General features: G+C 40.3%; 1 protein-coding gene across 1 annotated transcript; it reads right to left on the minus strand.

The window, feature by feature from the left end:
• Nucleotides 1–9225: 9225 nt before the first annotated feature.
• Nucleotides 9226–44818, minus strand: si:ch211-153b23.7 (TNFAIP3-interacting protein 1). Its single transcript, XM_059977173.1, has 8 exons — nucleotides 44777–44818; nucleotides 44406–44605; nucleotides 31825–31996; nucleotides 30756–30899; nucleotides 25586–25711; nucleotides 22192–22437; nucleotides 18868–18993; nucleotides 9226–12250 (listed from the first exon to the last, which is right to left on the minus strand). The coding sequence occupies exons 2-8, from the start codon at nucleotides 44522–44524 to the stop codon at nucleotides 11996–11998; spliced, it is 1188 nt and encodes a 395-aa protein (XP_059833156.1). The 5' UTR covers nucleotides 44525–44605; nucleotides 44777–44818; the 3' UTR covers nucleotides 9226–11995.
• Between the last annotated feature and the right edge of the window lie 27271 nt (nucleotides 44819–72089).

Raw genomic sequence — 72089 nt, forward strand, 5'->3', positions numbered from 1 at the left:
TATGCAAGCTATGCACAAAAGTTGTTTTGCATATGTTCCTATATAATAGACTCCTCTTGCACACCCATCAGGAAATTGGACCCTGCATGTCCAAGCACGGTCTATCCCAATGCAGCAAATATTTCCCAACTCCATTTGCGCACAGGAAATGGCACAGAAGAGGAACTGAGCCCAGAGTAAATCAGCCATGACCATATCTCCGGCTCCTATTTTCGTGTGTTTCTTGTGTCTTGTGGCATTAACAAACACCATGCCCATTTCCGCCTGACTGACAGCAATTTGCATATTGTTCAAGCCAGACCTTTGTCTATTACTCCCAGTGAAACAAGAAGCAAGCCCTGAAACTAGTTTCAGGGAAGTATGAATTAAGAGGACAATCAGGGATATGAGGTGTTGCCTCCTGGGTTTTCAAAGCTGAGCATATTTTTTACATCATTACTGAGTTAGGGGAGAGGATAGGGGTTGAAGTGAGGATGCTTCCTCATATTTTCCCTCTTCCTAGTCATTTCTACATTATTATAGCAACCTTTTAAACTACTGAGCTGTGTCTGTCACAGAGAAAAGCTCTTTTAGACAGTGACCCACTTCCCAGGAACAATGGCACAGCAACCATGCTCTCTTCCATTGGGAAGCCTACAGACTGCATTTTAGCTTGTTCATCAGGGTGGCTGACCACTTTAAGGTGAAGTTTCAGAAGCTTGTGTTTTTTTTGGGGGGGGGGGGATGGTGTGGGGACTCCCAGTTAGACATTAGCACCTCTGTCACACAGCATTTATTTAATGGACAAAATCAGGTTGTAATCTGATTTTTTGCAAAACACCTAACAAGGAAATAGCAATGCATCATTGAAGGTACAGTCTGTTTCCAGCACAGGCATACTCCTGAAGCCAAGCTTCGACTGAAAACAGCATGATGGCCTAGCTCGTGATGCATTATGGGCCCATTTCCTTTAATACCAATATTCAGTTATTCTTACATCTTGGTCTCCCGTATGGGGACAAATCTCACCAACGGAGAGACACAGGAGGTATGAAGAGAAGCAAAGGAAGAGCTCTCCATTGTGAAGATGTTGATAAAAGAGAGCCACATGAGGAAAACAAAGCCATGCAGAAATAATCCAGGCACTTATTTCTTCAGCTAGTATCACATCTAATATTCATGACCTGATTCACAGGCACTAACTTAGATAGCTGTACCAGAATAATTGTATGGTGTTGGTGAAGAGAGAACATTCGTGATTTATTAAACTCGAAGGAAATGATAGTTATTAAGTATGATGCTTATAAAGATGAGCAGTCCTGAGGGGAATTGATGAAAACAGGAGTGAATAAAAAATGAAATTAATGTTGGATTAATGTAAATGGGTGTCTTTTTTCATTGGTTAATTGGTTTATTATTGTCACATGTACCAAGTTACAGAGAAAAACACATCTTGCATACCATTCATACGCATCAATTCATTACAAGATTAATTTGAGATGGAATAGGGTAAAATAATAAAAGATTGCAGAATAACATGTTATAATTACAGAGAAAGTGAAAAGCAGCTGGACAATAAGCTGGAATAAGAGAAAACAATAACAATGCAGGATGAAGTGTAAAATAGTGCACTGCAGGTACATAATAAAATGCAAGGTCATAACCGGATAGATGGTGAAAACCAGAGTCCATCTTAATATACGAGGGAACGATTCAATTGCCTTCAAACAGCCGGATAGAAGCTGTCTTTGAGCCTCGTGGTGCATGCTTTCTGCCTGATAGGTGGGGGTAAAGTGAGAATATCTGGAGAGTGTGGAGGTGTTTTATTATGTTGACTGCTGCACTGAGGCAGGAAACAGAGTCCATGGAGGGGAAGTTAACTTCCATGATGTGCTCAGCTGTCTTCTCAGTTCTCCGCAGTTTCTTGCAGTCACAGGCAGAGCAGTCGCAATAACAAGCTATGACGCAACCAGATTGGACACTTCTATGGTATATCGATAATTGTTGAGGGACGCAGAGGACATGCCAAATTTCTCCAGCCTCCTGAGACAGTAAAGGTGCTGGGGAGCCTTCCTGGTTGTGGCTTCTACATGGCTGGACTACGACAGGCTCTTGGTGATGTTCAGTTACAGAATTTAAAGCTCTCAGCCCTCTTGACCTCAGCACTGCTGATATAAACAGGAGCAGGTACACCACCCCTTCCTGAAGTCAATGACAACTATTTTGTTCTGCTATCATTGTTCTGCTATTGTCATGATGTCATATCACAAGGCTCTCTATCTCGTTCATGTACTGCAGCTCATCGTGACACGGTCCACCATGATGGTATCATCTGCGAGCTTATGGTTGGATTGAGAGTAGAATGTGGCCATGCCATCATAAGTGCTTAGGAAACAGAGCAAAGCTGGAGGACACAACCTTCTGTGCAACAAGTCCTGAGATTGATCGTGGCAGAGGAGTTGCTGTTCATTCTTGCTGACGGCACTCTGTTAGTCAGCAAGTTAAGGAACCAGTGGCACTAAAAGATGTTAAGACCCAGGTGTAGGAGTTTGAAGATGTGTCTGCTTGGAATTATCATATTGAGAGATGAGTTGTAATCAATAAACAATGGTCTAACATAGGGGTCTTTACTGTCCAAATGCTCCAGAGATGAGCAAGGATTTAGTTTCTGATGTAGACCCATTTTGGTGGTAGGTAAATTATGTAGGCTGGCATTGTTCAACGAAAACTCTCTGGGTCAAATGTCCTAATTGTATGTGGTATCTGTCTATGACCCTCTCCATGACAGTGAGTGAGTGTCTGGGAAACAGGTTTCCTTTAGCTGTGCATGACAGGATTGAAGCTGCTCAGCACTTGCCTCATAAACAGTTAACTGAGGAACATCATACTAATCTGCAGATTCCACTCTGGATAAATAGAAGTCATATCCCTGGTATAGTCATCTCTAGACAACTGGAAGTGATGTTCTTGACACTGCCATCTCTCTGGGCAGTAACACGCAAAGTTAGTTGCTGCCTTCTGAAATCCAGAGATGCAGTTCAGTCTGAAATTCGAGCACAGCCTGTGTGAGGTTTTCACATTCTCCTTTGAACCACAGGTGCTCATTTCCTGCCAACTCACAGGGACTTGCTGGTTAATTAGTTACTGTAAGTTACTCCTGATGTAGCTGGGAGGGAAGAAAGTCAGTTGTAGGAGAATGTGAGATATAATATTCAATTAGAAACAAGCAGGAGAACGGCATTGATGTGATTGTTCTATGAGCTGGCACAACCTCATCGAGTGGATCTTTCATCCTACGAACTAAAGAGTGGGTCACTCCAAGTGCACTCTCAAGTTATTGGTACATGGATTTTAACATCCAAGTCTCTTTACTTTTCAACCAATGTTAGTTCTAGTCCTGCACTGACTGTGTCGATTAAGACAGTGTGATATAGCTCTAGGAGGCACCTCATTCTCACTTTGATTAGGGCTCTATGCTGAAGCTTCTTTAAACAGTAACACTGAAATTAGTAACTCCAACACAATTCACCCTGAAGCAATAAATTATACAAACTGCTTCACTGAAGCAGCGTAGTGCAACGTGGCATCATGCTGGTTAGCACAATTGCTTCGTGGTGCCAGTGATCACCAATTGAAATTTCATTTCCACCACTATCTGTAAGGAGTTTGTACGTTCTCCCCGTGACTGTTTGAATTTCCTCTGGGTGTTCTGGTTTCCTTCCACGTTCCAAAGATGCACCGTAGGAACCATATATAACCATATAATCATAAAACAATTACAGCATGGAAACAGGCCATCTCGGCCCTTCTAATCCATGCCGAACACTTACTCTCACCTAGTCTCAGCCAATAACCCTCCATTCCTTTCCTGTCCATAAACCTATCCAATTTTACTTTAAATGACAATACCGAACCTGCCTCTACCACTTCTACTGGAAGCTTGTTCCACACAGCTACCACTCTCTGGGTAAAGAAATACCCCCTTGTGCTTCCTAACTCACAACTCATGTCACCTTGTTTGAATCTCCCCTACTCTCAATGGAAAAAGCCTATCCATGTCAACTCTATCTATCCCCCTCATAATTTTAAATACTTCTATCAAGTCCCCCCTCAAACTTTCAAACTTCTACACACCAAAGAATAAAGACCTAACTTATTCAACCTTTCCCTGTAACTTAGGTGCTGAAACCCAGGTAACAGTCTAGTAAATCTTCTCTGTACTTTCTCTATTTAGTTGACATCTTTCCTATAATTCGGTGACCAGAACTGCACACAATACTCCAAATTTGGCCTCACTAATGCCTTGTACAATTTTAACATTACATCCCAACTCCTGAACTCAATGCTCTGATTTATAAAGGTCAGCATACCAAAAGCTGTCTTCACCACCCTATCCACATGAAATTCCACCTTCAGGGAACTATGCACCATTGTTCCTAGATCACTCTGTTCTACTGCATTCTTCAATGCCCTACCATAACAGAGCTAGGAAAGTGTTGGCAAGCTGTGTTGGAGCCAGAAGCATATCAACACTTGTGGGCTCTCCTCAGCAAAAAACCTTGCTGATTTGTTTTGATACAGATGATGCATTTTACTATATGTTTCAATTGTTATGAATGTACCACAGCTCTGAGGGGCCGAAGGGTGCGGGGTAGCCCCCTCCTTTGTGAGAATCGCAAGATCACTATTGATTTGGGTCAGGAGACTCAGGAAATGAAAGAGAGACGTGCGGAATGTCTCGTTCCCCGGCGATATAAAGCTACGGGACATGGCCATTGTCTCTTGAAGACGAACTTGTGTATTGCAATCCTGTGCTACGTGGAAGCCCCCAGGCAAAGTGGGCTGGTTGAGGGAGGGATTGCATCACCCCCAACCTAATTGACATCAGAGACCCTGTGAGTCAGGATAAAAGAGGGTCTGTGGGAACAGCCCCTCAGACGCACCAGAAGAAACACTAGCGATCCCGTAATAGCGGAAGCCGATGGGAGGAGGCCATGTGTGTTCGGTTCCATTTTGCCCTGGAACCGTTGGCTTTTACCATGGAAGAATGGCTTTTAGTTAACCACGGGGAAACCAAATCCCAAAGACGACTTGAAGGATTAATATCATAAAAGGATTGGGCAAGTTTCAAACCCGTCTTTCTCTCAAACCAAAACGCTGCAGCGTGAACAAACTAACAGTGACTTTTATATTTCCATCGGACAATACATTAACCCCTAGACAACGATAGAGCTATTTCTTATTGATTATTATTATACCCGCGCGTCTAGATTTAGTATTGACGACGTATATTATCTGTATGGTTGCATTGATATGATTTTGTGTATTTTTATCAATAAATACTGTTAAAAATAGTACCATCAGACTTCAACGAACCTCTCTATCTTTGCTGGTAAGTGACCCAGTTACGGGGTTCGTAACACAATATACCTGTGATAAATAAAGCTAATCTTTTTCTCCCTTTAATCTAATTTTATCTATTTTGGTAGTTTTCTTTACTGCCTCTTTTCCATCATTTTTCTCTTCTGTCGTTCCCTCTCATGACTTCACATTCTATACCCAATTTTATTTTTCTCTTTTATCCAAATTTGCTGAATCAGCTCTTATAACTCATCCTCTTTGTCCTTCACCTTTCTCAAATTTCCTGTCAGAAACTGTGTGCTTGAATTTTCCTGGACATTCAATGTTCCAGTATTGGTTTGCATCCCCAGCAAAATGAAATCAAATCTAAATTGCCCATGAAAAATGGGAAACTTGCATCATGTGGGAACATTTAGCCAATTATTTGGTAAAGTAAACTAAGGAGCTGTTTAAAAATGTTAATGTCATGTACAGGACTGTGTAATTCATCTGAGAAATCTTATTACACTATATCCTAATCATGAACATATTAGCATCTGCTTTTTAGCCTCTGTGCTAACAGCTGTCTAAATTGACATGAATCCATTGTCTACAGACTCTGAGAGTTCAAAGTTCAAATAAAATTTATTAACAGAGTACATACATGTCACCACTTGCAACCGTGAGATTCTTTTTCCTGCGAGCATACTTAGGAAACCTATAGAACAGTAACTATAAACAGGATCAATGAACAACAAACTGTGCAAATGCAAATATAAATGAATAGCAATTAAATGAGAGCATGAAATAACAAGATAAATGGAGCTTAAAGTGAGATCACTGGTCGTGGGAACACCAGAAGTAGAAGGAGTGTAGTTATTTTCTTTCATTCAAGAGCCTGATGGTTGAGGTGTGGTGACTATTTTTAAACCTGGTGGTATGAGTCCTGAGGCACCTGTACTTGATGGCAACAGCGAGAAAAGAGCACAGCCTGGGTGGTGAGGATCTTTGATAACGGATGCTGCTTTTCTGCAGCAAAGTTTCATATAGATATGCTCAATGGTTGGGAGGGTTTTACCTGTGATGTACTGGGTCATATCCACTATCTTTTGAAGGATTCTTCACTCACAGGCATTGGTGCTCACATTACACGTAATGCAGCCAATCAATACACTTTTCACCACACATCTGTAGAATCTTGCCAAGGTTTGCCGGACCTCTGCAGGCTCCTCAAGAAGTAGTGGCACTGCCATGCTTTCTTTGCAATTCCATTTATATGATGTGTCAGGACAGGTCCTCTGAGACAGTGACGCCCAGAACTTAGAGTTACTGACCCTCTCCACCTCTGATTCTCCAATGAATACTGGCTCATGGATTTCTGGTTTCCGTCTTCTGAAGTCTACAATCACATCTTTGGTTTTATCTATATTGAGTGAAAGGTTGTTGTTGTTGTTACAACCTGTGTTCAGAAATATCTGAGGCCATGACATATCAAGTAACTGTTTCTCCAGTTTCAAGTCTGCTGATGTTATCTGTTTCTTTATTTTATTGTAGTACAGGCTGGTTTATGTACTGCGTACAGTATATAACATGGGTGGGGGGAGGTGTGTGTGTGTGTGTGTTTTATCCTTGATGTAGCACTCTATTATCTGTGCTATGCAGTGTTTCTGATTGTCTTGTTGTCACTTAGTCATGCACCATAGCACCATCCTGTGGTACATCAACATACAACCTAAAGTGTAAAATATTCAAGAAAAGAATAATTTGGCCAGCATATTGAGATCACTCTCTTTTTCTTCAAAATAGTCCCATTGAACCACTTGCTTTAATTTGAGAGGACAAATGGCCTTTGATGTCTCATGAGAAAGTGTTAGCTGCAGCAAGGTGATTATTGTCTTTCCATCTGCCAGTGGACAGTTGCTCTTGCTGTTTGGTGTAAATATCTTGAGCCTAAACCTTCAAACTTAGAATGCTTAGGTGTCAGTTTTACTCCCTAAACCAAGTAAACTTGAATGAATTAGAGGTTCAACTGCTGGAAAATTCTACCACCTGACCGTAATACATCCCAATGCACTTACTTCCAAACTTAGTGGTGACAAGCAGTGAGCAGCCTTCTAAAGTTTTTGGTGAAGCTGCATGACTTCTGATAGTGGCCTACTTGGGTTTACCAAACACAGAGAAGCCCCTGTATTGAGGCAAAATGAAAACAGGGAAGTGACATCACAACCACTGGGCCAGGAACACTTCTGTGCTTCCCTCAGAGCTTCACCACCGCCCCAGGAGAAAGAGCCTTCTTGGAGAAAGAGGTGCCAAATCTCCTGGGAATTAAATCCCTACTTAGGCTTTATGGATTCGTATATGGGATCATGCTCCACGGCCCCCCAGCTGCTCTGCCCATGACTACATGAAACTACAAAGAGTAATGCACACAGCTCAGCATATCATGGAAACCATCCTCCCCTCCATAAATTCTCTCTACTCTTACTACCTCAGTAAAGCAACCAGCATAATCAAAAACCCTACAAACCCTGGACATCCTGACTTTTCCCTCCTTCCATTAAACAAACAACAGAAAAGCCTGAAAGCATGTCCCAGCAGACTCCATCCCACTATTATAGTACAAGACTATGGAGTGATTCCCTGTGGACTCACAATTAACCCTGTTGTGACCATGCACCTTACTACTTGTTCTGCTCTTTCTCTGTCGCTGTCAAACTTTATTCTGGATTCTGTGATTGTTTTACTTTGTGCTACCTCAATGCCTTATTGTCATAAATATATCTGTATGGACTATATGCAAACAAGATCTGAGTAAATTGATTCATGTTCATATGGCAATAATAAACCAATTTACTCAGATCTGCCTGCTCTGCAGTCTTTGCCAGCTAACTGGAAGCCAAGCCTACCTAACAGGCTGACATCTCGGTGGTGGAAAGGCTGGTCAGGTAGAAAAATCAGATACTGTGAAGCTAATATTCTCCAGTGGGAGATCCAATATCCATTTGCAGTGCCTTGTAAAAGTATTCAGCCCTCAAACCTTTGTTCTCAAAAATGAGTATTACAACCAGGGAGTTGGATCAATTTAAATGAGAATTATTATTTGTGCACCACAGGTTCCTTTTCTTTTTACAGTCGAGCTCAAAAATCAGGGAGAATTCTAAAGCATGAAAAACTAAAAATTCAAAACCTGAAATGCCAGCAGTTCAAATGTATTCACTCCCCTTTGCTTAGTATTTAGTTGAACCACCTCTTGCAGCTATTACAGCCAGTAGTCTTTTTGGATAAGTCTCAGTCAGCTTTGCACAATGTGATGGAGCAAGATTTGCACATTACTCTTTGCAAAATTGCTCAAGGTGTACCAGGTTAATTAGGGAGCAAAAGGAAAAGTTAATATTTATTGAACAATAATGGAATGCTGACACACTTCCTGATTAAGTATTTCAGCCCATAAAATTGACTGGTTATTTCTCTCCATAGATGCTGCCTGACCTGCTGAATTTCTCCAGCATGTTGTGTGTTGCTGCAATTTCACTTATATTGTCCCTCATTTGTTAGCTGATACAGTACTAAAACAGAAAGGATGTTAAATTTGATTCAAAACTGTTCTAGTTAACTACCACCAGCCAAAATGCAATGCTGGCCCAAGCTCCAGCTTCCAGCACTATCCAGGGTCTTCCAGTGGAATATGTGAGAAATATTTGCATCAGGTAGCAATGGGAAAGAAGACTCAAATTGTAAACTCTGCCCTCACACAGGAAAAAATAACTTGCTTAAATTAAGTATTGGGAAGTAAGAAGATATTCCTGAAATCTTACAACATTGGAAAGTGCTTCTGGCTAAAACTGGAAGGAAGGAAATTACAGGAAACCAAAAAAAAAGAATGTCACTAAAATGTGGTTATAATCACATGGCATTTTTATTTCACATTAGGTTATGAAATATATTAGTTATTAATTGGTAACTTCAGTAAAACAGAAATTTTAAACAAGCAGGACATATTTACATGATACATCTTGTGAATGCAAGCATTGCAAAATATAAAGGACATCATTTTACATTAAGAAGGTGGAAAGATCAATGTACCCTGCAATTCTCCCGCACCACTTCCACCCACAACACAAATATGGAGTCTATTTAGCTAGCTGAAGCAGTAGTTAACCCCTGCCACCAGGGGGTGCTTAGGCATGGAAAAGGTTTCCAAAGATGTTTAGGTTTCTGCCAGCACATTGAATAAAAAGGCACCAATTTCACTTGTTACAAAATTATCATAAGAGATTTTGTCTCTGCACGGGATGACAATGCAAACAGACATTAATACTTTATGATGTTTTAGGTGCCTGGGCTGTAAAATCGGGAAAAGAGAAATCAGACAGGTGTTACACCTCAGCAAACAAGTTGCACAAAATATGCATAAGCTGATGGGCAATAATTCTTTGAAATAAAGATATTTGTCACCGCTTGGTATTAAATGATCATAACAATGTCAATTCTGTAACATATGTTGGCAAAGTAAAAAAAATTGCATTTTATTTGCCATTATATCAAATAGTGACATCGCTCCCTTTCCGAAAAGGAATCATGATTGGATGTAGTTCAAGTGAACCTTCATATATATTATTTTATCTCCATGCATCAGATTCATAGATTTACAGACCTATAGTTATCCAGCCCCAATCTTCTATGCAAAGCAATATGCTTATCTAAGCTCATTTCACAAATAGTGCCCTTTTAGCAGATGCAAATATTTCTTAAATCACCACCTATAATCACAAAATGATTTCACAGTAAGCTTATTTTATTTCTTCTGAGATTTCTATGTGACAGATGCATAACATAGAAATATTAAAATAACTATCTGGAGTGCCTTGCACTTCACAAATGGTATAATGATCACATCCTAAAGTCTGAATTTACATATCATAAAAGATCAAGCTTATAGTTCCCCCACCCACCCCAACTAAAAACTATCACTGGAATTTCAATGAATTCTGAATATTACTGATACAGGTGTTAAGATTCTAGAATAATTTTTTTAATCAAAAAAAGATGAAACACCAGATTAAAGTCCTTCAGTCTTTTTTCTCCCCTCTCATACTGGTATCAAATATCCCAGTATAAGCCAACAAAGTTCTTAAATTATTATCAGGGAGAAAGAAAAATATTATTAACTCCTAATGGAGTCATATTAGATACAAGTTACAAACCTTACTCTGTATATAATCTAGTCATCCAATAATATGTTATTGAACGTTACTATTGAAACCACTCAATATTAATTTCTCAGTAAAGTTTCTAAGCTTTATCAGCCAATAACCTTATGCACAAAAGGTTACCAAGTTAAAGAGTTTGCTACAAACAACACAATATAGATGTATCCTATTTTGTTTGATACACCTCCCCAAATATAAAATTATATACTGTAAATAAATGAAATAAAGTGTAAATATGAATGAACAAGATAAATTACAGTATTAGCAACATAAGGTGCAATTCCTTACAGATTAAATTAAAAAATGCGTTTACAGCTTATAAAATTTTTCAGCCTCCCAGGTCGAAGGAATGCAGGTCTTTGCACTCACAGCAAGTCTCCACAAACTTCAATAAAGTAATTATCAAATAATCCATTCATTTTTAGTTAACTTGATGGGTAAGCCTTATCCAGGCCAGAACTTTGTTACAGAATGAATCAACTTGAAAAACAGTTCTTTAGTTTTGGACTTAATGAATTGGTGGCTGATGCGTCAGGAATAAGGCATTGGATTGGACTATCCAAAACATCAGTAAGTAGTTTGAATGTATATGCTTCTCACATAATGAAGAAATGTCTTATGATAACTGCAGGTAACATAACCTGCAAACATGCTCATGTAACCAGAGGCTGGTGCTTCACTGACTGTTGCAACCTCAGCTCCACCTGGGAACCTTATTTGTGGAAGGATACTGTGATCAGAGCGATAGTGAGAAGGAGGTTGAACAGTTTACCAATACAGTTAGCATCTACTGTTATGCAATCAGTGTCAAGGTCAACAGCTACATTATAAATGAAAAATAGTTATCTTCCTTTTTCTCTTTGTGGTTATGCAGGAATGTGCAAATTTAAACATGACCATTTTTGGAGGAGCAGTTTAAACAGATGTCTATTATATGTAAAGTTTATATTATTGGCCATCATGCTCAGGTGGACAATATACTCCTGCCAAGTCCTGTCTTGCCAAGCATCTTCCTCTGTCGTCAGACTGGGTGGTGAGATAGAATGAGCAGTAATTTGGATGATCGATCAATATTGGATTGTAGCATTGACCTAGATAATTGTGCTCCAGCCTTGCATTTGATTTGAACCAGCTACTTTCTAATTCATAGGTAAAAGGTACTAATCACCATGCTACTGTTAACAAACTAACACATACGTCAGTATATCATTTTAACTACATCATTAAATGAATCCATTAATAATCTGGCACATAATGGAATTTTATACAGACATGTTAACGTATTCATTCTAAAGAGGTTGTTCTGCATCCAAAGGGCATGAAATTCAAACACAAGAATAATTTATGCAGAATATTTAATGGCCATAGTTTTTTTTTGCCTCAATTATAAATAAGGACATGAACGTAAGCAGGTTTCCAAGGACACTGATAACACTCCTTTCACTGCAACCTTCAAAAGTTCTACATTAATGGTAGTCTATAGAGTAAGGCAATGCATGAACTTCTGCACCTTTACACTTATGATGGTTTGAACAATTCGAGTGCCGCTCAATGCAGTGCTTACTGCACTGTATTCTCTTAATTTCTCCAGATTTCTGATGCGTGTTGTTGCACCGGTGGATGAGAACTGGCTCCTTACTTTCCGACTTACTCTTTAGCAGGCGCTGAAGAACTTGTTTATCAGACCTTTCCCTTTTAAAATCATCCTCATATATCTTGAGCTGAGAAAGAAAGTTTGTATTTTATTACATTGTACAGATAATATTCTGTCCCTTTATATCTTAATCCCCACTCCTTTCTTAAGGCTAAGACATTTGCTGAGGTATTTGGTGCCCTTACAGAATCTGATCCGGGTGCAGACCCTTCATTACAGAGCAAACATGGATGGCTAGACTTTTGGCTGTGAGGATGTGCATCGTGGAGGGTTATACTTTCTTCCCCCACTGAAGATAAGGCTCCAATCATGCAGAGGAGGTAGTTATTGACAAATAAATATGCTGCTGCAGTGACTAAAAATAAAGATAAATGTGGGATATGGGCTTGTGGTCTCATTGATACCATCTCACACTCACACACTATTATTGCTACTCTTTGGATATCGCTACAGAATATCTCCCATGATTCAATTCATTTACTGCATGACATAAAACTATCTTATAAATTAAAAATGACAGTTTGTAGGAAAATTCCATCAAACCATGAAAACAATAAAGCTTGTCGTGCCAGTGCTGAATTGTGCTGAAGGGTTGTTACACAAGGCAGAGTGATAAAAATAATTGCTTGGTTATCCCAGAGGAAGCTGGCATCATCTATATATTCTGTGGAGTGCAGTTGTAATTATGATCAAAATTAGTTGGCATGGTTGACACCTCCCTCATAATTCCAGGCAAACTATCAAAAGACACTCCGAATGAAGGCAGGCAGCGACTCAGGGAGAAATTTCCTCGTTCATGAAGTAAAATGTTTTTACACAGAGAGATGGGAAGTGACGGAAGGCCTGAGAATGGATCTACAACAGAAAAGGGTTTAGGGCTGAGCATCTACAGTGATGTTGTGCAAGTCCATTGATGTATAATATACAAGCATTTTTGCCCAGATTAGGAAGGTTGTCAATTTATTTTTGGTAGATTTATTTAAATAGGTAAACTGAAAGATGCCAGACCACCTCAGCCATGACAAAGGAAAGCTCACCACATGTGAAGACTCTAGGATGCTTCACACCTCATGGAGTTGCACAGTAGCTGGGCACATTGACCAATTGAGTGCAGCAGCTGCTCATGGTCCAATACATCTATGTGGTGAGAGCTTCGTACGTAGGGAGTACCACAAGGTGTCATTTTGCAGATTAAGAGTGTGTGGGCAGGGCGGGAACAAGGATCATAGACAAATAGGTATGACTGGACAGGTCATGCAAAACATCGCCCAAGTTATGGGAAAGTTACTAACATGGTTAGTGCATTGGCTGATTGGTAGGAGGCAGCAAGTGGGGTTAAAAAGGTTGGCTGTCTGTGATTAGTGGTGTTCTGCAAAGAACGGTGTTGGGACCGCTTCTTTTTATGCTGTATATCAATGATTTAGATGATGGAATAGATGGCTTTTCTGCCAAGTTTGCAGATGATATGAAAATTTGGGGAGGGGCAGATAGTGTTGAGGAAACAGGTAGGCTGCAGAAGGACTTGGACAGATTAGGAGAATGGGCAAAAAAACTGGCAAATACAATGTTGGAAAATGCATGGTGCTGCATTGGTTGTAGAAATAAATGTATGGAAAATTTTCTAAATGGGGAGAAAATCCATAAATGTGAAATGCAAAGAGACTTGGCAGTCCTTGTGCAGAACACCCGAAAGGTTAACTTGCAGATTGAGTTGGTGGTGAGGAAGGCAAATGCAATGTTAGCATTCATTTCAAGAGGTCTAGAAGACAAGGGCAGGGATGTGAATGTGAGGCTTTATAAGGCATTGGTACGGCCTCACCTTGAGTATGGTGAACAGTTTTGGATTCCTCAACTAAGAAAAGATGTGTTGGCGGGTCACAAGAATGATTCTGGGAATGAAAGACTTGTTATACAAGGAATGTTTGATAGCTCTGGATCTGTACTCACTGGAATTTAGAAGGATGCTGGGGGGGGGGAGGGGATCTCATTGAAACCTTTTGAATGTTGAAAGGCCTAGACAGAGGAGATGTGGAACGGATGTTTCCCATGGTGGGCGAGTCTAGGACAAGAGGGCACAGCCTCAGGATAGAAGGGCGTCCATTTAAAACAGAGATGCGGTGAAATTTCTTCAGCCAGAGGGTGGTGAATTTGTCACCACAGGCAGCTGTGGAGGCTAGGTCATTGTGTGTATTTAAGGCAGAGATTGATAAGTTCTTGATTGGACACGGTATCAAAGATTACGAGGAGAAAGCTGGGGAATTGGGGTTGAGGAGGGGAGAAAAAGGATCAGCCATGATTGAATGGCAGTGCAGACTTGATGGGCCAAATGGCCAAAATCTGCTCCTATGTCATATGATCTTATGGTCAATGTTCATATCTCTGTCCATATTTTAAACTGTTCTGAATATATTTGAGGAAGGTAGTGCCTTTGGGAAGCACAGTAAGATCCAAGTCTATGTGTTGGTAGTACAGAGTGAGAGAAGGAAGTTCAGGAAAGCAGTTATAAAATGGGAAAATATTTGCTATTGTGGCAGTCAGGCAGTTCTGGGATCATAAACATGTTCCCATGAAGAAGGATACAGAAAATTGTGAGGCATTTGAAGAACTAACAGTCCGAGGCTTGTATCCATGTTGATTCTAAACACGTGGAAATGAGATGGGAGTAAGGGATAAAGCTAAAGGACAGATTATACTGAAACAGAAATAAGGCCCTCAGATACATTGTAATCACTGGATTTCTCTCAGTGCCAGTGTTGTAGTGGAAAGAACTGTGAGGGGTAACAGTTAGTAAACAGGGACGTGGATTGTGTTACTGTGGGAACTGCAGACAAAGACCAGAAGCAGAGATGTGGAAGCAGCAGTGACAAATTTCAGGAACCTCATTAATTATATTATTGTGTGCACCTATTGTTGTAATAGAAAACTGGATTTACTGTTAGACCTGTGGATAGTCATTTTATTCTATAAATCAGAACTAGTCTATTATTTAAATCTTACTGTATTCAAAATATTATTTTACTCACAATCTTGTCACCTGAGAATGTAAAATCTGTACCAAATTCACACTTACAGATCAGCTTTGATTGTAGTGTACATGGATTTTAGCAAGGCATTTGATAAGGTACCCCATGCAAGGCTTATTGAGAAAGTAAGGAGGCATGGGATCCAAGTGGACATTGCTTTGTGGATCCAGAACTGGCTTGCACACAGAAGGCAAAGAGTGGTTGCAGATGGGTCATACTCTACATGGAGGCTGGCCACCAATGGTGTGCCTCAGGGATCTGTTCTGGGACCCCTGCTCTTCGTGATTTTTATAAGTGACCTGGATGAAGAAGTGGAGGGATGAGTTAGTAAGTTTGCTGTTGACACAAAGGTTGGAGGTGTTGTGGATAGTGTGGAGGGCTGTCAGAGGTTACAGTGGGACATTGACAGGATGTAAAACTGGGCTGAGAAATGGCAGATGGAGTTCAACCCAGATAAGTGTGAGATGACAACACACACAAAATGCTGGTAGAACACAGCAGGCTAGGCAGCATCTTTAGGGAGAAGCACTGTCGACGTTGCGGGCCGAGACCCTTAGTCTGTGAGATGGTGAGAAGTGTGAGATGGTTCATTTTGGTAGGTCAAATATGATGGCAGAATATAGTATTAATGGCAAGACTCTTGACAGTGTGGAGCATCAGAGGGATCTTGGGTCTGAGTCCATAGGACACTCAAAGCTGCTGCGCAGGTTGACTCTGTGGTTAAAAAAAGCATACGGTGCATTGACCTTCATTAATTGTGGGATTGTGTTTAACAGCTGAGAGGTAATGTTGTAGCTGTATAGAACCCTGGTCAGACCCCACTTGGAGTACTGTGCTCAGTACTCATTGCCTCACTATGTGAAGGATGTTAAAACCATAGAAAGGGTGCACAGGAGATTTACAAGGATGTTTCCTGGATTGGGGAGCATGCCTTATTAGAATAGGTTGAGCAAACTCGGCCTTTTCTCCTTGGAGCGACAGAGGTGACCTGACAGAGGTGTATAAGATGATGAGAGGCTTTTCTCAGGGCTGAAATGGCTAGCACAAGAGTTTTAAGGTGCTTGGAAGTAGGTCCAGAGGAAATGTCAGGGGTAAGTTTTTTTTTAAAACGTAGAGAGTGGTGAGTGCATGGAATGGGCTGCCAGCAACGGTGGTGGAGATGGATACGATAGGGTCTTTTAAGAAACTCCTGGACAGGTACTAAGAGCTCAGAAAAATAGAGGGCTATGGGTAACCCTAGGTAATTTCTAAGGTAAAGACATGCTCGGCACAGCTCTGTGGGCTAAAGGGCCTGTATTGTGCTGTAGGTATTCTATGTTTCTATGTCTCCTGGTAAGCACCAGTTTTTTTTAAAATAAGTCACCCATTATTTCTAACACCAACTCTCCAAATCTGTGTGGACTTTCAGTTTGCTCCTATAGCCAAGCATTTTTGACATCAGAAATAGAGGGTAGTGTATGCTCATATGTTGTTGAAAAGATGGTGCAGTGAGGTGGGCTCGGAGTCAAGAGACATTGGAACTGGATCTGGTAAATATAAGGTGGATAACTATTTGAAAGGGGCAGACTCTGGGGAAAGAGTAGGGAATTGGGTCTGATCAGATTGTTTATATGAAAATGCTGGATTGGACTGATGTTCTGTGCTGTGATGATTCTACAATTTTTCTTGTAAGCATTTGATTGCACAACAACACTGTTAAGAGCAGTGAGAGATTCCTGTAAAGCTCAAGTGACTGAAACTTGAATTATACTTAGAGGAAGACAGAGAACATAAAATCTATCCCTTCATTTATAATGAATGCATGTGAATGTTTGTTGATGATTTTAAAAAATGGATACCTTTCAAGGTAGAACAATGGTTTCAGCATCAGTTTTGTGACTCATGGAAGCCCAGTGGAATTTAACTACTTTTCTGAATAAGGAAAAAGCTAGTCTTGTAATATTTCTGAACTAAATCAGAGATAAATCAGGTCCATGAGTTTTTTCAATGTGTTATCTTAAGCAGTACACATCTTAAAATGGGGAACTGTAGACTGATACCATCCTTGGTTCTAAGAGGTAAAATTGAATATCACTAAAATCGTTGGGGAAAGCAAGATTTTTTTTTGTCCCACTCAGAGTAACAATTCCTCATTGAAGGCTTCTCCCCCTCAACCCCAGTTTCCCTCCATTTCACCAACATACGATTGCGAGAATTTGGTCACATCCTGGAAATGTTGCAAGGTTTGCCTCTGCTGTAGTGGTAGTAATTAATAAGGTCCATACTTACTGTAAAGTTAAAAAAGCAGCAACCATCAACACATGACAATACATCTCATAGTCCAACCTTGACGTTAAAGTCATGACCTATGAATTTTTGCATATCAGAAAGTACATAACTACTAAAAATAAACATGCATCCTCTCTTACTTTCTGTTCTGTGATCTGATTATAGCACAGAACAAAGGGCTGGACTGATTCACAAACTGACTGTACTTGAATGTCAGTTTGCCTTTGTTGATGTAATGAAGACAATCTGGTTTTACTGATTATAGTAGAGATTGAAGCCACCCAGTTATTCCTGCTCAGTTAAATGTCTCGCACCAACACAATTCCTCTAATGTAACAGAAGAGCTCAACCTACTTCTGAGTGGCAGAGAAAGCAAAACTTAGTCTCCAGCCATTTCCAGTAGTCTCCATTTAATTCAAAGTGTGAAATGGGAAGCTAATTCTCATTTGCCTAAGGAGCAATCTCACAGGCAGCACTACAATTGAAAAATTAAATCTTTGTTTTCATTGCTCCCAGTAGCCCAAAAGTGAGGCAGCTAATAATTTTAAAATTGCATCTATATTGGACTTTGGAACCACACCCACCCCCTCCCAAGTTATCATGAGCCGCATGTGGAAAAGGCTGCTCATTCCACTTAGAACATAAACTAAATACAAAATCAGTACATTGCCTGATGCATTGGTTGAGCAGTGAACAGGTCATAAAAGCTTTCACAGCAACAGCTTAAATAACAAAAGTGTTTTTTTTTATTAGTTTGAAATAACTTCCTGGAAAAAACACACATCCAGGCTTAGAATTACTATTGTTTTCAATCAATTACCATGAAACAAGTTTGAGAAGCATGTTATATTTAAGTTTCCAGAGAAAAAGAAAATATAAAAAATGAAGAGATACTTCCACTGTGATTCCAAACTTCTTCACCTTAGCCTCTTAAAATCTATCCTATTTGTTCAATTTTCACTGTCTAAAGCACTCTCACCTTTTTTTTTCCTCTACAAGGGGATGCATTCTGTAGCCTGAAGTAGACACTGAGGATTAAAGAGGGTATTGCAGTGTCCATTTCCTCTCCCAAAATGGCCTGTAGCTTTCAGAACAGCATGCCAAGTTACTGCCCAGGGTATCAGGTCAAAAAGTAATATGGCAACAATTTTATAGAGGAAAGGACTTTATGCTGATTTAGGATATCTTTGCAAAACCCAAGCTCAACCAGACAGAAACTGTGCAAGCAGAAATTGTTCCTCTCTATGTCAAACACCTTCTTGTAATTCTCTAAACTTACTCATGATGCACCAAACCAAGAGGGCAGAAGTCATGAAAGGTCAGCACGGTGGAAAGTGGTTTTGGGGGGGGGGGGGGTTGTGTGGAGGAGGAAACTGGAATAAGTGCAACATACCTGTTCTTGAAGAAGATTCATCTGCAGACACATATCTTCTGTTGCTTTCTTTAGTCTTTCATTTTCAGCTTGAGTGCGTTGTCGGTCTTTGCGCTCCGTCTTATAATCTGATTCAAACAGCTTTGTCTATATTTCAATAAATAATGGAATTCAATTTTGGATCAAACTTTAATCATTTTTGTCATTGTTATTACAAAAAGTCACAAAATTATAGAAAATTGACCCTCCAGAATTGAAAGAGGGAATTGTCCTTTTTAAAAAGGTTTATCTGTTTGACGGAATCAACCTCCAGAAGCCAGTAGCAACGTCAGTTTCACTCAGACCAAATCTTGGGATGAGAGGCGAACAAAAACCATTTCTGAAAAATTCATAACTTTAATGAACAATATTTTCATCCATAAGATAACTACCAAAGAAACTCTACAACAGGCTGGATCTGCGAAAATAACTGGACACGCGTTCTAGGTTCAGACTCTGCATCTATTGTTTGTTATTCTGCTCTAGACTTTGCATCCACAGTCTCATATCACCAGTTTTGATCCTCTCTGTTCAACCTGCCCACACTTTCCCAATGCTAGGTCCTCGGTATTAGAAGGACAATTGGTAGCATTTCTGCCCACTTCATTGCCTTAAGGATAATGAGGTCTGAGGCTCCCCAGAGATACCCAAGACCTCACCATTCAGCCATAGTAGACTGGAGATACAAACACATCACAATTTCTATCCTTGTTGAATTGCTTTAGATCTTGATGATGTGGGCCTACCTCCTGCAATCACAGCTTCAGGTCACCTGACAAATTAATATACCTGGCCTGGATGTTAAGGGCTTCAATGACACACTTGTGTGGCTAGCCAATGAAAACTCTTTAACAGCTTTGTAATGTCACAATGCCCACTTCCAGCTTTGTTGGCTGCAAGGACTTTAAATGTTGCTGAATTTGTCTGATGTTCTAAAACAATTTTAAAACTTAACTTTATTCACAACAATTCAATGAAATAAAAAAAAACATTTCTATGAGTTTCTTCCACAAAGCTATTGGAAATTCATAACACCCGAGATTCTTCGCTTCAGATCTAACCAGGCTCAAGTTCCAAGAGCTGACTCTCCAAGGCACACAATTTTGACAGTCAGAGCACTTCATGATATTCAATGAGTTTTGGTCCTATATTTAGCAACAATTGCACTGTGTCTCAGATGCACCACTGTTTGGAACCACTGCTTTTTATCTGAAAAAACCCTGGTCGTTCTCACACAGACATACAGTGGTGCTAGAAAGTTTGTTAACCCTGCAGAATTTTCTCTATTTCTGCATAAGTATGACCTAAAATGTGATCCGATCTTCATGCAAGTCCTAAAACTAGTTAAAGAGAATTCAATTAAATAAATAACAACGAGGGAGAGAGAGAGAGAGAGAGAGAGAGAGAGAGAAATGATCCAATATTACATGTATTTATTGGAAAAAGTATGTGAACCTCTGGGGTAATGCCTTCTACAAAAGCTATTTGGAGTCAGGTGTACCAATCAATGAGATAAGATTAGAGGCGTGGGTTGTGGAGATGCCCTGCCCTATATAAAAACACACACCAAGTCAGGTTACTAACAGAGCCTCCTCTTCTCAAGAAAGATCCGGTTATGTGCACCATGCCTCGATTAAAACAACTTTCAGAGGACCTTCGAGGAGATGCACAAAGTGGGAAAAGGCTACAAAAACATTTCTCACGACCTGAGTATTCATCAGACCGCAGTAAGAGAAATAATTTCTGAATGGAGAGAACTCGGTACTGTTGCTACTCTCCAAGGGAGTGGGCATCCTGCAAAGATCACACCAAGAGCATAATGTGCAATGCTGACGGCAGTGAAAAAGAACCTAAGGGTAACAGCAGAGATCTCTGGAACCTGCTAAAGTCTCTGTTCATGTATCCACTATTAAAAAAAAGCATCGAACAAGCATGGTGTTCATGGAAGGACATCACAGAGGAAACCACTGCCCCCAAAATAAATTTTTCTACATGTTTCAAGTTAGCAAGAGACCACATGGATATTCTACAATGCTTCTGGGACAATATTCTGTGGATAGATGAGACACAAGTTCAAGTTTTTGGCAGAAATGTACATTGCCATGTTTAGAGGAAAACGGGCTCTGTACACCAACACCAAAACCTCATCCCAGCTGTGAAGCATGGTGGAAGGACCATCATGGCTTGGGGTTGCTTTGCTGACTCTGGGCTTGAACAGCTTGCAATCATTGAGGGAACAATGAATTCAAAATCGTATCAAGACATTTTACAGGAGAAAGTCAGGGTAGCAGTCCATCATCTCAAGAATAATTGAAGCTGGATAATGCAGCAAGACAATGATCCGAAAGACAAGGGTAAATCAACAACAGAATGGTTTTAAAAGAAGAAAATCTGTGTTTTGGAATGGCCAAGTCAAATTAATCCTCTAGAAGTGTTGTGGAAGGACCTGAAGCAAGCAGTTCATGCAAGGAAGCCCACTAACATCTCAGAGTTGAAGCAGTTTTGTATGGAGGAATGATCTAAAATTCCTCTAAGCCAATATGGAGGACTGATCATTACTTACCAGAAACATTTGGTTGATGTTATTGCTGTACAACGGTGGGGGGGGGGCGGGGGGGGGTTCTTCACACTAGTTACTGAAAGCAAAGGTTCACATACTTTTTCCAACAAATACATGTGATATTGGATTATTTTTCTCGATTAAAAAATGAACAAGTATAATGTTTTTGTGTTATTTATTTAATTGGGTTCTCTTTATCTAGTTTTAGGACTTGTGAAGAACTGATATTCCTGCAGAAATAGGGAAAAAATCTGCACGGTTCACGAACTTTCTAGCACAAATGTAGGCTTATTTTTGGATTTGGATTTGGATTATCTCTTTTCCAAAAACATTCAACAGTTCACACTGTTGCAAGGGGCTTGCCTTGACTAATGGAACACAAAATCTATCAAGCTGCTTCTGCACAGAGCTATTTGCCTTTACATGACTATTCAAAGAAAATAAAGAGTGTGTTAGTACCAGGCAGAGACATCTGCACATTAGTTTCCTTTTTTGCAGGATCGACACCATTGTTTAAGCTTTCAGATAATGAAAGGCAAGAAGTAGCAAAATTTGGATAATAAAAGAGCCAGATTCTTTCACTCTTATATTGGTCTTTAGTTGCTTGCTTCCCAGATCAATACTCTTCCACGTTGTATCTTGATATATTTAACATATTGTGATTTTTATTCAGTTGTGAATAAGTGAAGCACCATTCCAAACTGAGCTAAGTCAACAAACCCATGGAGAAGAAGAATTGCCCCTACCTGACACATAAGGGCAGCCATTTGATCGATAAGCTCCGTACAGTCCTTCTGGGAGATCCCATATGGAGATCTGAGTTGGCTTTCTTCTGGCTTTGTCATTCTGCAATGACCTAGCTCCCTTGACTTTGCCAAGACCTGTGCGTGGTTCGCTGATGAGGGCACTGCTTGTTTTTGATTCACTTCTGGTTTTTGGACAATATTGTCGGCTATTTTATCACTTAGAGTTGGTCTCCATGGCTCATCTTTCTAAACAATCATGCAACATCAATCAGTGCAAAACAATGCCCATATTTGCCCCTTCTTCATAATACTCATTTCAAATGTCACAAGCAAGAATATTTTCCTTGATCCTCTGATTACAAATCTGTCTTAAGAGTAGCTTGAAATGCTGCAGTGAGCATAATCAAAGGCATTTGACTCGCATTCTAGAAATAACTGCACAGTGTATCACAAAGATGGAAAAAAATTTGCGGGTGCTGGAAATCCAAAGCAACACACACACAAAATGCTGGAGGAACTCAGCAAGTCAGGTAGCCTCTATGGAAAAGAGTAAACGTTCAATGTTTTGGACTGAGACCCCCTTTCAGGACTGGAAAGGAAGGGGAGAAGTCAGAATGAAGAAGTACAAGGTAGCATATGATTGGTGAAACCGAGAGAGGGGGAGGGGTAAACTAAAGAGCTGGGAAGTTGTTTCCCTCTCTCACCTTATCTCCTTACGTGTTCATCAGCTTGGTGATCATTGGTCATTGATCATTGATCACCAATCATTGTTCATCATTGGTGCTCCTCCCCCTTCCCTTTTTTCCATGGTTTTCTGCCTCTTTCATCAGATTCCCCTTTCTCCGCACTGTATCTCTTTCATCAATTGACTTCCCAGCTCTTTACTTCACCCCCCCCCCTTGTTTCACCTATCACCTGCCACCTTGTATTCTTCTTCCTCTCCCCCAACTTCTCACACGGCCTTCACCCCTTCCTTTCCAGTTCCAAAGAAGCATTTTAGCCTGAAATGTTGACTGTTTACTCTTTTCCGAAGGCGCTGCCTGACCCGCTGAGTTTTGCATGTGTCACCGAACAGTGTGTTAATGAAAAGGGTCACAGTAAGGGACAATGGCCCCATCCTGATAAGATGATGTTAGGTAACATTCTGCATGAATGGAATGCCCATTGATCAGTTTATTCTGAAATAAAACTATGCAGACTGGACCTCTTTAATGGTTGCTTGACTCCTAAACATTGCTAGCTTTCAGCTACATTTAATGATTATAATTCAAGCTTACAACATGGCTTAATAAATATTAATAGACAATAATATCACTCCAGTGAAAATAAAAACGTGCTTAGCATTCAAAGCATGTATTCTGTTTGTTAATTATAGTTTAGAAGCCTAATTAAATCCCTGGAGCAAGTCCCACCTTCAGGCAATTAGAAGATTGTTTGAATAATAATTCTAGACCCTCAAGCACCATCTGAAATGTTCGGAGCCAGTTGCTGATAATTCAGCAAATTCAATGCTACCACTGATTTAAATGCAACACAGCTGTGATAATGAGCTGTGCCAGCTTACAGAGTGAGCAAAGGTATAAGGCAATGCCAAAGTCCCAGCCCTTTCCTGGAATTCGTCCATAATACTGTAGAAAAAAAGAACTGACACAAATTGACGGTGTAATTTTCCAGCATTTTCACATCGATTAGCTTCATATGTCAAACATCTCGGAATTTCTACATCTCTCTTTCCTCCTTCAAGGTGCACTTTAAAATCTCTTTGATTATTTTCTTATGACCTACTGTCAGATTGTTGATTACTAAAGATGCTCCAAAGCTTTTGGGCTATTTTACAATGTTAAAAGTGTTAAATCAATACAATTTGTTACAAGCAATATTCCTTAACAACCATATCAAATTTTCATTAACTAATAATTCAGAGGATTAAGAACATTTGAAAATTACTTGCATTAAATTTAACATCATAAAAGCTTGGAAATTCACAAAATATTGATGTGTACTTCTATACACAAAAAAATGATATGTTTTATTGAATTGGAAAGAGATTAATCCTCCTACTACATTCCAATGGTTTTCCCAAACTATATCTTGTTTAAATTTAGAAAAAGTCATAAGTGTCACTTTTGACCCTTCGGTTAAATTTGAAGAAACTTGGAGACCATTTATTCAACACTTCCATATGATGCAACTTGACCTTTTCCAATCCTTTTGATTATCCTTAAATATTTGGACAGAGGAGTGGAGTTATTGACATTATTGATTGTTTCTGATATAATATAATAGCCCAGCTTTGTTTAGTTTAATTTTATTTTGATTTCTAATCTGGTATTTTATATTTTTTCTATCATGTTTAATTACATCAAGAGTTTGGGAGGCTTAGTACATTTGTGTTATCTATATCTTATATTCATATATACTGTTTACCAACAATGTATTCCCAGTCTCTCTGTATTACTATTGTTATTATGCCTACGTATTTGAAAATTAATAAAAATATTTAAAACGAAAGAAAGAAAAAACAGAATGATTCATCTATCTTCCACAAAGGGGTGTGCAAGAGCAAAAAAAAAACCCCACCAAAATGCTGAAAATTTCAAATGAAATAAATGATATTAGAAAATGCTGACAACACTTAACAGGCCAGGCAGCATCTGTGGGAAATCAGAGACAATGGCCTCGATCTTTTGTACATGTTTTGCCATTGACACTTAAGGCATGAAGACTGGTGGTTGTATATTGTTATGCTGAAACAGGTCAGTCAGCTCACAAAACAGAATCTACTGAAATACAACTCCATATTTTCACAAAAGCAAGTCCAATCATGATATACACACAAAGTGCTGCCCTTCCACTTTCAAATGTCTTATTATCTCATCTTTCAGTTAGTCCTGACGAAGGGTCTTGGCCCAAAACATCGACTGTACTTCTTCCTATAGATACTGCCTGGCCTGCTGCATTTCACCAGTAGTTTGTGTGTGTTGCTTGAATTTCCAGCATCTGCAGATTTCCTCGTGTTTGCATTTTCCAATCATGATATAAAGTATGTTTGGCATTTTTATAGTTACTTCTGATTGTAAATAGCTGCTTGAAAACATTGGAATTTTCACTACACTCAATATATTGCTGCAATAAATCCTATTACATTTCTTAAATACAGAAATTCACAGGATGTCATTTTCTATGAAATCTTTTGAATTAGGAATAATTCATAGTTCAAGATATTAAGAACATTTAAAATGGGGTTGAATAAAATACTTTGAGAGCTGCAATCCTTTGAAATATAAAAAAGTCTCTGACTTTGACTTGAAGCTAAATTTACCAGTTATTAACTTTGATGGTGTTAAATTTTGCCTAACACACAATTCCAGCAATGTGCATTTCAAATACTCACCAGTGGTGTTTGGTCTCTTCCTGCTATGGTGTGCAATTTATTTTCTAGCTGTTTCACATATTCCTGGAGCTGTTGATTCCTTTTCATTTCTTGCATAAAGGATTGCTCGTAATACTCCCTTTTGCACTAATTTTGAAATAAACAAAACGATCTCTGATTAAAGATGAGTACTTGGCATAAACTGACAAACCAAAGGTTTTATATCTGGACATTCACAAGAGGATGAGATGAGTGACAGCACTTAAAGAAAAGCAGAATTAATGTGGTCATCATGGATTGAGAACATTACGTAGTATTAGAGAAGGAAGTAGTATCATATTATAACATGGAATGACTGAGGAATGCAAAGATTGATTTGTAATACAGATGGGTAAATGTAAATGTACAAGCTAAAGGGAAAGAGGCTGGTGTGTTAGTAAGCAAAGACTTTAGATGTTTTTGGAACAATCATTTTTTAATATAAACTAGGTAAAGTGGTGTGCTTTATTTTGAAATATGTTCCTGAGGCAGATCGTTCAGTATGGTGCACTGCCCAGCGTGGTGCGTTCAATGCATACTCGCCCAGTCGAATCCAAACTAAACTTTTATATTTGTGGATTTTGTTCAAACTTCTGGACAATCTGGCAGTGGAAATGGCAGGACTGGCTTTCCAATGGATTGTGATTCATGCCACACGGAAAAATTGAGATGGAGCTTGGCTGGAATGGCCACACCCACCTCGGTGGCAGACTTAAACTTAACATTCTAATGCAACTATTTTAACTCCCTTTCATAATGTACAGGAAACTCCTGATATAACATCATTTTCTTTTTCGACTGAGCTTTGCACTGGGATGGAACAGCTTTTATAGGGCACAAACTCAAATTTCTATTCATATTTTTTAGCCAATACAAATATTGGCTCTTGGAGGAACACTGTCAGCAAGGAATGAGGAAGTTGCCAGATAATTGAAACATCAAAGATTTTTATTTAAAGGAATAATATTTGCAAATATCTGAGGGTCACTGATTTTCAATTATCAGCCTTCCCCATGGTACTAACTGCTCCATTGATGGAAAGCTGACTTATTGATTAGCTAGATTTTCCATTTTTTTAATCTGTGCTTAAAACACCTGGAAGAAAACCAATATTGATAAATATGTAATGAAATTATTAACAAATAAAAGTATAAAAGGTGATCTGATTGTTTTTGCTTTAACTTGTACTTTGATTTTAAATTTCTCTCCAAATATCCTGGTTGTTGATTATGTACGTTCTGGGTGAGGATAGTTACTTGTCTTCAAGATGTCTTAAGTGCTTTGAGGCAACATATTTATTAAGTATTGTCACAGATATATTGTACGCATGACAGATAATTTGAATACAGCAAAATTTAACAAATTATCTGTCATGTGATCCTACAATAAATCTGTGACTATATTAAGAAATCATTACAAATTATGTCAATGGTGTTGGTGATTTGGAAACTTGGGAATTTTCCTAGCTTCCTTTAGCATGGGAGATTCATGCTAATTTGCATGCAGCTGTGTGAATAATGACCTCATTCCAGCATTTTATCTGAAAACTGGCAGTACCGCACTTCCTCATTTCTACAGTGAAAACACAGATAATGTGGAATGGAGCTGGAACTCATGAGCCGCAGGGCTTGCCATTGGCAACACAGTACGCAGACAAGAAGCCTAATCCAATCATAACTGTTCCATTACTGCCATATTAGGCTGTCTCGTCTCACACAATCAGAAATATTCCCTCTGTTCCACCTTTGCCTCTCTGCTACTAAAACCAACTGAACCTTTCTACCAGCAAACATATTTACTTCCCCACGTCATTCTCTGCTTCCTGAAGGATTGCTCCTCCATGATTCCTTAGTCCATTCATCCCTCCCCACTAATTTCCATCAGAGCACTTATTCCTACAAGTGGAAGAAGTGTTACAAATCCCCATATACCTCCACTCGGAATCCCAGACAGTCCTTCCAGGTGAGGCAATATTTCACCTGTGAAACATTTTGTGCGTATTGTTCTAAACCTACCTATTTCTCTCTTTCATAGTTCTAAGGATCCCAGACCCAATACGTCAACCGTTTCCCTTTCTCATCTACTGAGTGTTTGTAGAATTTTCTAGAACCAAATAGCTCCAGTAGTGGAGGCAGTAATATTATCCTTGAGTTTGGACTGGTATGTTGAAAGATCATAAAGCTACAGTGTGGATTGCACTGAACAGTTTGAATCAGAAGGAAAATACTTCAGTCACATCTCTTTCTCAATTGCTATTCCATCACAAGTGTTCTGCTTGGAAAAGCGAAGCAAACTGTCGCATAACAATACATCTGTGTTACAAGTCTGGCAGCAAAGACAGTTCTGTATTAAATCCATTTATCACAATATTGCAATTATTTTTGGCATTCTTGACAGACAAAGCAGCATGACCTTCACCAGAATACATTTGGGATAAACAATATGCTATTGACTTTATGCAAAGAGATACTTTAGAACTGATAATTCCTGTATGTCTGCAATTACCACCTTTATTGTCTCTGAACTTGGAGCATGAAACTTTTCTCATCTACCAAGAGGTTACATAGTAAATCCAAGGTTTAACATATTAACAAATCTAAAGATATTTTTTTCTGAACATATAAACTTCATGTTACACTTTGAAAAAAATATTTAACTTGTTATTATAATGTTGGAAGGTTTAAAAAAGCCTTCCAGATAAGCATACTGCATTACAATACACGATTACCAAAAGACTGAGCAATCAACTAGCTGGACTTATCTTGCAACTTACAAATCCCAACACTTCAATTCGTGCAACACTGTACTTAGGCTCTAGTTACAAACTGTTTAACATCCTGTATAGTTATTAGAGACTATCAGGGAAGGGATTGTTTTTCCTGTGAAGATATACAAAATATTACAGAATGCTGACTCTAGCTTTAAGTGCAAGAGAATTAAGGATTTCCAATGGATTCTTGTAGCACTTCGATAAGTTTTCAAGATCAATGAATATGATTCTACTTGTACTGCATTCTACATTCAGGTTTATTTAGTATCTTTGCACTATATCTGGCCAACTCTGGTCTATTTCTTCAGTATACAGGGTCTCATTACATTTCAGGTCAACAGGAAATGTTTACAAGACAATCCTTCATATGTCATATTGTGGGAAGATCGTATTCTGACACCTTGTGACAAAGCCACCACTGACCACATTGTGAGACTATAGTAGTGCCAAACTAAAAAAGTAACAAAAGCTGGCAAAAAGATTTGAAAACTTGGCAAGACATTCTGTTCTCAAACCAAATAAAGTTACAAAGGCTTAAGGTCCAAAACTGAGCCTCTGACTTATTTTACCAGAGGTTTGTAGAATTACTCAGGCAATAGCTATTTGCATGGACAGACAGAGGCAGGTACCACCACTAATGTATATCTAAAACAGCGCCAAAAGAAGCTGAATAAGATTGTAAATCTTGGCAGCTCCATCATTGGTACTAGTCTCCAAAGTACCCAGGATATCTTTAGGGAGCAATGTTTCAGAAAGACAGTGTCCATTATTAAGGACCTCCAGCACCCAGGGCATTCCCTTTTCTCACTGTTACCATCAGGTAGGAGGTACAGAAGCCTGAAGGCACACACTCAGCGATTCAGGAACAGCTTCTTCCCCTCTGCCATCTGATTCAGAAATGGACATTGAAGCTTTGGACACTACTTCACCTTTTCTTATATACAGTACTTCTATTTTTGCACATTTAAGAATATCTATTCAATATACATAATTGATTTTCTTGTTTATTATTATTTTTTCTCTCTCAGCTAAATTATGTATTGCATTGAACTGCTGCTGCTAAGTTAACAAATTTCACGTCACATGCCGGTGATAATAAACCTGATTTGGATTCCACTGTGGGGAGAAAATATCCCTAAAGGACCTTCAGGCTAGCACACTTTTGTTTCACAACCTAATAGGTTTTTCAGACTAAAAGATAAAAGAAACTATGTGACATGTCGACTTCTGGCAGACCATTTTAACCCAAAATTTGCTTCAACTGCCATTAATCTCTATCTAACCCCCAAATTGTCAAGGGCTCACACCTAGCTTCACAATCCAGGTCATAAAAAGCCACACTAACCTTACCAAATTAAATTCAGAGCATTATCACCACTTATTTCAGCTTAAAGAAATTGCTTCAATTCATTTTGGGTTTTTTTTGCATAAATAATACAATCATTCAGCCTTACTTTGCTTGTGGAAATCACCAAAACTACAACTGCCAAATTCACAGAACAGCCTTATTGGGTTTCCCATGTTAAAACTGATTCACTACTAGTGTATGGCAAGTTCTCACTATTACCAGCATGCAGCCCAATAAGTGCACTCAACTCTTAAAGGAGAGAAATGAAGCAAAATCCAGATCAAAAGTTGTTGTTTCATTGTTAACCAAAGTTTTAAAGAGTGTTCTAAATTTCCATCCCAGCATTCCAGAAGGAAACATGTGATGCCTTCAAGCATTTTTAAAACCTGACAGTAAGCTGAAGAAGAGTTGTAAAAGTAGTCGCTCATTATCAAAGATGACTAACTCCAGGACACTTAAGCTATTTCCTCTGTGGCACTTTTATAGAATGACCACTCACAGAATTTTCAAGTCAATGGATATTAGATATCATAACCTTGTATTTCTTACCGGGGTAAGGAATACAAAGTACTGATAAGGTTAGAGTTCGTCCCTGTAAAAACAAACGCTGAAAACTGATGACAAGAATTAAGTCAAACAATGCGCACAGTTGATACAATTTATTAATTGTAAAGACTGTAACTTTACTCACATTCACTTCCCTCCACTACTATCAATTTCTATTTTTACATCATCGAACATAGTGCTTTTTGCCTTTTTTGTGAAATATTTCTACTTCATCCTTGCTCTTCGTTTCCCCAATCTGATCTGGAGATCTAATTACTGGGATTGTCAAGCACATAGGGACGTCTTGTTTTTGCTTACAGTGTTTATAGATGGTACACTGGGTGTGGCTGATGTCCTAAACAGCAAATTCAAATCAGTTAGAAATACAGGTTGGTCAGATTGATCAGCCCACAAAATACTGACAGCAATGATTCACACCTATTTTAGCAAATACATCATCCAAAGTAAACATCATTGGCAGTCTGTACCTGCTCATTATCTAGTTTTTTGGAAAGTGCACATGCATGCTGGTTGGTTTCTAAGACCTCCATCTGTAGTACTGCCAGTCTCTGCTGGAGTTCACTCGTAGCTACTCGGTAGATCTGGTCCCAGTCTTGGTTGAGTTTCATCAGCTGAAAGAAGAATTTATATGGTAAGAATAGAAGCAAGTAATTCTATCAGCTTGTGTTTAGTGACTTCAGTTCCTTTACTGAATACCATTGACTACTGTAGTGAAAATTCCCAATCAATTGCCCATTTATGCCTTCATAAGCTTGAAGTACTGATAAATCATTTTGAGTTTAATCATGGATTGAATTAATGTTCAGACTGTGTGCTCCATGTTCAGAATGTGGCTTCTTTATGTATTCTATTAAATCCCCTTCTGATCTTAAAAACTCATATAGAATGTTCCTCACTTAACTAGTCAATCTAACTTCTGAACTTATCCATTTAAGTTCTTGTATTATTTTGTGAATCGCTAATGTATTTTTACAAGATGAATTTAGCTTTCCTGAGGTGGGGATCTCACAACTAATTAGTATGCAAGTTGAAGCTGATTAAAGCTTTATCTAGCTAAGGACAACTGCCTCACTTTTGCTTTTCAAACCACGAGTGAGAGAGAGTACCACCTTCAAAAGTGTACTTTCATCAAACACATTCCTGAAACTTTTAATTTTAAACTGTATTTTGCAAATAGAAATAATTAGAAACTATTAAAATTAGATAAAAATTAAACATTAAACACAATAAACTATGTCAAATATTTTGTATAATTAAATCCATTTAAACAAAATCTACCCTCATTGATGCTGGAAATACCAGTGACACCTAAGGGGCAAGAAATTATCACTGCAAATCAAGACAGAAATATCATTGTGATTGCTTGATTAGTTTGTGGTGAAGAAGCCTTTGCTAATTATAAATTCTTTCCTGTATTGTACTTTTACACCAAAGGGGAATTCTAGCAGGGTCTTGCTCAATAGAGTTTTTCCATTGCAGATAACTTCATATATGCAAGTTCCTTAACAAAATAGAGAAGTGCAAGAGAGCAGATACCTTTTGGTTAATGCGTCTCAGTTCAGTGTTCTTGTTCAGAAGTAGTAGCTTCTCCTCATCTGCTGTAGTGACACTCATACTTTCTGTGATAAAAGTCACATTCTCCTCATCTCCCAGTTCACTCCCATTTTGTATTTGGAATGGCTCGTTTAGTTTCCTTGCGATGTTTCCTCTAGAGAAAAGACATTGTTTAATACTCGGAGATCATCAAACTGAGGCATTACTTTAGGCATTCATACAACACAATGACAACAATGAGTAACACTGTTGATGTTAACACGGGATATCTGGGAGGGATGAGAGGGCAAAAGTCACCTCCAGTGCAAGCAGTTATCATTGGCAGCAGGAGGGACATGCAAAACTTCCCCAGCAGTGAGATAAATATTTTGTCCTTTTACGAGTATGATCTGCAAACTCCCCAATCAAATTTCAGATTTTCAACTGGGATATTTTCACTTCAACTTGGATTTTATTTGCCAAATCAACATTAGTAAGTTTCCTGTGTTAATACTCACATTAGGAGCTATGGATGCTGGAGTTGAGGCCCAATATTAGGGACAGAGGAAATGAGTTGTGACAGACTCTTTTGGCCAAGAAAGATCAAGTGGTGGTGAGAAATGGAGGAGTCCAAGGGAAGAGAGCCCAGTGAGGTCACAGTCCAGAGCCATTTCAAGAAAAACTAATTATCTTACAACTGCTTTTCCGTGGACCTCACAGATCTAAGCCACATCACTTCTGCCCCCTACTCCGCCTTATTTCAGCCCACAGCTGTGATATAATGATATATTTTGACATACATTTATGACAGACTCCTCAGATTCACAAGCATGATTCATGTCTGAAAGTGGCTGATTGAATTTCCGTAAAGTAAAATGACCCAGAAATAAAGTTACAACAACACACACAAATGCTGGTAGAACACAGCAGGCCAGGCAGCATCTATAGGGAGAAACGCTGTCAACGTTTCAGGCCGAGACTCTTTGTCAGGACTAATCAAAAGGAAAGAAAGAAAGAGATTTGAAAGTAGTGAGGGGAGGGAGAAATGCAAAATGATAGGAGAAGACCGGAGGGGGTGGGATGAAGCTAAGAGCTGGAAAGGTGATTGGCGAAAGTGATACAGAGCTGGAGAAGGGAAAGGATCATGAGACGGGAGGCCTCAGGAGAAAGAAAGGCGGGGGAGCACCAGAGGGAGATGGAGAGCAGGCAAACAACTAAATATGTCAGGGATAGGGTAAGAAGGGGAGGTGGGGCACTAATGGAAGTTAGAGAAGTCAATGTTCATGCCATCAGGTTGGAGGCTACCCAGCCGATATATAAGGTGTTGTTCCTCCAACCTGAGTTTGGATTCATTTTGTCAATAGGGGAGGCCATGGATAGACATACCAGAATGGGAATGGGACGTGGAATTAAAATGTGTGGCCACTGGGAGATCCTGCTTTTTCTGGCGGACCGAGCGTAGGTGTTCAGCGAAACGGTCTCCCAGTCTGCGTCGGGGCTCACCAATATATAAAAGGTCACACCGGGAGCACCGGACGCAGTATACCACACCAGCCGACTCACAGGTGAAGTGTTGCGTCACCTGGAAGGACTGTCTGGGGCCCTGAATGGTGGTGAGGGAGGAAGTGTAAGGGCAGGTGTAGCACTTGTTCCGTTTACAAGGATAAGTGCCAGGAGGGAGATTGGTGGGAAGGGATGGGGGGGGGGACGAGTGGACAAGGGAGTCGCGTAGGGAGAGATCACAGAAATAAAGTTATTGTGTTTCAATCTGTGGCAAAATTTTCAATCCCACACTACTGAAATAAATAGTGTTATACAATATAACTTTTTATGGTGAGTTCAACCATAGCTCAAGCACAACATTGTGAGCTCTATCGCGGACTATCTGTTTCGCATCCAGTCTACTTCACAGCTAAACAATTAACAGTGCTCTGTCTGTCAGAAGCTACAATACTCAAGCTATTTTGCACTACATGTTTTTTTTTAAAGTGTTAGTTAATTTCTACTCAATAATCATCATTTTCAATATTGTGGTGCAATAATTATTTATTTAAGTAGGCTGTTATATGACTAACTGCCCTCTGACTGCAACTGTGATTACAAGAAGTTAAATCCTGAATTAACTGCATACTTAGCTTGAGCTGCTCATTGTTTCGTGTGTGCATACAGTGTCTATACACTCAGCCCATAGACTTGGTTAAAACTCACCGAGTTCAGACACTATAATAGGCTGTAACAGCAAGGATTCGAACCAATCAAGATAACAAGGCTGTTGATAATGCTGAATGGTAACATGACAGTATTGCTAAAGTTAATCAGTGCAACTCACAACTAATTTGAGGGAATAAAGTTAACAACTACAAAATGCACTGGAAATAAAATGATTGCCAGTGAATCCAGCAAAGTAGCAGTCCACCCCCAGAGGCTAGATACAAATACACAACATAAATCCTCACGCCAGAAATACAACCAGATGGAGTGCACTATTGCCAGATTTTACTCAAGCACTGTGGGCAAAAGTGTTCTACTTAAAACAATAGAAAAGCAGCAATGTAAAACCACTAATCATAAATCTCAACTACGTAATAAGAGGTCAGGAGAAATGATTCATAATTATGCAATCATTCTCAAAATGCTAACACAGCATTGCAGCTTTGACGAATTCTTGGATTGCAAGCTCTGAGGTAAGCTTGTGTGCAGATTTATGGACGTGCATATCCAAACCAAACAAGATCCAACTTTAGAGGAGGCATGAAAGAAATCTACACAGAACATAGTACAGCACAGTATAGGCCATTTGGCCCACAATGTTGTGCCGACCCTTAAATCCTGCTTCCCATATAACCCCCCCCCCAACTTAAATTCCTCCGTATACCTGTCTAGTAGTCTCTTAAATTTCACTAGTGTATCTGCCTCCACCACTGACTCAGGCAGTGCATTTTCCATGCATCAACCGCTCTCCGAGTAAAAAACCTTCTTCTAATATCCCCCTTGAACTTCCCTCCCATTACCTTAAAGCCATGTCCTCTTGTATTGAGCAGTGGTGCCCTGGGGAAGAGGTGCTGGCCGTCCACTATATCTATTCCCTTTAATATCTTGTACACCTCTATCATGTCTCCTCTCATCCTCCTTCTCTCCAATGAGTAAAGTCCTAGCTCCCTTAATCTCTGATCATAATGCATACTCTCTAAACCAGGCAGCATCCTGGTAAATCTCCTCTGTACCCTTTCCAATGCTTCCACATCCATCCTATAGTGAGGCGACCAGAACTGGACACAGTGCTCCAAGTGTGGCCTAACCAGAGTTTAATAGAGCTGCATCATTACCTTGCTACTCTTAAACTTTATCCCTCGATTTATGAAAGCTAACATTTATGAAAGCTTTCTTAACTATCTTATCCACCTGTGAGGCAACTTTCAGGGATCTGAGGACATGAACTCCCAGATCCCTCTGCTCCTCCACACTCCCAAGTATCCTGCCATTTACTTTGTACTCTGCCTTCCAAAGTGTACCACCTCACACTTCTCCGGGTTGAACTCCAGCTGCCACTTCTCAGCCCACTTCTGCATCCTATCAATGTCTCTCTGCAATCTTCGACAATCCTCTACACTATCCACAACACCACCAACCTTTGTGTCGTCTGCAAACTTGCCAACCCACCCTTCTACCCCCACATCTAGGTCGTTAATAAAAAATCATGAAAAGTAGAGGTCCCAGAACAGATCCTTGTGGGACACCACTAGTCACAACCCTCCAATCCGAATGTACTCCCTCCACCATGACCCTCTGCTTTCCGTAGGCAAGCCAATTCAAAATCCACCTGGCCAAACTTCCTGGATCCCATGCCTTCTGACAGTCTGAATAAGCCTACTGTGTGGAACCTTGTCAAATACATCTTTAGAATTGGCCTCTAAAGATACAAACGAGATTTTGCTGGCACAGAATTTTAAAGCATGACAGATAGTATGTGTAAATAACACAGTGAATCCCAACACTGGAATTGTTGGATGTTCTTCTTGCTCCTCTTAACAAGCCTGACTGCTCTCTAATGTGTATACTGTTTTTTTGCTACTTACAAAAGTAATATGTCAGAATGACAAGTATCTTGTGGTAGCTATATCTGAAGTTACAAGGTTTTGCCACTTCTCACATTTGGTTTCCAAACACAAGCCATTCTGGAGCCAAAGTCAGCTCTTCCCACAATGGTGATGTCAAGGATGTAGATTTGGGCTCCAACTGTTCCAGTACAGCTGTGACATTGAGTATAGAACATTAACCAAGATACAACAGCAAATACCTCCAACTGTTCCAGTACAGCTGTGACATTGAGTATAGAACATTAACCAAGATACAACGGCAAATACCTCACTGAAACTACTTATGAAGGAGCCATAACACACAGTGAAAGATTTATTTTGCAATCAGAAGTAGATAATTTCTCTATCACAGTGAAAATAACCAGAACAGCACAAAGATTGGTTCTCAATGGAAATGTATGAAAAATTGTTAAGTTAATGGACTCGTTTAGACTCAGATCTGAATGAAAATCTACATCACGTCATTTCCTCAGATGCAATGAGTAATTCACCAAATATCGTCATTGAATAAAATAGGATCCCAGGGTAAAGATTCTGGAGGAAATGCACAGCAAATTATACAGCAACTTGAAGCAGGATATTTACACACAGTAAATAGGAATGCAGGATATGAAGCTGTGAGTTTGTGAGTTTTACATAGACAAGGATATTGAAAACAACGTCAGTTGACCTGCAAACTATCAGGAGTTCAGAATGCGATCTCCTAAAGGTGCATCCTATTTGTGGATATGACCAATATGATCAGCCAATGGCTCCATTTAGGTTATTGTAAAATAAGTAAGGATACATAATTTAAGCACAAGAAATTATGCAGATGCTGGAAATCTTGGGGAACAAACACAAAGCATGTCAGGCAGTGTCCATGGAGAGGAATAAATGGTCAGTGTTTAGGGCAAAGACCATTTACCAAGACTGGAGAGAATGTGGAAGATGCCAGATATGAAGTTAGGGGGATGACAAGGAGTGTGATAGGAGATACAACACGATGGGGCAGATGGGAGTTTGAGGGAAGGGTGTGAAGTAAGAAGTAAGGAGGTGATAGGTGGAAGAGGTAAAGGACTGAAGAAGGAGAAATCTGATAGGAGGGGACAGTGGACCATAGAATAAAGGGAAGGAAGAGGGGCACCAGTAGGAGGTGATGGGCCGGTAAGGAGAAGTGAAGGAGCAAGAGGGGAGCCAGAATGGGGAGTGGAGGAAAAGAGAAGGGGAAGAAACAAGAAATTACCAGAAGTTAGATAAGTTACTATTCATGCTATTAGGTTGGAGGCTACTCATACAAAATATGAGCTGTTGCTCCTCCAACCTGAACGTGGCTTCATTGAGGCATTAGAGGCGGCCCTGGACTGATACGTCAGAGGGGAATAGGAAGTTGAGTTGAATCAGGTGTCCACTGGGAAATCCTGCCATTTGTGATGGTCAGCATGAAGGTGCTCAACAAAGCGATCCCCCAGTCTATGTCAGGTCTTACTGTCTTCGAGGAAGCCGCACTAGGAACACTGACAACCCCAACAAACTCACAGGTCAACTGTCAATTCATCTGGAAGGACTACTAAGGGTCCTGAATACTGGTAAAGGTTAGGTGTAGTGGCAGATTGAACACTTGTCCCACATGAAGGGATAATTGGCAGGAAGCAGATCAGTGGGGAGGAATGAGTGGACAAAGGAGTCACACAGAGAACGATTCAGTTATGGATAACACGTTAAATTATCAGCCATTCAGAGCAATTAGTAATTCAACAGGAGGCATTACCACTGCAGAACATCTGTCAGGAGAGTTAAATTCCATCTTTGTCACACATTGACTTCAGGAAAAAGTCAAGTCAGACAATAGCTGACGTGATGCTATATCAGTCAGGTTATTTTATAAACAGCAATAGGATAAAGAACAGTTTCACTTCTCATTCAGTTTCAAATGGGGAATTTGGAAGATAAGTTCACAAATTAAAAAGGGTATTGATGAAATAAGTGGAGGAAGGCCAATCAATCATCAGGAAATGCTAATCTGCAGCCTATCTGAGAACACAGCCACATTCCTTAAGAGCTCAAAATTGTGTACAGGATGGTGTACAGGATACTCAAATGTTGCCAAATGTTGTGTGCTACAGATGTTACAGATGTAAAAAAATCCCAGATTTTAGAATTCCACTTGCAGATTGAACTACAAGAAATGAAACCTCACTATTTAAGATCAGAAGGAGAGAGAAGGCAAGAATTATAAGTCATTTAGTCAACATGAAGTGCAGAAATGAAACAGTAACCTGAAAGAGCACAGTAAGAATGCATTAATGAAAGGAAAGTCAGGTTTATCAGCAAGGTCAGTCAGAAAAAACTGTGAATGGAGTTTATTTGCATTTCCAAATGCATTTAATAAGTCGCCACACAAGAAGCTATTGCACAAGCTCAGATCTCATGGAATTAGGATTAAGTATTAATTATGAATTGCATGTTAGTGAAAGGAAAAGGTTAAAAAAATAGGAATAAGTCAGTCCAATTACCAGTAGTTTGTGGAACACCAGAAGATTAGGAGCTGGGACTTCAACCAATTACAGTACATGCAAATAAGTTAGTTAAGGACACCAAGCAAATTTGACTCACATTTCCAGTGAATACAAAGCAAAGTGGAAACAGAGCGTGAGGACCATCAGGCATGAGAAGAAAATACATATTTCACAAAATAGGCAAGAATTAGCCAGCATGGAAGTGAATGAAAATGTAACAAAGTAAACATTGTGGAGGAGGTTAACAGAAGAGAGGTGATCACTCAGAATGTTACCAGAAAACCAAAACTTATCTGATGCAAGACCAACCCAATCCATAGCTCTCCTGACTGTGGGATTTCAAGAGAGCAGGGTGCGACTATTTAGTACTACAGGAGTGTATCTTAACTTCTTGTTGAAGCTTATTTCACATTTCATATGTTCATAAACCATGTATGCATTGCCAATCAAATACGCCACAGATTGGTCTATTTTTAACCTAGGGTGGGATGGGCTTACTCTAAAAGGGGTGCAATGAGGACTGAGATAAAAGTCAGCAGATGTAATTTGGAGCTAAAAGAGCAATCTGCTGGGGGAAATCAGTCAGACAAGCAGCAAGAAATAGTCAACATTTTGGGTCAAGTCTCTGCATCAGAACTGAGTGTAGAGTAGAGACAACCATATTAAGAGGTGAGGCAAGAGCTGGCAGGAAGTCGGTGAAACCAGGTGAAGAGGGGATTGGGTGGAGACAGAAGCTGGTGGGACTGGGGCAACAGGTAGAAGCAGATAAGGAGCGATGGAGTTAGAGCCAGGGTGGAAGGGGTTGCTGAAGATAGAGACAGAAGCTGGAAGGTGATAAGAGGAGACAACAGAGGGTTGCAAATTCTAGAAGCCGATAAGTAAAGAAGATGATATGGAATCAGATAAGGGAGGATAATGGGCAGTTGGAATGAGCTGTGGGCATGAGATAGATGACCTAGTAGGCATACTGAGTGGGTAAAAGGCAGCTTGAACCAGCTGAGAGCAAGGAAAAAATCTACTAGGAGTGTGGGTTACCCAAAATAGGGAACTTCAATGTTCATACCAATGGGTTGTGCACTTGCCAGTTGGAAATGGAGGTTTGTTCTTCCAGCTTGCATTCAGCCTCACTCTGGCAATGGAGAAGACCAAATAGAGTAATGTGGGAATTGAAAAGGAAGTTGAAATAAAAATTTGCTGGCTTGGCTTCTGGATGAAGCAATTGTTCTAAATCAATAGATTAAAGTTGTATTCTCATTATTTTAGTGATTTTATTAACATAATAAACTGAGGTAGCTTGACAGCGTAAATACAGAAAGGATGTTTTTCTAAGAAAAAGGCAATTTTGAAGAATGCATGTGTCATTTTCACACACGAGAATGACAAAGTAATTAATGCAAGTATGTTTTCTCATATCACTTTAGAATTTTCTACCCATGAATACTATGACTATTTTGTATTACAGCGGTTATTAGATGTTTGAATAATAAGAACATACAAGGACAGGAGGATACTGCAGGAAGATGCAACTTCCTTCCTCCCAGAATAAATCAGCTTTGCTAGGCTGAATGAGCAACTTCTGCTTCTATTTCTTTGTTATTTAGAAACTGAAACATTATTTGTTATTTAAGCCAGCAGGAATTAGGGAGGAAAAGCACTTGAATCTTAGCATGTGAACACTTTCAGCCCATGGTAATAAGGTAAACACTGTAATAAATTGGATATATGGTAATGCAGCATGTCACAATTATTAAACATAGAACAATGTTTATAAAATTTATAACTAAGGCAAATCTGTTGATACATTTATTGAATAACTCCATTATTATGAAGTGAAGAAATAAAAATGGAAAAGCTCATACAAGTTTAGCCATACCCATCTCCAGTATCTTCAAACATCAAAGATATTATTATACTACATAGGGGAGACAACATTTACAAAACATAGATCTCATATGTATTTCTAAAGCAAATCCAAAACATGGCTGAATGACCTAAAATATCCAAATTTCCCTGGTAAACTTTCACTTCAGAAGATAAACTGAAAACTCAAACATTTAAGTATTACTGGTAAATAATTCACCATTTTTTTTTAAAGACTAGTCTTTAAAACTCATGGACTGTCAGGCAATCTCGCTTTACCAAACAATTTGTTTACAAACTCTCAATGCCTTCATATTTTTGCTGACAGCAAGAATATCCAATATCCCCTTTACAGCTGCTGCAGAACAAAATATTTTGTTGTGGTTTTTGCACAGCATTCTCCTCTTGGTGCGGCACAGACTCAGTTCAGTATGATCTAAACATATTTGTTTTAAACAAATTCATTCTTTTGTTAAAGTAGCAAAAACTAAATATCATGTGAAAAGATTAAAACTTAGTTACAAGTACAGTGTAGTGTGATTTCAACCCCCAACTTCAAAAGATTGCTACAATTTCAATGCGTGCTTTTCATCAAACTGATACCACAACACGCTACAAGATGCTTTACTTCTACTGGAAGTTATTATAAACACATGTTTCAGGAGGTTTAACTTTCAATAAAACCCCAAATTACTTTCACAGGCTCAAAGTGGATGTGAGTTGCTTCTGGTTCATCCTTGATTTTATCCCGTTTAATAAAAGCATTACCTGGCAGAATATACTGAAGTTTGGTTTGTTTTTCCAAATACAAATATCTGATTTGACAATATTATTTTAATTTTTAAAACCATAAGTGAGAAATCTAACAGAATGCCTATTTTACAACCTTATCCATGGTGTCTCAAGAGTGCATAAATATGTCACCATATTTAGTTAATGTTTTATCTTCTAAGATTTGATTGAATTCAAAACAAATAATCTCTAGTGAATAATTTTTCAAAATATAATCATCTGGTTTTCATCTCTAAATGAAATGCATGAGCCTAAAGAAAGACATTATACTCAAAAGAGCTTAAGATTCATTTTCAAAGGAAAATTTTAAAATCTAAATAAGTTTTTGAAGAATGAAAGTATCATTAAATTGAAAATTGGAGCAAAGAACAGTTTACAATTTCTTTATATCTTTCTCAGAGAATTTAGTTATATATGATATGAAACAGTTGACTACCACGCTTGTTTTTACATTGGATCAAGACAAAGAATCAGTTATACAAAGAGTAAAAGGGAAGTCAGAATTGATATTGGACCACTGGAAAATGATGCTGGTGAGGTATTAATGGGGCAAAGAAATGGCAGATGAATTTAGTGGGTACTTTGCATCTGTCTTCACTGTGGAAGACACTAACAAAGAGCCAGTGATCCGTGAGTGTCAGGGAGCAGGAGTGAGTGCTATTTCTATTACGAAAGAAAAATTGCTACGCAAACTCAAAGGTCTTAAGGTGAATAAGTCACCTGAGCCAAACAGACTACATCCCAGAGTCCCAAGAGTTTGCTGAAGAGATAACGGATGCATTGGTCATGATCTTTCAAGAATCACTTGATTCTGGCATGGTCCTGGAGGACTGGAAGTTTGCAAATGTCACTCCACTCTTTAAGAAGGGAGGAAGGCAAAAGAAAGGAAATTATAGGCCAGTTAGCCTAACCTCAATAGTTTGGAAAGTGTTGGAGCATATTATTAAGGATGAGGTTTCAAGGTACTTGGAGATTAATGATAAAACAAGTCAAAGTCAACATGGTTTCTGTAAAGAGATTTTACAGAAGCTGTTTGATAAGGTGCTACACATGAAGTTGCTTAACAAGATAAAATCCTGTGATGTTACAGGAAAAATGCTAGCATGGATAGCAGAATGGCTGACAGGCAGGCATCAGTGAGTGGGAATAAAAGGGGCCTTTTCTGGTTGGCTGCCAGTGACTAGTGGTGTTAATCAGGGGTCAGTATTTGGACCGCTGCCTTTCACATTGTTTGTGAATGATTTAGATAATGGAATATATGGCCTTCTGGCAAAGTTTGCAGATGATATGAAGATAGTGCTGAGGAAGCAATGTGATTGCAGCAGGACTTAGACAAATTGGATGGGCAAAAAAGTGGCAGTGTTGGGAAATGTATGATGATACATTGGTAAAAGGAACATTAGTGCGGATTATTATCAAAATGGGGAGAATGTTCAAATGTCAGAGGTGCAAAGGGAATTTGGAGTCCTCGTGCAAGATTCCCAGAAGTTTAATTCACAGGTCGAGACTGTGGTAAAAGCGGCAAATGCAATGTTGGCATTTGTTTCAGGGGAATAGAATATGAAAGCAAGGAGATAATGCTGAGGCTTTATAAGACACTAGTCAGGCCGCATTGAATATTGTCAACAGTTTTGGGTCCCGTATCTCAGAAAGGATGTGTTGTCATTGGAGAGAGTCCAGAGGAGGCTCACAAGGATGATTCAGGGAAAGAAGGAGTTAACACATGAGGAGTGCTTGGCAGCTTTGGGCCTGTACTCACTGGAATTTAGAACAATACGGGGAGGGGGTGTGGAATCTCATTGAAACCCACCGAATGTTGAAAGGACTATATAGGGTGGATGTGAAGAGGATATTTCCTATGGTGGGGGTATCCAGAACTAGAGGACACAGCCTCAAAATTGAGGGCGACCCTTTTTAGAACAAAGTTAAGGAGGAATTATTTTAGCCAGAGAGTAGCATATCTGTGGAATGCTGTGTCACAGACTGCAGTGGAGGCCAAGTCCGTGTCTAGTTTTAAGGCACTAGGTGATCGTTTCCTGATCAGTCAGTGCATCAAGGTTGAGTGGGATCCATCCATGATGGAATAGTAAAGCAGACTCAATGGGCTGAATGGCCTAATTCTGCTCCTATGTCTTATGGTCTTATTCCCACTTCATGGCATTCTAATTTGTTGTTGGATAACTGAGATTAGCTTAGAGACTGTTGTTAGTGTTCCTCAATGAAGGAAATCTGCCATCCTTTTACAGGTTCTGAACTTAAACCACTCTAGACTTGCCCCAGTGATTGACTTGCAAGTGCCCTCCGAAATTCCCTTATCAAGTCCTCAAGTTATTATGTTCAACCAGAAAAGAAGGCAACAGCTCAGTAGGCCAGCTCACTACCACCTTCAATGGCAAAAGAGAATAGTTAATAAATGTTGCTTTTGTCAGCAGCACTTACACCCCCTTTCAAAAAATGTAGATCTAGAAGTGCCTGAAATACAGGTTTAAACACTGCAATACACTCTGAAAGTGGTAATTCATTTTAACAGATATTTACTGTCAAAATAAATAGTCCAAATTAAACAAATGCAAATTTGGAGGAGATCCCCACTTATCCAACTTTATTAATGACTAAACCACTATTTCTTTTCTGTGAAACTACTAAGAACTGTGTATTTAAGTGAGTTTAATTTTATCCCAAGATTCTACAAAGAGAAACCAAAAACAAAAAAAAAGTAGACCCTCTGCATGTCCGGGAGGGAAATTCGGAGAGGTAAGTAGATGCTTCAGAGGTACGTCAATAAAATTACATGAGTTAAATTACCCTCGTGTGTATTCGACAGCCTTTCTGAACGCAATTATATTCAGTAACTTTCTCAAACAGAATAGAGATTATCTGTCACAACGACATCGAAACGCGTCACCCTATGTTTTACAAATTGGGGTATTTCATTTCAACATTTAATGAAGAACTCTTATTTCTTGATACATTAAATTTTGTAAATTTAGAAAATTAAGAAGATGCATTACTCTTATCAGTTCTCGACAGCTAAGATACACTGCAGTGTTATCCAATAAGGGGCAAAACACTGCAGTGTTTCCTCACAATTCACATAAACAATCTTTTTAATCGCATCTGAAAACGCCAGCAAACTATTAGACTAGCCTGGGTTTGCTCGATATCCGTCCATAAACTCTCAGTAGTGGAAACCCTGCTCTGTACACGCCAGATCGTAATGATCCCGGGCAAGATTCCTACGGCGTCCGAATTCGAGGCTGGGACCTTAATGTGCGGACTCCGGCTTCACGAGTAGATTCAACTCCAGATCGGGAGAGCAGCCTCTCTGACAACTTACCCCGATGTTGTGATGCCTCTGCCTGAGTCCTGGCGCTGGAGCTGAGGAACTTTTTCCAGCGTCGGCGACATAATCAGATTCGGGGTAGAGTGGGGTATTAGCGCTGCCTCACCGTCCATTCTTCACGAACTAGCTCTGGTCGGAGACTACACACTGATTCTTCAGCTCACTGCAGAATCTCTTGTCACTTGACTTTCGACCTAATTGATTTAAAAAAAGGGGAAGTGTTGAATTTACTCAGCATCAGGTGCAATTTAGTAACTGTCCGGAACAGGCGGGAATTCCAACATTTAAACTTTTATATAATCGCATTTAACGGTAGGATTTACTATCATTCATAAAAGTAAAAATCTCACAAGAATTACTCGCACTTTTTAAGTTGGACCTTTCCAAAGTGCATCTTACTGTGTCCCCAACATGCCAGTGTTATTTAATAAAGCCAATCACGTGTACACAGATGAGAGGCGGATGTAAGATTGCGGCTTCACAGAATATCTCGGGGACTTTCCGGCGCATCAATGAAAGCGGAAGGGAGAGACTGAGGTCCGATGGGCGGCGGAGGTTGCACTGCCTTTAGTTTGAGCAAGTTGTCCAGCGCTGGGGCGTCTCGGAATGGTAGCAAGCGAGAGAGCGTGTTATTTCTTCCCGTGTCTCGCTGCCTACGTCGCCCACCCACTGTACCTATTTGGGTCACTCCAATGCACATTGATTATTCCTCTACCCCCTTCGTTCTACTGCGGGGTGGGCTGGGGGAAACTGTACTTTCCGAGGCGTATGACTTTTATTTAAACATTAAATCGTGTACTTTCCCCGAACAGTTAACCCGCTCAACCAGTGGTAGCTGTGAGTCAGGTTCGCCTGATGAAGCAATGTATCATGTGGATTGAATTATTTCGAGTCAGCAGCTCAGAGGTCGCTCGCCTCACCCAAAGGCTATCGCCTACTCCATTCTGTACTTCCTCGGGCATTCTACTTCTTGGAAATAGCAGGTCTTTTTTTTTTGCTCTCGAGTACCAGTTGGATTTGGAAAGGAAAAGTACTATCCAAAGTCTAACTCTTGAATAATTTAAAGATGTCTCTGGTCCTTCGTCCTTCTCCTTCTAGTTCAGTCTTAATAAATACATCTCCGGTCTTTTGTGAACCTCTTAGCTTCTCATGCAGTGTTTCTACGACCTTTTTCAGACATGAAGACTGGAACTGCTGAATGTTTTGAATAGACAACCTGAGTTACTGTGCAAGTTCCGGCAATAGTTCCTCTCTCTTGCAATTCCATCCCACTGGGATTTGATCTTAATTTTGCTTTCCTTTTTGCCTCTATTCATTGGCATTTCTGTTTTAAAGTTAATTTTTGAAATATATTTGTCAATGGATAGTACACCTTGGATAGAAACACAATGAAAATTAAGCTCTTTGCAAAATAAACAGTGACATTAGTGCAAGCTGAGAGAGTGAGTAGAAATTTTTTCCTGGGATGTTGTTTGTTGAACCCTGAGATGGTGGGGATACTTAATGCATGCCACCTTCCTGAGACATTGCCTCTTTGTGGTGAACTACATATACCTGTCTGGACATGCCCCCTGCTGACTACTCCTGTGGCTCCTCCCACAGACCCCTGTATAAAGGTGATTGAGGCTAGAGCCCGGCCCTCAGTCTCCAGGATGTAGTATGGTGGTCAACTACTGCTTGTTCCTTCTTCCAGTCAATAAAAGCCGATATATCGCCTTCACGTCTCAGAGTGAGTTATTGATGGTGCATCACTTTTGCAGACATAGCTGATGGTGGGGAGAGCTGTACATGAGCTGGAACTGGCTGATTCCACCATTCTCTGTGGCCTCTTGTGTTCGTGTCAATTGGCTGTGATGCAACCAATCAGAATGCTTTCCACTCTACATCTATAGAAGTTTGTCATAATCTCTGATGATTATATGCCAAATCTCCTTAAACGTATAAGAAAATAGAGATGCTGGTGCTCCTTCATGGTTGCTTCTATGTGCTGGGTTCAGGACCTATCCTGCTGTGATTGTGATTAGATTCCTGACCCACACCTTTGCCCCTTTAGATTCCTCTTCTCTAGTGTCACTGCTTCATAACAACAATGAAATCAATCTAAAAGCAAAAATAAAAACAGCAGTTACAGAAATCTGAAAAAAATGTTGCAGATACTCAGCTGATCAAAGGTCATAGACCCGAAATGTAAATTCCCTCTCTCTCCATTGTTGCTGCCTGAGTAACCCCAGCACTTCCTGTTGAATCTAATATACCAAATACTGAAAGATTTTTAGTTATAATTTTGTTAGCTTTTCCCCATTCTTTCTCAGTTTTGTGCCATCTGCAAACCTTTAAACTGTTCTTTCAATTTCTGGAATGAAATCATTGGTGAAAATACTTTAACCACAGTGGTGTCAGGGGTGATCTCTGTGAAATACCACTTCTCTCTTTACCTTGCTCGAGGAGCAATATTTAGTCACTACCCCCTGCATTCTGTTGTGTGTCCAGCCAGCTGCCCATTCTGCTGCTTCATCCTCCTTTGTGATGTGTTAGGTTTGAGGATGAAATGTTTCTGTATATTCTGAGATGGCTGATGAGACAATATGAAACCTACAGATTTTGTTACTCGTGGTTCAGGAGATCCCAGAGGGGAAAACAGGTCTTAGTTAAGGAGTGGCTTGTGCACCTTTGACTCTGCTTGTGTGCATTCTCAAAGAATGTACTTGTGATTCCCAATCAGCCAGGGATTCCACATGTTGGTGCGAATTTTACTCTTTTTTTCAATGAGCTTTGGATAATATCATTGAACCATTTCACGATTCAATATTCCAGTTTATTTAGCGCAAGTACATTGAAACATACAATGAAATGCATCCTTTGTGTTAACAACCAATGCACCCAAGAGGGTGCTTGGGGAAGCCCATAAGTTTTGCCATACATTCTGATGCCAACATAGCATGCCCACTACACTCGGCAGAAGAAGACAGAACATAACAAAACTGAATGTAACAAGCAACCAAACAACCACAGCAAAACAAGGCCTGTTCCTCCCGCCCACCCTGTCACATACACAACCCTCCAACCCCATGACAGGCTGTCTTCAGCTTCCAGCAGACTCAGGCTTGCAGATACTGAGGACATGCGGAGATTCATTCCCAGACTCTGGCCAGTGGGTCTGGACTTCCAGTTTAACCCTCAGGCCTCGATTCTTGGCTTTGACCGATCACTGAATACTAGGCCTCGAACTCCAGACTCACTGGTTTCTTCTGACCTTGTGATCTCTTTTTCTGCTAGAATTCAGAATGGAGTGTTTGGGGTTTGCCATGTGAGCAAAGTGGTCTGAACATTGGAGCTGGCTTGCTGAATGTCTTAGGGCCTACTTGATGGGTATGCTCGTGTGTCAGGGATAATTATGCTGATTACCTCATCTTGCCAACATATTTGTTTGATTTTGCAGTGACAACATTGGAGGTAGCTTTCCAATGCTTTGAGAATTCTGCAGTATGTAGACCATGACTCAGGCATAGAAAAGGATAAAAATTACCTGCTAGGTGGACTTTGTATTGGGTTTGAGCCCTTAATGGCTGAACAATGTACAGATGACAATAGTTTTCAATAATTTCATTATGGATCTCTGCCTTCATTGAGAGATTTCAGTAGACATGGAGAGGACAAGAGGACATGCAGACAAAAAGATTTCTGCAGACATGGAAAGGACAAGATCTGACACATTATTTGGCCTTTGGCATATTATTTGTCCATTTTGTTGGAGGATGGGGTTCAGTGTTGGGGTGAGTGAACTTATCCTCTCTTGTTCAGTCCCTATTGGTTGAGGGACAACAACTGTTCCTGTGTTTGTGGTTTCTAATCTGAAGCTCCCGTACTCTCCCCTGATGGCAGTGGTGAGAAGCGAGCATGGCCTGGATGGTGAGGGTCCTTAATTTTGGTGCTGCTCTCCTGTGACAGCACTCCTTGTAGATGTGCTCATTAGTGGTGAGGGCTTTACCTGTGATAAATTTGGCTGTATCCATTACTGTTTGAAGGTTTTCCCATTTAAGGGCATTGGTGTTTCCATCCCAGTCTATTTTTGGCTCTCACATTTGCCTCTCAAATGAAGACTACCATGGTATTCTGTTTATATTGTACTATTTATATTTTATGTAATTTATAGTGATTTTATGTCTTTGCATGGTTCTGCTGTAACTAAACAAATTTCATTTCATAAGACAGTAATAACAAGCCTGATTCTAATTCAATTATGTAGCTTAAACTCATGATAATTTTGATAATTCTGTATGGTAATTCTATATCAAGAATTTTAGTAGCAAATATTAGAATAAAGTATGGGCCAGAATATTGTTTTTTTTTGCCTGAATAAGTTATTTTTCCAATCAGTTAAAAACACAAATAATGATTATCTTATCATGTAAATAATAATCGTTACTTGATACATAATGACATCCCTGGTTTCATAGGTATTCCCTGACAGAATACTTGGTGCATTGCTTGATAATACCTGGATAATTCAAAATGTTTTCTATGTTTATTCTTTATTAATTACAAACAAGATGCCTATCTGGAAAATGAGAATGGAAAGGAAGAGCAATAGACTCTTACAAGTTCAGTGTTGAATCAGATGACTCAGCCCAATTTGTCAGTTCCAGCCATTGTTAGTCCCATCTCCCAGCACCTTCTCCATAATTTTTGATACCTAAGCAATACAGGTGGTCTTCTAGACACTTCATGAATATCATCTGTCACCTAGCTTCGACTACTTTCTTGGGCAGTGCCTTCAATACACTTATGAAGAAGATCCTCCTTATATCCTCTGTAAATATAAGTCATCTAGTTATATCTGCCTCTGATATGGGGAAAGGTTTGCTGATGTCTACCGTAGCATGGTCTCCATGCTTCAGAGAGAACAGTCTCCAGTCTCTTCTTATAACAAGATTACTTCACTGGAGGCAGCATTCTAGTGAATCCCCTCTATACCCTTTCCAGTAAGATCACATTCTTCATGTAGCGTAGTGACTAGAGCTACAAGCAATAGTCCAGTGGAAGTCTGACCAAGGTTTTATAAAATTTGAAATTATTCTCTATTTCTGTATTCAGTATCCCAACCATTGAAAATTAGCATCCCATATTCCTTCCTAACCACATTTTCTATCTGTACTGCCACTTTCAAAGATCAATGAACTTGTACTCAAGGCCCCTCTACATGCACCTCAATATGTTTGAACCATTAACATTCAGGACGTATATCCTAGCCAAAATACATCATCTCACATTTGCTTGGATTAAAATTCTTCTACCATTTTTCAGCCCATTTCACCCATATATTGACATCTTTCTGTAGCCCAAAACAACCTTTTACACTATCAAAACCCCAACAGAACTTCATGTCATATACAAACTTGCTGATCATCTCTTTCACATCCAAGTTATTTACATATATTACAATCAGAAAGGGTTCTAGCATCAATCATTGTGGAAAGTCACTAGTCATAGGCATCCAATCACAAAAGCAACTTGTTACCATCATTCCCTACCTCCTATTGCCAAGTCAATTTTGGATGCAGTTTGTCAACTTGTCCTGGATCCCAGAGGACTTAACTGTTTGAACCAGTCTCCCATGAAGAATCTTGTGAACACCCTTACTAAAGTCCATGTAAACCATATCTACTGCACTTCCCGCTTTGATGCACTTTGTTATCTCTTCAAATAATTCAATCTAATTGTCAGACAGGATCTTCCCTTGACAAAGTAACAATGGCTGTTTCTGATTTGTCCCCTGCTGTCAAAGTGATTGTTAAATCTCTTCTTCAGGATTAACTATCTTCCCTACTATTTATGTTTGGTTCTTAAGTCGATAGTTGCCAGGATTTTCTCTGCTATCTTTCCTGAAAAGGTGGACCATATTTACTGTCTTCCGGTACCTCACTTGCTCAGCAATCTCTTCCATTACCTCCTACAAATCCAACTTTGGTTAGGGTGCAACCTGTCTCATCTTCCCCAGAAAAAGTTACTGTGATCTGAAAGCATACAGCACAGAATATGATCTTCCTATTGAGTTTCAGATATACATATTTAAATTTGAAATAATTGGCGGTAGAGATGACCATATTTTATGAGGGAATTAAAATGTAAATTTGATTGGAATAAGTTAATGCTAAAACTTTAAAAATATAATGTGGAGGAATTACAAATTTCTTAGATTCTACAATTTGTGCTCAGTATTATTTTATTAATTTTTTCTGTCTTTGCAGTTTGTCTTCTTTTGCAGATTGATTATTTGTCAGTCTTGACAAATCTTGACAATACGCTTCAACAGTGTCTTTCCATCCGCTGATGTTGCTTGACCCATTGAGTTCCTCCAGCAGTTTGCTTTTTGTTCCAGATTTCAGCATTTACAGTTTCCCGCATATTCAAGTTTGTACTGATCTCCTATTTGCCATTTTTTCTTTTTTTTTGCCTTTTTTTCTTTTCTGTCCCAGCGGCTGTATAGATACCAGATTTCTGATCTCCAAAGTCAGTCTGTAAGTTAGAGAAGAGTGAAGCCAAATTCAGAAAAAAAAATTCTTCCACAAACCACACAGTCTTCTCCAAATAAAAGGAAAGGAATGAGACTGGAGATTCCTTGCATATAAAGAACTGCAACAATCTGCAGTCACTCCTCTGTAACAAGTTTGCAGATGATGAAAAGAGCCTTCAGTTAAAAATTCCCCTTGCACTCAGAGGAAAGCCCAGCTATTTGGCTACCAGTGGGCTTGGAGCCATAACTGAGTTTCTTTCTTTGGATGGTGCTTTTGGAGAAAGTGATAAATAGAGACCGAACATTACTTTTTAGGAGAAAAAAACCCACAGTTATTACAAAAATTTCCATTTTTCCCATGTATATCTTCACAGAAATGTTTATTACTCTATCCTTTCCCTCACAACATTCTTCACCCAACTTACAAACTTTGAATATACCATCGTATAGTCTGTTTATATCATTGGGCTCTCCTCTCACTCTGTTGCACACATCCTTGAGAGTTTAACCACCCCAACAATCAGTTCCATATTAAAAACCAAGAGCTTGAAGATATGGAGATGTTGAAATGGGAATAAAAATTGGACTTAAGATGTCTGGCCAATGGGAAGTTCCGCTTTTGGCAAATGGAGCAGAGGTGCTTGATGAAGCATTCCCCCGATTTACAACGGGTTGCACCAATGTAGAGTAGACTGCATTGGGAGCACCACACACAACAGGGAAGCCCAGCAGATTCTCAGAAGTGTTGCCTCACCTGGATGGACTGTTTGGGGCCAAAATGGAAGTGAGGGAGTAGGTGAATGGGCTGGTGTAACACCTTGACCACTCGCAGGGATACGTGCTGGGAGAGAGATTGGTGGTGAGGGATGAATCTGAGGGAGTGATGTGGAAAGTGGAGAGGGGGGAGAGGTAGAGATATATTTGATAGTAGGACATTTTAGAGTTGGTGGAAGTTGTGGAGAATGATGTGTCGGATGCGGTGGTAGGTAAGGACAAAGGGAACTCTAGCACTGTTAAGGCAGTGAGAAAATGAGGTGAGCTCGGATGTGTGGGAAATGGAGGAGATGGGGATGAGGGGCTCACGATATTGTGCCAAATTTTAACCTATTCCAAGATCAATCTAACCAATATCTTCTATAAAACTACCAATTCCCATAGATACCTTGACTATACCTCCCCCCACTCTGTCTCCTGTAAAACTGCTGTCCTCTTTTCTCAAATCCTTCACTTCTGATGCATTTTTTCCCAGGATGAGGCTTTCCTTTCCAGGACATCTGAGGTGTCCTCATAAAGGTGTTCTCCAATTGCTTGTAAATCATGTCTCTAAGGATCCTCTCCAATAGTTTACCCATCACTGATGTAAGACTTGTCGGTCTATTAAACCCAGAATTATCTCTATTACTTTTCTTGAACAAGAAAGTAACATTTGCCACCCTCCAAACTTTCAGTTATACTCCTATAGCCAGTGAGAATTCAAATATCATCAGCAAAGGTCCAGCAATCTCAATCCCTGCTTCCCATAGAAGCTGGGACATATCCCATCCATCCTAGTGTTTTTCAAAAGTTCCAGCACAAGCTCTTTCTTAGCGTCAACATATTGCAGCATATTCTACACTCTCCTTAAATTCACCAAGGTGCCTCTCACTGCTGAATACCGATTTAAAGTATTCATTAAGGAACTCACCTCCCTCCTCCAATGCCAGGCACATGTTTATCCCTGAACAGTCTTACCCTCACTTTAGTCATCTTCCTGTTCTTCACATACATGTCAAATACCTTGGGGTTTTCCTTGATTGTACTTAGCAAAACACTCTCATGCCCCCTTCTAGTTCTCCCAAATTCCTTTTTAAGATCTTAGAAATCTCTTACAACCTGGTTTCAAGCAGTATTTCACCTATGACCATTATTGTAGCAGGTTAGCATTTTAATTCCAACAGTTTGGAATATAATAATCATCAATTGAGCCATTAGTTGCCTTGGCAAGAGGTTTGCAACAATATTCAGACTGGTTACATTTTGGTGTCAACAATTTTAATCATTTCTAATCCAGGAACTCTGAGTCCACCACCTCAGTCAAGCTGTGACCTGGAGGCACAGTATGGCTGGCTTGTTATATCAACAACAGCGGCAATACTTGATTGGAAGTTTGGGGAGATTTGGCATGTCAACAAATACACTCGAAAACTTCTGTGGTTGTGCCATGGAGAGCATTCCGACAGGCTGCATCACTGTCTGGTGTGGAAAGGTTACTGCTCAGGACCAAAAGAAGCTGCAGAAGGTTTTAGACCTAGTCGACTCCATCTTGGGTACTAGCCTGCAGGGTACCCGGAACATCTTTAGGGAGTGGTGTCTTAGAAAGGCAATGTCTGTTATTATGGACCTCCAGCACCCAGGGCATGCCCTTTTCTCACTGTTACCATCAGGTAGGAGGTACAGAAGCCTGAAGGCACGCACTCAGCGATTCCGGAAAAGCTTCTTCCCCTCTGCCATCTGATCCCTAAATTGACATTGAATCTTTGGACACTACCTCACTTTTTTTTAATATATAGTATTTCTGTTTTTGCATGTTTTTTAAAATCTATTCAATCTACATAATTGATTTGCTTGTTCATTTATTAATTTTTTTTTCTCTCTGCTGGTTTATGTATTGTATTGAACTGCTACTGCTAAGTTAACAAATTTCACATCACTTGCCGGTGATTATAAACCTGATTCTGATTCAGCCTTTCAGTTTTTGCTGCATTTAATGTTTTCTACCATGGCTACACACAGTTACTGATGCCAACAGCTGTGTTGCTGGTTATATAAGCAGGAAACATTTCTCTTTAAAACTGGCTTAAGAATGAAAATCAAAATATAAATGGAATGTTCAGGATTTTGTGCATAGATCAAGCATCTGTGTTCCAATAGGACACGCATCTCACTATTTTGTATAAAATTCAAGAGTGTTTAGACTGATTGAAAGATAACATGTTGACCATGTTATGGAGTGATCTGAAAGCTTTCTTTCATGCAAGGTTGAAATTTCATTAAGAAATGTACATATAAAAAGCAAAATTTGTTGGTAGATCTAAAGTTAACTAATTAACAAATATTAGTAGTTAATTTTGTCAAACTCAATTTGAGCCATAATGAAGGAGAAAGAAGATTGAAGTCAATAGCAGAAATGTAGACATGTCAATATTCTGGAATACTTTGCCAACTGGACTCTGGAAGTAAAGTAGTTTTCAAGAACAACTGGTTTGTCTGCTTCAACTAGAATACAGAAAATATGTATCTAATGATTAGAAAGGTATTTTCAAATTCTTAATTTTTAATATGAAATAAATGAAATATAAGAAACAATAATCATTTAAACACAGACATAGATTTGCAGATATTAGCCTCAAGCTGCCAAAGAAACTAGCATCAATGTTAATTTTAGTTATAACGTGAAGGAAATTTTGATGATTGCATATTGCATATGTTACGCAAGTATCAGTAACTAATTTGCATTAAATGTTTGCTGAGCTGGTAACTCTGGTTTTCAGCAGTGATACCTGGTAACCTTTGTTACCTTGTGCGATTATTTCTATTTTCCTTCTTCCTCATAACTTTGTGTTTCAAAGCAAACATTTTTATACATAATTATCTCTAATACTATTACAGCTTTATTACATTTACCCAATGACTAAATCACTTCTAGATCCCTTAAATCATTCCATTATGTTATCTGCATGGAATATTTTTATTGACTCTGAATTAACTTGTAAAGGGAAGGAGAGAGTAAGCTGTTTCATAATTTCTGCACAATGCAATGATAACACCAGCACCAATTTTGCAATACCAACTAAGCAGGGGCTGCACTCACTCACTGGCAGCCTATGCATACATTGTAGATTAGGCCTATGTAGACTTTTGTGCTTTTTAAGTCCTATCCACAGATTTGAACAGGGACAGGCAATGGAACTTGGTGTGCCATGGTAGTGTAGTGGTTAGCACAATACTATTACAGCTCGGAGCGTCGGAGTTTAAGGCTCAATCCCGATGCTGCCTATTAGAACTTTGTATGTCGTTCCCGTGAATGCATGGTTTCCTAATGGTGGTATTGTTTCCTCCCACAGTCTGAAGATGTACCAGTTAGAAGGTTAAATGGTCATTGTAAGTTGTCTTGTGATTAGGCTAGGGTTAAATAGTGGGTTGCTGGATGGTGCAGCTCTTGAGATAAATCTGCCTTTTCTGCACTGTATCTCCAACTAAATAAATAAATGGATGCAAATCCCGGACAGGAAGCTTTTCTTGCAGGTTACAGACTTACAAAAAAATCTGAAGGTATGAAAGTGCTGGCAGCAGACTGCACTATCAGTTCATGTTCACTAAAATGGTTTACGACTCATTGTCGATTTATTTGTAACCTCTCCCATTGGCTCCATAAAGGAATGACCAACCACATTACTAGCTAAGGTAAATGATGCAGATGCACAATGGTGCTGATTCACAGCTACAGCAACTTGGGCTCAATCCCAATTTCAGCTGCTGTCCATGTGTTGTTTGCATGTTCACCCTGTGGCCATAGAGGTTTCCTCTAGGTGCTCTGGTTTTCTTCAAAACCCCATAAAAGTTGCTATAAAGTGTCTGTACTGAGTAGATGAATAGCTGGAATGGCAAGGAGGGAGCGTTGAATGTTGGAGCAATAAAATATGTTAGAGTGTGAATCAAGGGTAAAATTAATGGCCAGCAAAGGTTCAGTGGGCCAAAGGGTCTGTTTCCCTCTGCTGCGACTTGTGACTCTAGAATTTTATTGTCTTCTTCTACTTGGGCCCTTTGTTCCCTGTGGAACATCAGCCATCAATCACCTCCCATCTCCATTGTCCTCTGTTCTGAGCCATTTTCTCAAGGGTGGACCAGGAGTGTCCTCATAGTCTAATTTCAGCCTCAACATCTCTCTTCCATGTGTTCTTTGGACACCCCTTTTTCATATTTCCTTGGGGATTCCATTTTAATCCCAGCCTGGTGATGTTGTTGTTTTGCTTTCTTGAGGTGTGGCCAACCCATCTCCATTTCCGTTTGCATTTTTGTATCTCTTTGGATTCCTGGTTGGTGCTTTCCCACGGTGTCTGATTGGTTCCCTTGTCAATCCATCTGATGTTTAGGATCCTTCTTAATAGTTTTTGTCATGTCTTCTTTGTTGTTCCCCAGGTTTCAGAGCCAGATAGGAGCACTGTTTTAAAATTTGTGCTGAAGATTATGATGTTGGTTTTCCTTGATATAACTAGATGTCCACACTTCCTTCAAGATGTTGATCCTGGCTTTGATATCATCATCCATTCCACCACATATACTCACAATGCTTTACCAAGATAAACAAAGGAAGTGTCTTCTCTCAGGATTGTATCTCTCATCAGTTAATGCTGATGCCGTTTATCTTCATCACTTTTGTTTTACTAAAGCTACCAGTGATGATTCTGGAACTGTTGGCTCCCCATGTAATCATGGCTCTAAGTGCTTCTGGTGTCATCGTGAAGGCTACACCCTCCGTACGTGGTGCTTCATTGCTCTGATGGCCTGAGTAGATGATACTTACCAGGTCTGTCAATCGAGTCTCTCCAGATGACGTCCATCTTGTCTCACTCAGTACAAGAATTATTAGTTTGTACTTTCCTGTGTGGAATCTGGTTCTCACATTCCAGGAACCCAAGGTAGGTAAAGAGTTAATCGGTTGTGCAGGATGCTGATGACCTTCCCTGTGCTGTACCATGTGCTCACTCTATGGATGAGCCTTCTCTCACAAAGTCGTTGGTATAGTTGGAGTTCATCAACCTTGCTGTAATCCATTGCATCCACTGTACAGGGGATGGGTCTATATGGCTTCACCAGAGCCATATTGGCAGGCCTTACCTGTTTCCACCTCTCAAGAAGGGGTTGTAGGGTTTGCATTAGGAAGAAGCTTCAGTTGCTTGGCATTCAAGATGAGGTAGTATATTGGATTAGACATTAGATTTGTGGGAGAAGCCGGAGTGTGGTAGTAGATGGTTGCTTCTCTAACTGGAGGCCTGTGACTAGTGGTGTGCCACAGGGATCGGTGCTCAGTTTCTTGTTGTTTTTCATCAATATCAATGATCTGGATGATACTGTGGTTAACTGGATCAGCAAATTTGTGGATTTTGCCAAGATTGGTGCATAGTGCACAGCGTGGAACACTATCAAAGCTTTCAGTCAGAACTGAACCAGTTAAAAAAATGGACAGAAAAATGGCAGATGGAATTCATGCAGGAAAGAGTGTGGTGTGGCACTTGGGAGGACAAACCAGGGTAAGTCTTACACAGTGAGCATTAAGGCACTGAGGAGTCTGAGTGATCTGGAATACAGATCCATAGTTCCTTTACAGTAGCATCACAAGAGGGTCATTAAAAAACTTTTGCCTTCATAAATCAAAGTAGTAAGTACAAGAGTTGGGATTTTATGTTGAAATCATATGTGACATTGATTAGGCCTAATTTGGAGTATTGTGTGCAGTCTGGTCACATACCTACTAGAAAGATGCAAGTAAAATTGAAAGAGTGTAGAGAAAATTTGTAAGGATGTTGAAAAGACTTCAGGACCTCAGTTATAGGGAAAGGTTGAATAGATTATGACTTTATTCCCTAGAGCATTGAAGAATGAGGGAAGATTTGATAGAGGTATACAAATTATGAAAGAGATAGAAAGGGTAAATGCAAGAAGGCTTTTTCCATTTAAGTCTCCATTGAAGACTAGAAATAGAGATCATAGGTTAATGGTGAAAGATGAAATGTTTAAGGGGAACATGAGGAGGATCTTCTTCACTCAGATTGTGATAAGAGTATGGAATGAGCTGCCAGTGGAAGCGTTGGATGCAGGTTCGATTTCAACATTTGAGAAAAATTTAGATAGGTACATGGATGAGAACATTAAGAAAGGGTATGGTCTGGGTGTAGGTCAATGGAACTAGGCAGATTAATAGTTTGACATTGACTAAATGGACTGAAGGGTTTGTTTCTGTGTTGTAGTGTTCCATGAAGCTTTGTCTGTTTGAAAGATGCACTAACAACTGGGTACTGGAGGAAGGTAATGTGAACAGCATCTCCACCACAACAAAGCAATACCAACTCCAATGGATAGGCCATGTAATCAGGATGTTTAACTTACATCTCCCCAAACACATCCATTATTCCCAGTTGAAGGTAGGTTAGCGAGCCCCTGGTGATCGAAGGAAATGTATCAAAAATAACTCCAAAATCAGCCTGAATAAATTAAGTATTACATCAAAAAAATGGGAAGACATTGCACTCGATAGGTACAACTGAAGGAAATCTGCTCAGGAGGAAGCCGTGTTACATGAGAACAATCTCCACTGTGCTGCAGAGAACAAGCGGCAGCAGCAAGAGGAAAGAATAAAAAACCAAAAGACATAACCACCAACCACAGCCACCACTTAACTCTTGTCCACGCTACACCAGAATATGTGGATTCCAGATTGGCCTCTACAACCATTTGAAAACCCAGCAAAAGACAACCTCTTAGGAGAACATCATACTTGACTCAAGTGTTCGCACTACTGATTCTATTATACTTAATTTAATCTACTTTTTGAAATATAAGCAAGATTAGTTGCATTTTAATCTAATGTCATGGAAAACTGAAAGTGGATAAAGCTTTAAACTACTCAAGGAGAGTTATGTGTATCCAGAAAAAAAGTAATTTCAGAAGCCATGAGGGAAATGTCCAGGTTGCAGAGCTGAGTTTTCATTGGGTCAAAAATAAGCAAATTGGATCAGGTAGGGCTAGGATACTACTCATCTCAGCTTCTTATAGAAAGAGAAGTTAGAGCTGAGTGCTTACAACAAAATACTCAAAACCTTTGCAACGAAATAGAACAGTAGCCCTGATCAAATAAGCACGATGGAGAGATAATTGAATATGAGATATTTAATGATCTGACTTTTATCAAAAAGAACAGAACTAAAGAGGAAAGGAGGTTCATACGCAACAACAAACATAAAGGATAGACAAAATGGCAGTCAGAAAGAAACAGATGGCATAAAACTCTGCTTGAAGTAATTTATAGATTCCCTAAATGTAATCAAAGTGTACCACATGTTTAAAAAGCATTAAGCATGGATAATAGAGGCCTAGAGATTCAGATACAGGATCCTTTTGTTCAAATGAGATGCATAAAAATAAATTTCGTTTGTTTTTCCTGATGGAACCTGGCTACCCAGATTTGACTGGGGAATCTCAATGGGACTTCCGAATCCAGAATACTAAAGAAACCAAAACAGGAAGGTGGCATTTTATAAATAACATTGTGATGCACAATCAAGAACTCTCTCTGAGACGTGGTCGAGATATCGGCTTTTATTGGCTGGAAGAAAGAACAAGCAGCAATTGACCACCATGCTACATCCTGGAGACTGAGGCCGGGGCTGTGTCTCCAATCGCCTTTATACAGGGGTCAGTGGGAGGAGCCACAGGAGCAGTCAGCAGGGGGCGTGTCCAGACAGGTACACGTAGTTCACCACATTCACCCCCCCTTTGTTTTAAAAGAGAGTCCCCATGGGGCGAAGTTTCTTACAAGTATATTTACAGGTTAAGTCTATCAGGTGGTCGAATCTGTCGCTGCGATCTACATAACACCGACTGTGATTGAACAGGTGCCGGTGGTGATTGCACCAGAGGCGGTGGTTGTGTTGGTTCCGGCCTGACTGGAGGTGTCAGCCCACTAGGCGTCAGTGATCCCTCATGCATGTGTGAGGCACCTGGTATAAGCACGTATGAGACGCCCGGTATAGGAGTGTCATGAGGAGTCTGTGTAGGGCTCGATGTGCGCGGTGTCACCTCGGGTACAGGGTTCATAGTTACCGTGGAGTGTTCGGGGTAATGGTCTGCTGCTCCTACGGGCGCCAGGTCGCGGACGGAGACCGTGTCCTTCTGCGCATCAGGTAAGACCACATAGGCATACTGGGGGTTCGCATGTAGAAGGTGAACCCTCTCGACCAGCGGGGAGTATTTATTGCTCCTCACATGTTTCTGGAGCAGCACTGGCCCTGGGGACGTCAGCCAAACCGGTAGGGTGGTCCCAGTGACAGACTTCCTGGGAAAAGAGAATAGGTGCTTGTGAGGGGTGGCATTGGTGGACGTACATAACAGGGAGCGGATAGAGTGGAGTGCCTCAGGGAGGACCTCCTGCCATCGAGAGACCGGCAACCCTTTTGACTTAAGGACTAAGAGTGTGGCCTTCCACACTGTGGCATTCTCCCTCTCCACCTGTCCATTTCCCCGGGGATTATAACTCGTGGTCCGACTAGTAGCAATGTCCCTAGCCAGCAGGTACCGGCGCAGCTCGTCACTCATAAAGGAGGACCCTCTATCACTGTGGATATAGCAGGGATATCCGAACAGAGTGAAGAGCTGGCGCAGGGCTTTTATGACGGAGGTGATAGTGGTGTCGGGGCAGGGGATGGCAAAGGGGAACCGTGAGTACTCGTCGATAATATTGAGAAAATAGACATTGCGATTGGTGGAGGAAAGGGGGCCCTTAAAGTCAACACTCAGTCGCTCAAAGGGGCGGGTAGCCTTGATAAGTTGCGCCTTTTCAGGATGGTAGAAGTGCGGTTTGCACTCAGCACAGACTTGGCAGTCCCTGGTCATCGTCCTGATGTCCTCCAGGGAGTACGGCAGGTTCCGGGCTTTCACAAAATGGTAAAATCGGGTGACCCCCCGATGGCAAAGATGTGCATGGAGGGTGTATAGCTGGTCGAGCTGTGCGCTGGCACACGCTCCCTGGGATAGGGCATCAGGGGGCTCATTGAGTCTGCCAGGCTGGTACAGGATATCATAGTTGTAGGTGGAGAGTTCTATTCTCCACCGCAAAATTTTATCATTTTTGATTTTGCCCCGCTGTTGGTTGCTGAACATGAACGCAACTGAGTGCTGGTCGGTCAGCAAGGTGAACCTTTTGCCGGCGAGATAGTGCCTCCAGTGCCTAATAGCTTCCACTATGGCCTGGGCTTCTTTCTCCACCGTGGAGTGCCGAATTTCAGAGCCTTGAAGGGTACGAGAAAAGAATGCTACTGGCTTGCCTGCCTGCCTGATTGAGGGTAGCAGCAAGCGCGAAATCGGAGGCGTCACTCTCTACTTGGAAGGGAATGGTCTCATCCACCGCATGCATCGTTGCTTTGGCAATGTCCCCTTTAATGCAGGCCTCGGCAGAGAGGGGAAAAGTGGTAGACTTGACCGGGGGGCGGGTCTTGTCTGTGTAATGGGGGACCCATTGGGCATAATAGGAAAAGAAGCCCAGGCACCATCTGAGGGCTTTGAGAGTGGTGGGAAGAGGGAGTTCTAGCATATAGTTGGGATCAGGGCCAATGACCCTGTTTTCCACAACATACCCAAGGATAGCGAGTTGGATGGTTCTGAACACACACTTGTCCCTGTTATAAGTAAGGTTCAGAGCTTCGGCCACTTGGAAAAATCATTGGAAGTTGGTGTCGTGATCCAACCAGTCGTGACCACAGATGGTGATGTTATCCAGATAGGGAAATGTGACCTTCAGTTGGCACTGGTCCACCATCCGGTCCATTTCCCTCTGGAAGACAGAGACACCATTTGTGACACCGAAGGGGATGTGCAGGAAGTGATAGAGCCTGCCACCCGCCTCGAAGGCGGTGTAGGGGCGGTCCTCTGGGCAGATGGGGAGCTGGTGATAAGCAGATTTCAGATCTATTGTCGAGTACACGTTGTACTGAGCTATCTGGTTGACCACATCCGCGATGCGGGGTAGGGGGGTACGCGTCAAGCTGCGTGAACCTATTGATGGTCTGGCTATAGTCCACAACCATCCTATTTTTCTGCCCAGTCTGAACAACAACCACCTGGGCCCTCCAAGGGCTTGTGCTTGGCTCAATGATCCCCTCCCTGAGCAGCCACTGCACCTCTGACTGAATGAAGGCCCTGTCCCCCACGCTGTACCTCCTGCTTTTAGTTGCCACAGGTTTACAGTCGGGAGTCAGGTTGGCAAACAGCGGTGGGGGAGGGATCTTGAGGGTGGAGAGGCTGCAAGTGGTGTCAGTAGCGCAGCTGTTGGCATGGTGCTGGGTGGGATGTGTGGGTCGGCGTGTGTGTGTGGTCAGTAGTGGGGTATATGAAGAAGTCCCACAAAACTGAGGATTCCTGACAGTGAGTGGTGGGAGGGGCCTGTCATATGCCATAGTCACACTTCCGAGATGGCTCTGGAAGTCCAGCCCCAATAGCACAGGTGCACACAGTTGAGGCATGACCAGTAGCGCAAAGTCCCGATATTCTGTGCCCTGCACCACCAATGTCGCTACACAACCCACTCGGATGTCTGTGGAATTCGACCCAGAAGCCAAGGTGACCCTCTGGCTTACCGGCTGTGTCACAAGTCCTCAGCGTTGCACCGTGTCCGGGTGAATAAAACTCTCAGTGCTACCCATGTCAAACAGGCAGCTAGTCCTGTGCCCCTCCACCAGGATGTCCATCATTGACCTTGCAAGCTGGTGTGGGGCGCTTTGGTCGAGGGTTATGGTGGCCAGAGTTGAACTGCTGTCTTGGTGCCCAGTAAGCACCAGTGGGTAGGGGGTGCGGCATGTTGGCGCCAACAAAGATGGCGGCCCCCATGCCCCATATGCAGCGCTGCCCGACCCCGCTCGTGGTTCCAACTTACAGACCTTGGCGAAATGGCCCTTCTTCCCGCAGCTGGAGCAGGTAGCTTCTTGGGCCAGGCAGCATCTTCCGGGGTGCTTTTCGAGTCAGCAGAAGTAACACTGTGTGGGCTTGTGACTGGCAGCAGCTGTGGTTGGGTTTGGGGAATTCATGGAATCGTGACTGGCAGCAGCCGAGGTCAATTCGCTCGCGGGTGGTGGGGTCTGCGGTGTCCACGGAACCGGCGGGGGATTCCACGGCTGGACAGTGTCAACGTTGTGCAGAGTAGCCTCCAGCGTGTCGGCCGTCTTGATCGCCGAGCGTAAGGTAAGATCGGCATTTTCCAGCAGCCGCTGGTGTACGTACACTGACCTGATTCCTGTAACAAAGGTGTCTTGTACTAGCAGCTCCACATGCTGTTCCGTCGTGAGAGTTTTGCAGTCGCAAGTCCACACGAGTGTCAGTAGGGCTCAGAGAAACTCGGCACTTGACTCTGCAGGCCGCTGTCGTCGCATAGCTAAGCGATGTCTTGCGTAGACGGTGTACACCGGCCTCAGGTACTGCCTTTTGAGGGTGTCCAGTGCCCCTTCATAGGTCGGTAGGCCTCTGATAAGTGAGTAAACTTTCGGGGTGACCCTCGAGAGGAGAATTCGGTGCATAACAGTGGGTTCAGTTACACGAACCTCCTCCAAGTATGATTGGAAGCATGCAAGCCAGAGTTCAAAGGCAAGAGCTGCTTCAGGGTCTTGGGGGTCCAAATCCAATCTTTCCGGATGTAAAATGCTTTCCATGTTTTAAAACTTCCAGTCAATAAAATTGATGCACCATCAATAACTCTCTCTGAGACGTGAAGGCGAGGTATCAGCTTTTATTGACTGGAAGAAAGAACAAGCAGTAGTTGACCACCATACTACATCCTGGAGAATGAGGGCCGGGCTCAGGCCTCAATCGCCTTTATACAGGGGTCTGTGGGAGGAGCCACAGGAGCAGTCAGCAGGGGGCATGTCCAGACAGGTATATGTAGTTCACCACACATTGTGGCATGAAAGTTCTTTATGATCTTACGCAAAGTCTGCGTTTGTACAGCTTTGTACTGTCAGCAAATTGGAATGCTTGAGTTCCAATTACCACATCAAAGATGCAGATCTTGATTGCAAATATCTTTGTCTGCCACCGTTGTCTATAAAGTAGACTGTCAATGTGAAAATGATCTGTGTATTTACTTGCTCTTCCCTTTGTCCATTAACCAATAGTCTATCTTGGCTACTGTATCACCTCAGTCCCATAAGGGATAAATTTGTATAACTTTCTGAATAACACTTCATCAAATACTTGTGAAAATGCAAACTAAGTCACATCTAAATTCCACTAGGTCCTACAAACCGAAAGACCAAAGAAATATATCAATTTTATCAAGTTATGGGTTTTTCTATATACTCTGTACCATGTCCTTATGGACCCTAGCTCTCTTCCTCCAGTAATGTCAGATTAATTGACTCTGTACTCTTTCAATTATGTCAGGAAAAATAACATCTTGTCTGGTGTCCTGCAATCTATAAGAAATATTCTAAAGTGGGGAGCATCTTTACGATCGTAACTAATTCACAATTATTTCCCTGTAACTGATCCATTTTTACTTTTGCTTTTTACATCATTTTATGTGAGGCTGAACCCTGGGATTAGAGGGTTGTCCTAATATGAACAGTTGAAGATTGTACCTATATTCATTGGAGAAAACCAGGTTCAGGAACAGTTATTACCCCTTAACCATCAGGCTCTTGAACCAGAGGGAATAACCATTCACCCCGACACTGAACTGAGCACAATCTGTGGACTCATTTTCAAGGACTCTTCATCCCATGTTCTCGATATTTATTGCTTATTATTGGTACAATTTTTCCATTTTGCATTCGGACAGTTCATCGTCTCTTGCACATTGGTTGTCCATCTTGTTATGTGTGGTCTTTCATTGATTCTATGGACTTTTTGTCTGTAATTTACCATGAATGGCCACATAGAAATGAACTTCTGGGTTATAAATGGTAACATATATGTAGTTTAATAATAAATTTACTTTGAACATTGAAATGATAATGAAGAGTGAACTTACTGATATGTTTAAGAGCCTGCAGGGTAGAAACTGGGATGTCTCCAACAATGGAAGAGTCACAAAAGAGGCGACATTCTTATAAGATAAAAGGCACAATTTTTTAAAAGATCTAATAGTTCATTTAGTTCCAAGTGAAATTAAGTTATAGAAACTGTATTTTTCTGAGCAAATAAAAGCTGTCAAGTTGTACACAGAGCTGGAGACAAATCGTTTATGATCCAGCTTTAATTTGACCAAAAAAAGTGCTGGAAGAAATAAAAATCACACTAAAAATGAAGAGATAAATTTCCTGGTGTAACCTAAGAAACAAAATTGCTATGCTATGGCTGATCTTATCTTTTAACATTACTAACATATTTTTCATTTGGAGTTGCATGAATCCATTTCTATTCTTACGCTTATCTGAATTACTCCCAATTTTATTACGGAGGTCCACAATAATGTTCCCTTTGCTATATGCTTGCACTGAGGTATTAGTGTTTCAAGAGTTTCAGTTCAGCTATCAAGTACTTTATAAGAAATTATTCAGGATTGTTTGATCCATTTCATTATAAGTTCAATGGCTCGAACGGAACCAGAAATTGCACACCATCAGGAATTTAATTTTGATTTTTGCAGAGCATTGGGAGTAATGTGGAGTGCTGTGAAGCTATCCAGTTTGGTAGGAAAATGGAAAGCAGAACTGCCTTGAAATTGTGTGTGTTTTTGGAAGTTCAGTAGCATATGAACATCAAAGCGTTGTGTGGTACTGAAAAGGCATTGGTATGATCAAAGGCTATTCATTTGCATACTTAGCTTCTGCAGAGTGCACAATGATATTAGGGCCCAAGAAGTAGAGTGTGCGTGGGTTTCTGGTGCAAAAAGGTCCAGAAGTAAAGGAAATTTTGGAATTGGAGTAGTAGTTGTTTGCCAAGGATCAGAAGAGCAATTGTTATATCAGGATCACATAAATTGCTGTGCTCATATGCTGGATGGGTCTGGAGGGAGGTTTGATTGTCGTGGAGCATTGCACCAAAACCACCAAGCAGTTCATCCACCAAATGTCCCAACAGGAGACAGAGAATGAATGGTGAAGGAGCCCGTGAATTTTGGCTAGAGGATGTGACAAGTAGTTCAGTAGTTGGAAGTCAGCTTAACAATTGGAAGCAGAAAGTCAGATATTCTTTGCCTTCCTTGGCTTGGCTCAAGATTGCTTGTATCACTGAAGGAGTGTAGGAATATTACATGGATTTCAGGATTGTAGTGCCTCAAGTTTCATAATACATATTTTATAGCATGTGGTCCAGGCCAAAGCACAAGTAAAAGATAAAATCTGTACTTATTTTAGAGGCATAGAACTATATAGCATGGAAAACAGCCATTCAGTCCAGTTCATGTATGCTAACATGCTTGAATATCTGAGCTAGCCACATTTGCCTGTATTTGGCCCATATTGTTCTAAATCTCTTTATAAACATGCACCTATCAAAATGCCTTTCAAATGTTGAAATTATATTCACCTTTGAAAGCTCATTCCATATCTATTCCACCTCTGTGTAAAAAGGTTGCTCCTCATGTCCCATTGAAATCTTTGCCCTTTAACTTTAAACCTAAGCCCTCTATTTTTGGGATCTCCTATCTCCATGTCATCCTATCTATTCCCGTCATGCTTTGATAAACTTCTATAAATGTTCTAGCCCATCCAAACTCTCCTCATAATTCAAACCCATCAAGTCCAGGTAAGATCCTTGTAAATCATTTTGCTTTCCTTTCCAGTTTAATGACATCTTTCCTATATTGTATGGGAATCAGAACTATACACAGTAATGCAAATGTGACCTTGCCAATGTCCAGTATAGCTTTAACTTGCCATCCCAACTCCTGAACTTGGTATCGTGAGCAATTAAGCTAAGCATGCCAGACACTTTCTTCAACTTTCTCTCTATCGTATCCCTATCATTTACTGTGTAAATTCTGTCATCTACTGTGAATAAACACAGCTGACAATTAACATAATTAATACACCGTACCACATAACTGAGAAAAGATCCATGAAAAACTAATACTATCTGAGATTTATCGTTTCCCATTATATGGATTTTATTTGCTTGCAGATGTGGTCAAATCTGGTCATCAGACAGAATTTCTGAATAGAAGGTACTCTTGATAACTCACTTGTTAGATGATTTGTCCTTTGCCCTACAATCTCAAGGAAGTTGCACTAGGTTTTTTAATTCTTAGAAGGTTAAAAAGGTTCAGCATGTCACTGTATGCCCAAACAGTTGAAAGTATCTTGACTGGTTGTATCATTATCTGCTGTGGCAATTCTAATGCGCATGAATGTAAAATCAGTGGAGGGTGGAGAATCATTGCTGCCACATCCCTGCCAACATCAGTAGCATCAACATGAGCCATTGCCATGCCATCTTCTCACAGGAAGTGGTACAGATTCCTGAAGGACCACACCACCACGTTCAAAGACAGCTACCTCCAGGCAGCTCTTGAACCAACCTGCATAACCCTAATAACTATAGCAACTCTATCACCATCTTGCACTACCATAGACTTTTTTAAGGCAACGCATACAAAAGGCTGGAGAAACTCAGCAGGCCAGGCAGCATCTATGGAAAAGAGGAAGCTGTTGGCATTTTGGGCTGAGACCCTCATCAGACTGCAGCCCAGCCTGCCGAGTTCCTCCAGCGTTTTGATTGTGTTTCTTTGCATTTCCAGCATCTGCAGGTTTTCTGTTTGTGAATGGACATTTTGTTCTAATTGTGTTCTTTCTTGTTTAATTTTGTATAATTGATGTTTTTCTTATGAATGTTATGTATCTGAGATTTTGTGCTCCTAATGTTGCTCATGTAAGTTTCTCATTGTATTAATGCATATTACGATAAACTCAATATTGACTTGGAGTTTACGTGGTATGAAGGCCCCAGGTCAATGGTAAACAATCTAAACAGGACCATAATTGCCTTGAGAAGTCTAGAGGGGGACATATAGCTAGAATACCCCAATACCACTAAGGTCTTATTACTGTAGTGTATTTAATATTTCAGTATTATTATAAATATATTGTTTGATTAAGCATTCTTTATTTAGATAGTTCATTATAGGTTCCATGTAAGCTGGTATGTGAATGGCATATGTCATTACGCTGCCATGGCATATATGCTGCCTCACTGAAGTAAAACTAATCAGACATGTATCTCCGGCTCCAATGTTTTTCTTTTGATTAGTGTTTGGGGTTACAAAACATAACAGTCACTAGAACAGTGAGTTATTTATTGTTTACTGTACTTTTTACTGTTTTTACTGTGCTGCACAACACATGCATTTTGAATTATATTTTATAAACTTATTTATGATAATATTCTGGTTTATGTGCTGTGTGCGATATATGCTTTGTGGGTGCACAGTGGTCCAGGGAAATGTTACTTAACTTTGTTGTGTATATGCACAAACAGATGTGAACTAGAACTTGAAACATGTGCTAGAAATATGTGTTGTGCATAATGGACATTGACTGATTTCCCTGTCATTAATAACTGTTCACTCATTGAAGCAATAACAGGTTACTTTTCTGGGTCAGAGGAGCTGATTGGCAGCAACTAACAGGGATCGATAGTAGAAGGATAATTGTACTATTAATTAACAGATGATGCCCAGTAATGAGATCAATTTGCAATTAGTGTACACATCTAACAAATAGTTAAAAAGGCACCAAACAAGGTGCAGGGTAATACTCCCATCAAGGTCAGAGGGTGTAAAATTCATTTTAATCCCCTGAATTTGCTGGCTGATTTGCACAATAGTGTGCATAATTCATATGATACTACTTTACAGCAAAACTTTGGAGATCATGAATTTATATGAATATTACAAATTTATGAATAGGACAATAATGGCAAGGGAAATGTTCAAATAAAGAGAACAACCATTCCATTTTAGAGCCTAGCTAATTATAAGTACCAAAGCCCAGATCCTGTAATTCAGTGAACCATCAAATGATTACATTTGAGATTACAGTAAATTGTCTGGTTTGAAAGGGAATTGTTGTCATTGGAAAGCCTGGGACAGCATAGTTGACTGTATTTGAATAAAGATTAGATGAATTTATTGCGATCGATGTGCAGTCATTGTTTCAGCCTCCATTTTCCCCATGAACCCATCTTTGGTCTGTGAACTAAATCTTCTTTTAGTTTTACTTCTTATGAATTCTCATCTTTTGTGACCAAGGAGCAGTGATAGATGAACAAGGAACAGATTAACAATAACAAAAAACACAGACGGTTGTTACAGGAAAGTTGGTAAATTGGCTGAGTTTCACTTCAACTTATTTTTTAAAAAAAGCAAGGTGTCGTGTTTAAAGAAGCAGTTTCGAACTGCAAGCAAGGTCAATTGGAATAAGTAAAACAGAAAACAGTATTTGTTGTTTATCTCCATAGTTCATCTAAGAAGTAGACATATGACAGGGTGCCTAAAGTCTGTGGAATTACTCATCCTATCCCCTGTAAGCGTTCCAGGATGTCTCCTGGGTCTCGTCATACATGAGACCGAGAGTAATCAGCTGGAGGCAATCAGGCTCTGGGTTTAAAGCATGACCTACAGCTGGTCTAATTGCAGAACTTCCATGAGGCTGGTTGTTTCATTATAGTATATCCCAGGAAGTGGTAACTTGAGACAGCTAAATTATGTACAAAAAGAAGTAACAGTCAGGTGGGCAGAAGGCCTATGAAACACACTAGGGGCACAAATTACAGCCAAGCTGTAGATTACCCAAACATTGTAATGGTTGGCTGATGTGTCCCCAGGCTGAGTCAGTCTGCTGTGAAAAGTCAGGAATATTTAAATATCTTTACAATTTAATCAATTATGACAAATTAAAAATTATTAATCTTTTAAAGGGCAAACAATAGCTAAAACATATACATATAAACAGTCTCGAACACTTAAGAATAATTTTAAAAAATGAATTCAGATATCTTAACGGAAGTGTAGACTCTTCCAGTCATTCGTCTCCAGCAGCACTAACCTTACACAGGTTTTGTGGATGGATGCCCCAGAGTGAGAGCTTGAGAATTGCTATAACCTCATGCCCAATGTCCGTGTGCCGTCCAGAAAAGGCTGGCCAATAGTGGTCTGCAAGTCTGGAACTTCTGTGTTCACCTGCTTGTATGCGGAGATCTTGACTTGGTGGCGATTATAAAGGGAGATAGTTTTAGTTCCACATGGAATTGTTAGTAGTTTTCCACAAAATCCTGGTCTGTAGCACAGATATTATAGAGGTCAATTGTGCCTTATCTGACCACTTACATAGTAAGATTGACTCTGTCATTTCTACGACTAAGTCCTACAGTGAAGACACAAGGAACTGCAAAAGCTCAAATAGGTTTGCTGAGGGAACTTAGTAGGTCAGCAGCATCAGGGAAATAGACAATTGATGTTTTAGGTTGAGGCATTTCATCTGGACTCACAATGATGAATCTGCTATTAGCAGGATTCTGATGAATACTCTCCATCATTCTTTGAAATGGAAAATTGTAAACTGAAATATTCCCTTTGGATGATTTAACAATGCAATTGAAATGTTTAAAAAATGGTTTTAACTAAAGACTAACAAATTTTAAGTAGTTTTTACTCTGGGAAAATCAATAAGCATTAATCCTTACCTCTCCTGTTAGAGTTTGAACTGAAAATCACAAAAATTCCTTTCACCCCAGAAATACTGCTTAACCCTCCCTGAGCTCCTCCGATGTTGCTTGTCACTTCCTCTTCTCCTACTTACTGTTACCACCTCCAATTCAACGCCAGTCCTCTTAGGGGTGTCGTGCTGGCCAGAGCACACCCGCCACGTCTTTAAGAAAAAAGCCAAACTAAACAAGCTAATTAATTAGGTGCTGCCCAGGGTGATTTGAGTATCTCAGAAACTGCTGATCTCCTGGGATTTTTATGCACAACAGACTCTGGAGTTTACAAAGAACGGTGCCAAAAACAAGGAAAAACTTCCTGCGAGTGGCTGTTCTGTGAGCAAAAACATCTTGTTAAGTCCACTCACTAGATGTTTCTTTGTTTTTGGCACCATTCTTTCAAACTTCTGGGGCATTGGAACCAGTTCTGGGGGAGGTGGGGCCGGTATAAACAGGACGGTCTGCACCTGGGCTGGACTGGAACCAATGTCTTGTCCTAGGCGGAGAGTTTGCTACTGCTGTTCAGGAGGATTTAAACTAATGTGGCAGGGGGATGGGAACAAGTGCAGGGAGACAGGGGGTGTAAAATGAGGGTAGAAGCAAAAAGTAGTAAGGTGAAAAGTAAAAGTGGCAGGCAGGCAAATCCAGGGCAAAAGGCAAAAAGGGCCACTTTTCAACATAATTGTATAAGGGCTAAGAGTGTTGTAAAAACAAACCTGAAGGCTTAATGTGTCAATGCGAGGAGCATTCATAACAAGGTGGATGAATTGAATGTGCAGATAGTTATTAATGAATATGATATAGTTGGGATCACAGAGACATGGCTCCAGGGTGACCAAGGATGGGAGCTCAACATCCAGGGATATTCAATATTCAGGAGGGATAGACAGGAAAGAAAAGGAGGTGGGGTAGCATTGCTGGTTAGAGAGATTAACACAATAGAAAGGAAGGACATTAGCCTGGAGGATGTGGAATCAATATGGGTAGAGCTGCATAACACTAAGGGGCAGAAAACGCTGGTGGAAGTTGTGTACAGGCCACCTAACAGTAGTAGTGAGGTTGGGGATGGCATTAAACAGGAAATTAGAAATGCGTGCAATAAGGGAAAAGTAGTTATAATGGGTGACTTCAATCTACATATAGATTGGGTGAACCAAATTGGTAAGGGTGCTGAGGAAGAGGATTTCTTGGAATGTATGCGGGATGGTTTTCTGAACCAACATGTCGAGGAACCAACTAGAGAGCAGGCCATTCTAGATTGGCTATTGAGCAATGAGGAAGGGTTAGTTAGCAATCTTGTTGTGCGAGGCCCCTTGGGTAAGAATGACCATAATATGGTGGAATTCTTCATTAAGATGGAGAGTGACATAGTTAATTCAGAAACAAAGGTTCTGAACTTAAAGGAACTTAAAGTAACTTTGAAGGAATGAGACGTGAATTAGCTAAGATAGACTGGCAAATGATACTTAAAGGGTTGATGGTGGATATGCGATGGCAAACATTTAAAGATCGCATGGATGATCTACAAAAATAGTTCATCCCAGTTTGGCAAAAGAATAAACCAGGGAACATAGTGCACCCATGGCTGACAAGGGAAATTAGGGATAGTATCAAGTCCAAAGAAGAAACATATAAATTAGCAAAAAAAAGCGGCACACCTGAGGACTGGGAGAAATTCAGAGACCAGCAGAGGAGGACAAAGGGCTTAATTAGGAAAGGGAAAA

Source organism: Hypanus sabinus, chromosome 8 (genome assembly GCF_030144855.1).
Source record: "Hypanus sabinus isolate sHypSab1 chromosome 8, sHypSab1.hap1, whole genome shotgun sequence".
In the NCBI taxonomy this organism is placed as follows: domain Eukaryota; kingdom Metazoa; phylum Chordata; class Chondrichthyes; order Myliobatiformes; family Dasyatidae; genus Hypanus; species Hypanus sabinus.

What these genes read in the sequence shown, in the direction of transcription:
- si:ch211-153b23.7 (XM_059977173.1), bottom strand. Translation starts at nt 44,524, where the DNA reads ATGGACGGTGAGGCAGCGCTAATACCCCACTCTACCCCGAATCTGATT. An exon ending in AGAGGCATCACAACATCGGG is followed by an intron (nt 31,997 to 44,405) that starts GTAAGTTGTCAG and finishes TCTTTTCTCTAG; the next exon opens with AGGAAACATCGCAAGGAAAC. An exon ending in GAAGAGACCAAACACCACTG is followed by an intron (nt 22,438 to 25,585) that starts GTGAGTATTTGA and finishes ATGATTGTTTAG; the next exon opens with AAAGATGAGCCATGGAGACC.